At 63.5% G+C, this 60,967-nt stretch overlaps 6 protein-coding genes across 21 annotated transcripts; 4 read left to right on the forward strand and 2 right to left on the reverse strand.

Moving 5' to 3' along the window:
* The first annotated feature begins 1,850 nt into the window (after positions 1-1,850).
* Positions 1,851-3,851, forward strand: NPBWR2 (neuropeptides B and W receptor 2). The gene is given in 4 exon segments (XM_082428832.1): positions 1,851-2,928; positions 2,931-3,555; positions 3,557-3,662; positions 3,666-3,851. Coding segments are annotated over 4 exon segments (999 nt in total). The 5' UTR covers positions 1,851-2,723; the 3' UTR covers positions 3,729-3,851.
* Positions 3,852-7,373: 3,522 nt separating this feature from the next.
* OPRL1 (opioid related nociceptin receptor 1) lies at positions 7,374-25,897 on the reverse strand. 7 transcript variants are annotated; one of them, XM_082429725.1, is made up of 5 exons: positions 25,707-25,897; positions 24,864-24,968; positions 14,585-14,848; positions 9,574-9,929; positions 7,374-9,467 (listed from the first exon to the last, which is right to left on the reverse strand). In XM_082429725.1, the coding sequence occupies exons 3-5, from the start codon at positions 14,815-14,817 to the stop codon at positions 8,944-8,946; spliced, it is 1,113 nt and encodes a 370-aa protein (XP_082285851.1). In that variant the 5' UTR covers positions 14,818-14,848; positions 24,864-24,968; positions 25,707-25,897; the 3' UTR covers positions 7,374-8,943. The 7 variants fall into 7 exon arrangements, with proteins under 7 accessions (XP_082285851.1, XP_082285850.1, XP_082285854.1 ...); XM_082429724.1 differs by having other exon boundaries at positions 25,633-25,897; XM_082429728.1 differs by lacking the exon at positions 14,585-14,848.
* On the forward strand, positions 20,921-22,642 carry LKAAEAR1 (LKAAEAR motif containing 1). Of its 2 annotated transcripts, XM_082429097.1 has the most exons (4): positions 20,926-21,660; positions 21,778-22,179; positions 22,311-22,433; positions 22,518-22,642. In XM_082429097.1, exons 2-4 carry the CDS (start codon positions 21,787-21,789, stop codon positions 22,575-22,577), a joined length of 576 nt encoding a protein of 191 aa, XP_082285223.1. In that variant the 5' UTR covers positions 20,926-21,660; positions 21,778-21,786; the 3' UTR covers positions 22,578-22,642. The 2 variants fall into 2 exon arrangements, with proteins under 2 accessions (XP_082285222.1, XP_082285223.1); XM_082429096.1 differs by having other exon boundaries at positions 20,921-21,660; positions 22,311-22,642.
* Positions 25,889-32,118, forward strand: RGS19 (regulator of G protein signaling 19). 8 transcript variants are annotated; one of them, XM_082429740.1, is made up of 7 exons: positions 25,971-26,036; positions 26,539-26,617; positions 29,212-29,309; positions 29,517-29,638; positions 30,798-30,872; positions 30,983-31,217; positions 31,289-32,118. In XM_082429740.1, the coding sequence occupies exons 3-7, from the start codon at positions 29,280-29,282 to the stop codon at positions 31,478-31,480; spliced, it is 654 nt and encodes a 217-aa protein (XP_082285866.1). In that variant the 5' UTR covers positions 25,971-26,036; positions 26,539-26,617; positions 29,212-29,279; the 3' UTR covers positions 31,481-32,118. The 8 variants fall into 8 exon arrangements, with proteins under 8 accessions (XP_082285864.1, XP_082285865.1, XP_082285867.1 ...); XM_082429738.1 differs by lacking the exon at positions 29,212-29,309 and having other exon boundaries at positions 25,889-26,036; XM_082429734.1 differs by lacking the exon at positions 26,539-26,617 and having other exon boundaries at positions 25,938-26,036.
* An 869-nt stretch (positions 32,119-32,987) lies between these two features.
* TCEA2 (transcription elongation factor A2) lies at positions 32,988-41,148 on the reverse strand. Of its 2 annotated transcripts, none has more exons than XM_082429720.1 (10): positions 40,684-41,148; positions 37,735-37,797; positions 37,318-37,423; positions 36,288-36,378; positions 35,087-35,217; positions 34,795-34,851; positions 34,282-34,436; positions 34,066-34,212; positions 33,399-33,470; positions 32,988-33,211 (listed from the first exon to the last, which is right to left on the reverse strand). In XM_082429720.1, exons 1-10 carry the CDS (start codon positions 41,014-41,016, stop codon positions 33,203-33,205), a joined length of 1,164 nt encoding a protein of 387 aa, XP_082285846.1. In that variant the 5' UTR covers positions 41,017-41,148; the 3' UTR covers positions 32,988-33,202. The 2 variants fall into 2 exon arrangements, with proteins under 2 accessions (XP_082285846.1, XP_082285847.1); XM_082429721.1 differs by lacking the exon at positions 40,684-41,148 and adding an exon at positions 38,543-38,664.
* A 9,565-nt stretch (positions 41,149-50,713) lies between these two features.
* On the forward strand, positions 50,714-52,616 carry SOX18 (SRY-box transcription factor 18). The gene is made up of 2 exons (XM_082429231.1): positions 50,714-51,193; positions 51,338-52,616. The coding sequence occupies exons 1-2, from the start codon at positions 50,845-50,847 to the stop codon at positions 52,153-52,155; spliced, it is 1,167 nt and encodes a 388-aa protein (XP_082285357.1). The 5' UTR covers positions 50,714-50,844; the 3' UTR covers positions 52,156-52,616.
* The last annotated feature ends 8,351 nt before the right edge of the window (positions 52,617-60,967 follow it).

Consider the following 60,967-nt stretch of genomic DNA (forward strand, 5'->3'; position numbering starts at 1 on the left):
GTGTGTGAGACGACCATCAGGTTCAGGTGGAAGGTGGTTGCCACACCAGGTGAATCACACACAGCTGTGAAAGCCGCTCGACTGAGCTTGCCCGTGACTCGACGCTGTCTCTGGTCTCCAGGCCCACCAGCCACACTGGGCTGGGTCAGGGCGGCTGCACCCCCCTCCCTTCTCCCTCCTCCCTGCGCAGGGGTGGGGAGGGAGGCTCACCGCCAGGACCTGCTTCCCCCCCGCCCAACAGCAAGCGGCTGCACAGAGCGCGCACACGCGCGCACACACACTCACACTCACACCGCGCAGACTCCCACGGGCTCCCATTGCGCAGGCCCCAGCCCCCAGCCCCCAGCCCCCAGCCCCCGGAGACCAGGCAGAGGCCTCGCCCCTCCCCTGCGGCCCCCACCTCTCTCTCCACAGCCTGAAAGCCCTCACAGGCTGGTTGGAAACAGCCGATTCATTTCTGAAAATGGAACTCATCTCCCCAGGATGACACGCACACAATGCCCCACCCACGTGCAGACAAAGCCCCCTGCTGCCCCGAGGGCCAGAGAGCAGAGGCTGAGGCGCCCCCCACCGCTGGGCCGGCGTGAGGGGCACCTGGGGGGTCACCACACCTGCAGGTCTGGTGCCCCCTCCTCAGCCCCCCCAACCCCTGCTGCCCCGGGGCCCCCATCCTCTCAGCTTCCACCCCCAGCCCCCTCAGACGTGACGGGCCGGGTGGGGAGCCAGCAGCCCCCAGGACAGACTCAGGAGAGCAGAGAGCAGGCTGAGAGGGGCTCGGAGCCCCAGACCCTGGCAGACACTGGTGGGGTGAGCAGGGACCCCAGACTCACGGTTTGCCTCAGAGGAAGCCAGGGCCATGCTGGGAAACCGCCGGGAAGGTTCTTGTAGCTCTGGCACTGCCTGCTCCTCCTGGGGCTTGAGGGGAGACCTGCCTAGAGCAGCCCGGCCCCGGGCAAGTCTGGGGTGGCATTTGGCATCCTGCTGAGCTGGGGCAAGAGCAGGAGGGGCATGAGGGTGAAGAGCCCCCGTCACAGGCCCACGCTCGGGGGGCACCAGTCGGCCATGTGCTGGCTGGCAGGCAGACAGAGCCCCGGGCCCCCCCAAGACACTCAGGAAATAGGGACCCCCAGCACCCATCCCGCGGGACACCCACAACCAGGCCCAGAGGGGTGAGCCCTGCCCCACCCCCAGGACAGCCGCTGAGCGACAGGAGGCCTGGGCCGCTCCCTACAGGCCCAGCACCAGGGCAGTGGTCAGCCATTCACCCCCCAGGCCAGCCCGCACGCCGGCTCACACATAGGCCACACGGTCAAGGGGAACACGCGGCCCATACGCCAGGCCTGAGCCTCTCTCCGTCCTGTCTCTGGTGTCCAGGAGCTGTGACCTGACCCAGCACCCCTCCCCACGCACGAACCCCCGCAAATCACGAAAGTCAGCCCCAGATGCAGGGGCCTCTCCTCACACTCACCCATCCCCTGGCCTCGGTGGGTCTCAGGCTGGGGCACCAATGACCAGTCCAGAACTTGTCCCACCCAGACCAGAGGGCAGCTCCCTCCCTCCCAGGCCCAGCTGGTCACCTTCTCTCTGCTTCTCAAAGAGAATCTCCTCGTCCAAAGCTGTGAAGCTCGTGTAGCCCACGTGGGACCATGAGTATCCCGAGGAAAGTTCTAGCCCCGGTGCCCCCGTCCCCACCTCACACCAGAAACAAAAGCCTGTGTGTAGAGGCCGCTTGGAAGCACGGGGTTCTTGGGGGACCGGGGGAGTAGGGGTCCCACCTGGGGGCAGCCCACTGGACGAAGGCTCGGCCCTGCTGGACAGCTGGAGCCCCTGGCCAAGGCTCGCAGCCCTCGGTCTCCCAGAGCCTGCAGTGCTCGCAGCCCAGGGCTCCGCGACAGCTGGGGGACCCCCCCACCCGCCTCCTGACACATAGCAGCGCTGCCACGAGGCTGGAGACTCTTCAGGAAGCCAGCTCCCTCCGAGGCTGCCAGCGAGCAGGTCCTAAAAGCCCCCCAGGTGGTTAAGGACGGACTGGGACGCTGGCAGGGGGCCCATCGGTGGGGGCCACACCTCCCCCCTCCACCCCTGAGGCCGCCTGAGCTGGCCACCACCACATGTCACCCAGGCCACCAACTTCTGGCCATGTGTCTCCAGACAGGTCAGTGAGGAAAAGTGCTGGTGGCCACACACAGAGGGTCTGCAGCTTGACTGGGAGGGCACCGCTCCAGGACTCCCGATTCGAAGGGGGCCAGGAATATGATGGGAGGTGCATTTTCGAAGGGACTGTCTTGACTTATGTAGCTTGTGCTTTGGGGTGTGGCCGGGACAGGGGCTGGGGTCGGGGTGGGGGGGCAGATCCAAGCCCTCCCTTCCCAGAAGGGTGGTTGGCAGCTGCTCTCTGCAAGAGGAGGGGGCCTTGGGGGAGGAACCCAACCGGCCGAAAGTGCTGCCCAGGAGGAGGTGCCCACGCACTCTGCCAGGCTCTCTCTTGCCACTGGAAAGGGGTGGATGGAGAGAGACGCCATGAATCCTTGACCCCGGCAAAGTGGCCACGGCTTCTGCCAGAGAACTTGAGGCAGCTACCATTCTAAGCTGACAGCCAGATCCCAGAGTTTCTGGTTGTTTCTTTCTCAGAATCCAGCCCAAGGAGGCCCCTGCCCAGATTCCCAGCTCAGAAGCACCTCCCACCTGCCCAGGGCACAAACCATTATCGGTCCTGCCTCACGATGGAGGCCACGGGGCCGGAGGGCCTGGACAGCCGAGGCTCCCCCTTGCCAGGCACAACGGGCGCCGGCCTCTCTTGGGACAACGGCACCAGACACAGCGTCGCGTTCCCTGAGCCGCTGCCGGCTCTCCACGAGCTCCTGTCAGTGGTGTACTCTGTCATCTGCGCCGTGGGGCTAACGGGCAACGTGGCCATCATCTGTGTGATCCCCGAGCGCCCAAGATGAAGACGGTGACCCACGCGGTCATGCTGAACCTGGCCACCGCCGACGGACTCTTCACACTGGTGCTGCCCACCAACATCGCCGAGCACGTGCTGCAGCGCTGGCCCTTTGGGGAGCTGCTCTGCAAGCTGGTGCTGGCCATCGACCACTGCAACATCTTCTCCAGCGTCTGCTTCCTGGCCGCCGCGAGCATGGACCGCTACCTGGTGGTGCTGGCCATGGCGCGGTCCCGCCTCATGCCCCGGCACACTGTCCGCGGGGCTAAGATCGCCAGCCTGTGCATCTGGCTGGCTGTCACTGTCTCAGTGCTGCCCTTCTTCACCTTCGCCGGAGTCTACAGCCATGAGCTGCAGGTCACAAGCTGCGGGCTGAGCTTCCCATGGCCTGAGTGGGCCTGGTTCCAGGTGAGCCGCATCTACACGCTGGTGCTGGGCTTCGCGGTGCCCGTGTGCACCCTCCGTGTTCTCTACGCGGACCTGCCGCGGAGGCTGCAGGCCCTGCGGCTCCACTCCAGAGCCAAGGCTCTGGGCAAGGCCAAGCGGAAGATGAGTCTCCAGGTCCTGGCTGTGCTGGCCGTGGGCCTGCTCTGCTGGACGCCCTTCCACCTGGCCTGTCGTGGCCCTGACCACAGACCTGCCCCAGACGCCACTGGTCACCATCATCTCCTATGTCGTCACCAGCCTCAGCTACACCAGCTCCTGCCTCAACCCCTTCCTCTAGGCCTTCCTGGACCACAGCTTGTGGAAGAGCCCCCGCCCCACGTTCCGGTGCCCGGGGGCATGAGCGCCCCTCCCTCGCGGCCCGCGCAACCGTAGAAAAGCTCTGTTCCTTTAGAGCAACACCCCACCTGTTCACATCCCATCACTATTTTCTCCAGACAGAAAGAGAAAGACCCACGAAGCCTGGCCACCGAGCCCGCAGAAGTGGCCATGGACCCACCCCTGTCTCTGCCTCCTAGACAGCCCTTGGGTGGCCAGCTGCAGGTATTCAGGTCCTGGCACAATAGACATCCTGGGGGGCACCTGGGGCAGCAAAGCCAGGTGTTGCTGTAAAAGCCGAAGGTGCACATCAAAGGAGGCCATGAAGCACACTCTCACAGCCCGAAACTCAGGTGACATTTCACCAGGAGGCCTGTGCCCGTGTCCCCTCCTGGCTCCCTCAGCAGGGCTCAGGCTCCCTTGAGCACCCCATGCCCCTTGTGCCCTTCACGCCAATGCCTGTGGTCCCCCCCATGTCCTTATTCCAGGACCTCTGGACCCCCACCGTCTAGAGGGGGCACCTGTCACTTAGACAGGCTAGCACCTGGACCCCTTCCTCCCTGAGGTGTGGCCTGCAGCCGAGACTCAGCCAGCAGGGGCTCCACACTGAGCCTGGGGGTGGCGTGGGAACACTTAGGGGCTGGCTGCTCAGAGACCATTTCTGCCACTGGTGGGGAGTCAGAGGACAAGTCCCTGAAGACCGCTTTGGTGGGCCTCGGCCAGGCTCCGCACTCTTGGCCCCATGGCTCCCAGCTGCTTCCAGGCCTGGAGCTCCAGCCTTGCCGTTCCGTAAGTCACCTGCCTGGCACCCAATAACCCTTCGACGCTTATGGGGCCCCAGGTCGGTTTTAGTGCTTGTGACACGGCTCTGGCCAGTCTGTCCAGCTGGCAAGCAGGACACACCTTTCGCCACGCGGTGAGGTGGCCCCCAGGCTGCATGGCCGCCTCCCCCCCACCCAGTCACGTGGAAGAGCTCGGGCCCACACCCCTCTCCCCTTCCCTCTCTCAGCCTGAAACAACTCAGAAGCTACCTGTGTCCTGTTATCTTTCTGACCACATGGTATTAGTAAGCCATTACTGTATAAAAAATTCCCCCCAAATTAGCAGCTCAGAACAACATTTACTAGTTCACAACTCTTGTGGGTCAGGAACCTTCCAGCAGCTCTCAGCTGGCTCCAGCTCAGGGTCTCTCACGACATTTCAGGCAGGACTTCAGCCGCGGCCCCAGTCACCCGAAGGTCGCACTGGGGCTGGAGGCGGCTCCCTCTCGTGTCCGCTGGCAGGAGGCCTCGGTTCCTGGCCCTGCGGGCCGTCCACAGGCTGCTTGGGCATCCTCCAGGGGTGGCAGCACGCCCCCAGGGCAGCGTCCGAGAGAGAGCCAGGCGGAAACCTCCACACCTTTAAGGCCTATCTGGGAAGCCATTCTGCTTCTTTCTATTCCTTAGAAGTGAGTCCCCAAGTCCCACCCACACTCAGGGGCTGTGGCCACTTCTCAAAGCGCCACTAGCACCCAGCCTCTCCCACGAAGAAGTAGCTGTTCCCGATCTGCTCTCTCACTGCGTTGCAGTCACACCTCTCCAAGCAGCAGCCGTGATTACCTCGTCAGCGCTCATCCTGCGCCCTGCGAGCTCCTCGAGAGGAGAAGCTGCGGCTCCCACACCCCAGCTAAGACCCCAGCTGGGCCGAGGCGAGGCGCGAATGCGCGGGGCGTGAACGCAGAGCAGCAGGGGCGGGCGGAGCTGTGTCAGCCGGAAGCCCACGGGAACGCCGAGCCGAGCAAGGGTCTCCCACCCCGTGCCCAGCAGAACATCTCCCTAGCACAGGAGGTGCCAACCAAGCCTCCTCAGCGGGCCCCACACTCTGTTCCCTGGGGTGGCCCCCGCCCCACACCCAGCCCAGCAACGGGAGCCACCGTCTGGCACTGGGAACTCCGTGGTGGGGACCGAGGAGAAGCAGGCCCAGCCAGGCGGTCCACGTCCGATGGGAGGGAGGGTCTTCACGCAGGGCCCGCGAGACACCAAGGCGGGGGGGAGCCGTGGGCCAGCCAAGGTTGGGGGGAGAGGAGAGCCCTCACCGGGATCCCGCCCGGGGAAAATGCCGCCCCCTCCACCGTGACTCCGGAGACGGACTGGGGAGCGCGGAGGGAGTGTCCCCGTGCTCTGGGCTCCTTTCCCAGAGAGAACTGGCCCTCTCCTTCCGCTCCCCAAATCCCCTCGCCGTGGCCCGGACCCCGGCCCGGCACCACCCGGCGCGGCCCCTGGGCGCAGTCTCCCGCGGGCCACAGCGCCCCTGGTGGGCAAAGTCCAGAGCGCCAGGTGAGCCCGCAGCTTCCCCGGTCCAGCCGATCCGCTGACCCCTCGCCCACCCGGCCTTCCCCCACTACCCCGTGAGGAAGGTTCGGCGTCCCTTCTGCGCAGGCGGGGAAACCAAGCCTCAGGGAAGCCGGGAGACCTGACCGAGCCCAGCTGGTGGGGGTTGGGCGGGGGCGGGGATTGGGGCGAGGAGAGGGGCAGGGGACGGAGGTGGGGATGCAGGCTGGAGGCCGGGTCGGGGCGGTGGGGCGTGGAGGCGGGGGCGGGGCTGGAGGCAGGGGGCGGGGTCGGAGGTGGGAACCGAGGTGAGGTCTGGGTGCAGGTGGGGAGGACGAGCCAGGCGTGGTCCCGCTTCCGAGGTCCCGCGGGCTGCCGGCCGGGCCCTCAGCCCTGCCTGGACGGGGACGAGCGCAGACGCCCGCTGTGGGGTCGGCCTGGTCGGCAGGAGCCCACCCTGAGCCGCCTCCTCCGCCAGGACCTCGCTGCCTCCTGAGCGCCCCCCATGCTAACTGCCACTGACTGTCTTGCACAAGGCGTTCCCAAACGGCCAGACGCCCAGCAGGACATCTGTGCCCTGGAAGGGCAGTGTCAGCAGCACCGAAGTGTCTGCCAGGGCCACGTTAAAGATGTAAATGTTGGTAGCTGTCTTCATGTTGGTGTGTCTGCAGAGAGGACGGGGAGGAAGAAGGCTTCATTTGGCCACCTTGGCGGACCTGGCAGCAAAGGGCAAGGGGCCCTTCTTCTTGGCCATCACAGGGGGAACCCTAAACTTTCCCTTGATGCTAAATTTTTGTGTTAACAGCAATTTGCTTGTCATTAAAACTTATATAAACCCGGACATTGGCCCCTCTGCCTGTGCCCAAGCACTGCGACCGAGCTGGCCCTGGATGCCCCTGAGAAGCCCCTCTCTCTGACAGGGTTGTCTGTCCGACAGTCAGCCTGGGTAGAACCGGGCCCACGCAGGAGCCAGGAGGATATCAGAATCTCAGGGCTGCCAAAGGAAGCAGTTCTGTCCATCTGTCATCAAAGTCCCTTGGATCCGCCCGAGGAACGAGAAAGGAGCTAGAGTGGGGGGAGGTGGTCTGCTAAGACTAGATGGAGTGAAGAGAACCCACAGCCCACTGTGGGGAAGCGCCCACCCACTGGATCCACAGGAACCTCTGGCTACAGGGGCAGGGAGTGCAGCGCTTGATTGTTTGGGGAGAAACTTTGTGCTGAAGCAAAGACAGGCCCCCAGCACGTCATGAACTAGTCGACCCCTTCCCAAAGTGGGAGCTTCCCGGGGGACAGTCTGCCAAGCACAGAGCCAGGTGAGGGGCACAGAGCAGGCTGGAGGACGAATCAACTTACACCCCACGTGCTAATCCCAGAGAATTTACCCCCACGGCCCCCCAAAGAGTCAGAAACACCTGTTGTAAGCAGAGCGCCCTGACCAGCGTGCAGGGGGTTATTCTGACCCTCCGACACGGCCCCTGGAGACAGTTCAGGGCTGGTTACGTGCAGGGGAAATCACACTGTCCACATGCATAGATACAGGGAGACACATGTTACACCGGCACAAATGCACACGTCTTTCAGCCTTGGCACGAAAATGCTGCAGCCATAGCGGCTCTGGTTCTCAGAGCCTCCCGCTGCTGGCAGCACGGACAGAGCCCCGTCCTCCCCAGGAACGACCCCACAGGGCCGGGGCCCCCAAAGCAGGAGAGGCCAGTCCAGAGTCAGCACCTTGTCCTCCTTCCAGGTGCCTCAGCTAACCTGGCCAGGTCTGCAGCTCAGCTGGCAGGCAGAGGCAGCTCTACCACTGCAGATGTTTCAGCAGCTTGTCTGCAGGGAGAACGCTTGCCAAGTCACCGACCTGCAGCCTCCATCTGCAGACTGGGAGGGTACTTCTCTGGGTGGTCACAGCGGGCAGGGTCCCCACGGCTCAGATGGTCCTTGCAGCCTCCCTCAAGCAGGTCTGCCAGCCCCAGCTCTCCTTCCAACTCTGCATACGAAGCCACCTCTGACTGGGAAGCTCAGGCATCCCCCCACAGATAACTGGAGGCTTGTAAGTGAAGTAGGGAGTCAGTCACTGGGGGTGCAGGGCAGAACCTGTCCCAATTGGCATCCTTCCAAGGCCACCAGGACCCAAGCAGGACACAGGGTCCTGACAGCTGCACAGCCGCTGACCTCTGATGGAGTCTGAAAGGGGGGCTTTGAGGCACAGCCCGAGGGGGGGCCCAGGCAACCCAGACAGAGCACCACAGAGCCCTCCCCACCCCACAGCTGAGACCAGGCACATGGGGCTGCTTCACAAATGACAGGGTGGCCTGCGGCGGTCCTCCTGGCCACCTCGCAAACCTGAACGGCCATGTCTGCGGCGCAACAGTTCATGCGTCCTGGAGGGAACAGGCTTGCTGAGAAGCCTCCTAAAGGAGTTCCACTCTCAGGGCGAGTCCCACTGCCCAGGGATGCCCACTGGGCTCTCCAGGCAGCGCCAGGCCAATCCAGCTGCCCAGAGGAGACACTGCAAGGCTCCATGCAGACAGCACACAGCACGAGGGGCACGTGGGACTGTACAGCTGCTGTCACGCTTCCAGCTGTGTGCCCACCCGGAGTGGGAGGCAGCAGGGGAGAGGCCAGAACAGTCCATGAAGCTTGGCAGTGCCAGGGTGGCTCTGGCCGGGCATGCTCACCAGTGAGTCCTTGCACCCCCTCCCCGCCCTCCACTAGGAGGGCAGCTTTAGTATGACCAGGGCCTCGGGGCAGCCCTAATGCTCTGACCTGTCCCATGATGTCACCGGACCCTCCAAGGCCACAGGGTGGCCCGTGGAGGCTGGTGATGGGCAGCTGCACGTCAGCCTAGAGAGCGGTGACCTGGGTGAGCTCCGTGTTGGGCGTGGATGGGCTCTGCGGGCTGACAGGCACCATGGGCAGGTCCACGCCTAGTCATGCCGGCCGTGGCACCATCTCAGCGGTCTTGCGAGCAACAGCCACATCCTTGGCAACGCTGCGCACACGGTCTGACACCTGCATCTCCCGGCGCAGGCTGGGCGCGCAGCAGAACTTGCGGAAGCAGGCCTTGAAGTTCTCGTCCAGGAAGGCGTAGAGGATGGGGTTGAGGCAGCTGTTGACGTAGCCGAGGGCCGTGCAGAAACGTAGGATGGCCACCGCAGTCTCACTGCCTGGCTGGACGCCCAGCCCTTGGACCAGCACAAACACCTGGACGGGCGTCCAGCAGCCCACGAACACAGCCACCACCACCAGCACCAGGCGCGTGATGCGCCGCAGGTTCCGGTCTTTCTCCCGGGAGCCAGAGAGCAGGCGGACGCCTCGCAGCCGCCGGACCATCAGGCTGTAGCAGACAGAGATGATGAGCACGGGGATGATGAAGGAGAAGAGGAAGATGCAGACGGCAAACACGGGGCCCCAGTAGTCCTGGGGGGCGGGGATCTCCACCAGACACTCGATCTCTGCAGGGAGAGAAGCAGGGTCAGGGCAGGCGGGCAGGCGGGCAGGGAGAGAGCCACCCAGAGCCAGGCGAGCGTGGCACTGGGGAGGAGGGTCCCCTGCACTGACCTTCATCCTCAACCTGTGCCGAGCCCATGATGGCAACGGGAACGCCGACAACAGAGGCCAGGGCCCAGATGGCCACATTGACAGCCTGGGCCTTGCTGGATGTCCGGACGTCAAGGGCACGGATGGGGTGGCAGATGGCTACGTAGCGGTCCACACTCATGGCGGTCAGCGTGAAGGTGCTGGTGAACATGTTGTAATAGTCAATGGCGATGACTGCCTTGCACAGGGCGTTCCCAAATGGCCAGAAGCCCAGCAGGACATCTGTGCCCTGGAAGGGCAGTGTCAGCAGCACCAAAGTGTCTGCCAGGGCCAGGTTAAAGATGTAGATGTTGGTAGCTGTCTTCATCTTGGTGTGTCTGCAGAGAGGACGGGGAGGAAGAAGGCTTCATTTGGCAGACCTGGCAGCAAAGGGCAAGGGGCCCTTCCTCTTGGCCATCACAGGGGGAACCCACTCTGCCCCCTGCTAAAATGTAGGTTCATGGGCCCAGCCCAACGCCATGGAGCCTGAAGGCAAGTATTTTAACAAATTCTTCAAGTACTTACAGCACACAAAAAATGGTTCGCAAACTAAAGACTTGTCTGCCTTGGAAAAGATGGGTGTGGGGTGGGGGGGAGCAGAGTGTCTGCCTGACCCTGCATGAGAGCAGAGACAGGACTCATAAGACAAAGAACCTGTCCTCCTCCCTTTCAAGTCTCCCCCAAGACCCTTCTTGGACCAAAATGTTGGCCCTTCCACCACCAGAGGTTTCCAGGGACCCCAGAATCTGGAAGAGCACACCAAACCAGGCCTCACTGTTGCCTAGCAACCGAGACAGGAAATGGTGACAGAGATGGGACAGATGCTAATGGGGTCTGATTGTATGCAAGAACCTGGCATGGGTCTGGAGAAATTGTGGGTGCTTAATAACTATCTGCTAAATGAATTAATAGTTGTTATAGTAGTGATGGTGGTAGTGTTGGTGATGGTGGTAATTATGGTGGTGTTGGCAATGGTGGTGGTGGTGGTGGAGATGGTGCTAGCGACAGTGGTGGTGATGGTGGTGGTAGCGATGGTGCTGGTGGTGGTGGTGGCAGCAATGGTGCTGGTGATGGTGGTGCTAGTGCTGGTGGTGGTGGTGCTGGTGATGGTGGTGGTGGTGGTGATGGTGCTGGTGATGGTGGTGGTGGTGCTGGTGATGATGGTGGTGGTGATGGTGGTGGTGGTGGTGATGGTGGTGCTGGTGGTGGTGGTGGTAGTGCTGGTGATGGTGATGGTAATGGTGGTGGTGCTGGTGATGGTGGTGGTGCTGGTGATGGTGGTGATGGTGATGGTGATGGTGCTGGTGGTGGTGGTGGTGGTGCTGGTGATGGTGGTGGTGCTGGTGATGATGGTGGTGCTGGTGATGGTGATGGTGGTGGTGCTGGTGATGGTGATGGTGATGGTGGTGGTGCTGGTGATGATGATGGTGGTGGTGCTGGTGATGGTGGTGGTGCTGGTGATGGTGGTGGTGGTGATGGTGATGGTGATGGTGATGATGGTGGTGGTGCTGGTGATGGTGGTGGTGGTGGTGCTGGTGATGGTGGTGGTGCTGGTGATGGTGGTGGTGCTGGTGATGGTGATGGTGATGGTGGTGGTGCTGGTGATGATGGTGGTGCTGGTGATGGTGGTGGTGGTGCTGGTGGTGGTGGTGGTGGTGGTGACAGTGGCAACACCAGAGACAACAATGTTCCATGTCAATTAAGCTGCCATGAAGGAATCTGGGGTTTCGTTCTGCCTCTTAGAGAGAGATTAAGAATAAGCTCAAAGAGGCCTTAATCATGACCAAATAACAAGGACAGTGATGATGGCAGATGCATGTGCCAAGTTCTTCACTTGGATTTTAACTCATTTAAGATTCAGAAGCACTATTTTGATGCCCAGTCTGCACAGGAGGACATTCAGACTCAGAGGACCTAAATGGTCTTCTCAAGGCCACAGAGCTGGTAAAAGGAAAAGTGGGTCAAGAGAACTAGAAGAGCAGCCACAGACAGGAGGAAAGATTTGCCGAAGACCCAACTGACAAAGGACTGCTGTCCAGAATGCACGAAGAACTCCTAATACGCAACGATAAGAACACAGACAGCCTGGTTAAAAATGGGCCAAAGACCTTAACAGACCCTCAGCAAAGAAGATATACAGACAGCAAAGAAGCACATGAAAAGATGCTCCACCTATGTCATCAGAGAAATGCAAATTAAAACAACAATGAGGACTTCCCTGGTGGCTCAGTGGATAAGAATCCGCCTGTCAATGCAGGGGACACGGGTTCGAGCCCTGGTCCGGGAAGATCCCACATGCTGCGGAGCAACTAAGCCCGTGCGCCGCAACTGCTGAGCCTGCACCCTAGAGCCCGTGCTCCACAACAAGAGAAGCCACCGTAATGAGAAGCCCATGCACCGCAACGAAGAGTAGCCCCCGCTTGCCGCAACCAGAGAAAGCCCGCGCAGAGCAACGAAGACCCAACGCAGCCAAAAATAATTTTTTTTAAACAAAATAAAATAAAACAACAATGAGATACCACTACATACCTATTAGAATGACCAACATTTGGAACCCTGACACCACTAAATGCTGGTGAGGATGTCAAAAGGTACAGCCATTTGAAAGACAGTTTGGCAGTTTCTTACAAAACAGACTCTTACCATAAGATCCAGCAATCACCCACCCTTTGATATTTACCCAAAGGAGTTGAAAACATATCCACATAAAAACCTGCACACGGATGTTTATAGCAGCTTTATTCATAGTTGCTGAAACTTGGAAGCAACCAAGATGTCCTCCAGTAGGTGGATGAATAAATAAACTGTGGCTCACCCAGAAAATGGAATATTATTCAGCAGTAAAAAGGAATGAGCTATCAAGCCATGAAAAGACATAGAGGACCCTTACATGCATATTGCTAAGTGAAAGAAGCCAATCTGAAAAGGCTACAGACTGTATGATTCCACATTCTGGAAAAGCAAAACTATGAACACAGTAAAAAGATCAGTGTTTGCCAGGGGTTGGGAGGTGGGGAAGGAGGAGAAGGCAGAGCATGGGATTTTTAGGGCAATGAAACTATTCGGTGTGATGCTGTAATGGTGGATACGTGCCATTGTATATTTGCCCAAACCCATAGAAAGTACAACACCAAGAGGGAACCCTAAGGTAAACTATGGATTTCGGGTGATTATGATGTATCAATGTAGGTTCATCAGTTGTGAAAATGTACTATTCTGGTGGGGATGTTGATAATGGGGGAGATTATGCCTGGGGAGGGGAGGGCAGGGCAGGGACTATATGAGAAACCGCTGTACCTTCTCCTCAATTTTGCTGTGAACCTAAAACTGCTTTAAGAACATTGTCTGTAAAAAAAGAGCAGGGACTGGAGCTGGGTGTTTCTGGCCGCTGAGGCAGTCCCCCCAAGCCCCACGGCTCAGAACACATCGCTCTGCCTCTGAGCCCGGCGTGCTCATAGCAGCTCGTGGGCACCACTTTCCGTGGGGACTGCTCGTGGGCAAGACGACCTCCCCTCTCTGCTCTAATCAAGACGTGCCTCTGAGGGTTTTGATGCCCCCGCGCAGAGGAGAGGCCCCAAAAGAAACACTCACAACCAGAAGGAGGAACAAGCCCACCCCCACCCACATTTCTCACCCATAGCACACCATCCAGCCACGAAGGGGCACGTGAGTCTAGTACCCCGGGATCAGCACTGGGGGAAGGGCGGCTGCTCCTCCCAGCCCCTTGTCTGAGCACACACACGACACACACCAGCATGTACAAATGTACAAGGGCATGCTTACACACATGCACACACACGGACACAGCCACAAGGGTGTGTGCACATGCACACATACATGGGCACACATGCACATGTGTACACACATACACAAGCACATGTGCGTGTACCCACATGCACACATGTGTATGTGTTCACGCTCACGCATTCACGCCCACACTCACATACATGTACAAACACGTACATGCTCGTGTGTATTGTGTCCATGCACACAGATGTATGTACAAAGTGCAGTGCACACACCCAGACATGCACACACTCACATACGTGTACACATTCACACGGGTGCACACTCCCATGTGTGTACACACAACCATTTACATGCTCACATGCATGCGTACACATACATGTATGCACGTGTGTACACACATGCACACGTGCGTGTGTCCCCACGCTGTCCCGACGCCATCCCCACACACTGTTCCCACCCTGTCCCCACACTCTCCCCCCATGCTCTTCCCACTCTGGCTCCCCATGCCATCCCCACGCTGTCCCCCATGCTGTCCCCCATGCTGTCCCCCACGCTGTCCCCACGCTGTCCCCACGCTGTCCCCCACTCTGTCCCCACACTCTCTCCCACGCTCTTCCCACTTTGTTTCCCCATGCTGTCCCCTCATACTGTCTCGGCCATCCTTCCACAATGTCCCCACGCCATCCCCCATTATGTCCCACCAGCAGCGTGGCTGCCATCCTTGACCCCACAAGCGTTCCCATTCTGAGCGCCAGCAAATGCTGGAATCGGCCCAAACACCAGCGGTGAACATGGAGCCCCGGAGCTGAGGAGGGGGCTTCGTGAGGCTGTCCCAGCGCCGGACCTGGACGCCGCCGACAAGAGCTGCCTTCCGGGATCACTGTGGGGGCCCGTGGGGTACTCACGCGGCAGCTTGGCTGGGAGCCTGGCCCACGGCTCAGATGGAACGTCGCCTCTCGGGAGTCAGGGTGACGCTCCAGCTGGGACAGAGCTGCACCTCCTCCCACACCCGGACGGCCCCTGCCTCTCCCTCGCCCCACAGTCAAGCGCCTCCGCCCTGAGGAGCTGAGCCACCAGGGCCTCAGCACTGACCCTGCCCAGTGGCAGGGGGACCGGGAATTGAAGAGGGGAATGGGAGATCCCCACCTGCCAAGCCTGCCAGAGCAACGCCTGCCCCTTTCCCCTCGGCAGCTGCTCGGGACCCACCAGTGGGAAACTGGGTCGGGGGGGGCGCCCAGCCTACCTGAGGATGACATACATGACGAGACAGTTCCCCAGCAGCCCCCCGATGCACACAGCCAGGTAGAGCCCCACGATGGTGACCTTGAGCCCGAGGGGCAGGAAGGCGCCGTGGCTGGCATTGAGCAGCAGGTGCGGGGGCAGCAGGCTGTGGTTGGGGCTCAGGAGGGACAGGTTGCCCTGCAGGTGGCCGCCGTAGAGGACCTCCCAGAACGGCGCAGGGAAGAGGGACTCCATGCCCCGCCCTGCGCGCAAAGCCCCGCGGTACCTGGGAAGGCACACGGGCATGTGAGCGCGGCACCCAGCACCCACCCTGCCCCGGGCCACAGACACGGAGGCACTGCGTGCGCACACACATACACCCACACACCGGGGCACATGGAGACACGCAAACGTGTATGCCAGGGACAGGGATACACGAACACAGGGGCACACGTGCACACACACAGGGACACAGTCTCAGCTGGCCTGCGGGCTCCCACATGGGATGCACTTACGCAGCGGGATGTGTCCACCCACGGGGGCTCACAGACACACACACGCACGCACACACACACACACACACAGATGCCCAAAGCTGCCCTCGTGCACACGCAGACACAAAAGGGACCAAGACACGCCCAGAAGCACCTGGAACACTGGACACAGGGCAACCGAGCACAGGGCCTCCTGCTGCCCCTCCCCAGCCCTGCCTGAGGGCTGCGGGCACCGCAGGTCACCTCCACGCCAGCCCCCAGCGGCTCAGCCTTACCTCGGTGACCTCCCTGGGAGCTGGGACCCCGGAGACCCGAACCCTCGGCCTGCGGCAGAGCAGGGCTGGGAGCGCCAGCCCGACTCAGCTCTGGGTCTGGACGGGACTGCGGCTGCCGCTCAGTGGCAGCTGCTCCCTCTCCTTCTCAGACGCCAGACCAGACGCAGCAGCCTGGTGCACGGAGCTGGGGGAGGGGAGGAGGCTGCAGCTCCAGAGGGGGAGGGGCCGTGCAGGATGGAGGAGGGGGCCCCAGGCTGGATGGGGACAGATGCAAAGGGACCAGGGTGCACCCTTAGAGATGAACAACAGAGAGAGGCTTGGACCCACAGAGCCCAGACAGACAGGCTCGAACACATGGACACAGGGACAGAGGTGCACGTGAGAACTCAGACGCGTGGACGGACACACACACACACACACACACACACACACACACACACACACACGGACACACAGGGACTCAGGGACAGACACATGGAGACACAGTGACAAACACACAAGAACAGACACAAAGGACATGCAGAAACACACAAAGGCATGGAACGGAGACTCGGAGAGACACACACAAGACAGAGACAGACGTGAAGCTGCATCTCACACAGAAGCAGGGCCTTGGACGGACTCAGACCTGCCCCAGCCGGAGTTCCATGCCCAGAACAGCGCCCCTCAGCTGGGATCCCAGGGCAGCTGAGCCACAGGGGGCCGCCGGTTGGGTGGCTGGGGCCCTGCCCAGCCAGCCCTGATCAGATCAGAGCCTCATAAACAGCAGGATGTCTGGACTGTCCAGTGTGTCCCGTGTGCCTCCTGGGTGCCAAGCCCATCACAAGCACGAGCTTGTCCATCCCCACTACCCTTAACTGGGCCTCAGCACCACCTTTGTGCCAACAAGAGCAGTAAGCCTCAGCACCTCAGCAGTGTGAAGCCACCTGTCAAAGTGGCAGAGACAGCGTTCAAAGCCAGGTCTGTCTGCCACCTGAAGACCCACCAAGGGCACCTCTGCCACAGCTGGGTGCCTGAACAACATCTGAACATCATTCCCTCACAGCCTGGGCCCCCAGCACCCACACAGCAGAACATGGAGCTGCCTCCTTCCCATCCCTGAGGTCACATGCCTTGTGGGTGACCCCTGAGCTGAATTGCCAGCCCCACCCAGTCAAGGGGTCGTTCTTCCTGCCCCGGCTCTGCCCACACAGCCCAGACCCTGCTTGGAGCATCTGTCTCCAAGGATGGGGACCTGGTTGCTAGGCGACTGGCAGCAGCGTCGCTAGGATACCTGGCGAATCAGGAGAGGACAGAGCAGGCAAATACCCTAGGGCTCAGCATCCCAGGCTGTCCCCCAGGACTTATCTCTGCATCTTCACTGCAGTCGACCCAGGGACACGTGTGGAGACATGGGGCACATCCACAGAGGCACTCAGGACACAAAGACTCACAAAAACACACACAAAGATGCCCAAATAGGCACACAGGTGAACAAACAGACATGGGTACATGCTCAGAGGACGCACAGACACTCGAAGGGACCCACAGACGCATGGGCCACACCCACGCAAACCCACACTAGGGTGCACGTGAGGCACGACGTAGACACGGGAGAAGAGGCAGATCAAAGCCTCAGACGCCCAGGGGACACACGTGCACCACATTCTCCAGGCAAAGCTCGAAGCCCCATCCCACTGACCTTGGGAGCCCCGCAGGGCAGGAACCCCAGGGGCTTGCCCTCCTGCAGCCTCCCCGACCTGGGCTTCCCGAGGCCTGAGCAGCCAACCTCAGCCCCTCCCACCTCCACTACCTGGGCCCACCTGCCCGCCAGTTTATGAAGCTGTATTTCCTAATGGCCTTCAGCCTGGGGAAAGGGCAGGGCTAGGAGGCTGCCTTGAGGCTGGGTGTGAGTTCCCATCTGGACAGACCTCCCATGAGGGCACATCGGGCGGAGACAGCACCGAGGACAAGGACGCCTGGGCCCACCTGCCCGCATGGGCAGTCTCAGCCCAAGGACAGGACGGTGAGGGGCCAGGCCAGGGTGCTGACGACACTCCCTGGGGATGGTAGCCCCCAGCCATGGACCCTGCAGGGTTCCCACAAAGGGGGCCTGGCCCAGGAAATGGCCCAGCCTCTCTCGACCCCTGTACGGCCAGGATAAGACACAGAACGTATGTGTCACACATGGGGCAGCAGGGAACACGTGTGAGCATCTGTATCAAAGCAAGACAACCTCAAACACACACATCATATGCAGGCCAAACAAAACATGCAAGGGTACCAGCGACAGCCCAAGACACGCAGCTTACGTGAATGACAGCACAGAACACGGGTCCGCAACATATCAAGTGACAGCCTGACCAGGGCTACACTTGGAGGTCACAGGCATTCCAGGCAGGACCCAGGTCCCAGAGTGCCGGTGACACCCACAAACTGGGGTGAACGCACCTCACTCTTGCACGCAGTGACTCAGGGCCCGTCAACGCCAGATGGCACACTGTCTGCTGCCCCTCGGTCCGCATATGCTTTGCCACCCCCCCACCCCCGGGAGTCGGGCACGGGAATCAAAGCAGAGTCGCCAGCAGCCTCACCCAGAACAGCCATCCCCAGGGATTCAGTCACCAGGCCAGTTGTGCTGTTAAAAAGTAAAAGGAATGGGGCTTCCCTGGTGCCGCAGTGGTTAAGAATCCGCCTGCCAGTGCAGGGGACACGGGTTCAAGCCCCGGTCGGGAAGACCCCACATGCCGCGGAGCAACTAAGCCCACGCACCACAACTACTGAGCCTGTGCTCTAGAGCCCGCGAGCCACAACTGCTGAGCCCGCACGCCTAGAGCCCGTGCTCCGCAACAAGAGAAGCCACCGCAATGAGAATCCCGCACACCGCAACGAAGAGTAGCCCCCGCTCGCCTCAACTAGAGAAAAGCCTGCGTGCAAAAAAAAGTAAACAGATTTTCATAATTCTGGGCTTCTTCATAAAATATTACTTTTTCCTTGTGATTTTAACTTCCTAATACTCACATACAGTAACAGAGAATTGTAGATTTGCAATATAACGTTAAATTTTGCAGTCATTTCATAATACTTACTAATACTATTTTGAAGTCTTACTTTCAGGCCTTGGCGTTGATCAGCATGCTCTCAGATCTCAGCATTTCCATCAGCCCTTGAAAAACACGTGAATCCTGGACACAGAAACACGCGGGAGACGTGGCCCGGGGCCTCCCAGTGGCTGGGCCCCAGACGCAGGGAGAATCCCCCCTCCCAGGGGAGCCGTAGGGGGGTGGAGAAGCAGGAAGAAGCTCCTCTCAGGAATGTGAACTGTGCCAACACCAGGCCCTCTGGGAATTAGGGAGGAGAGGGTGTCAAAGGTTTTCAATCCTACAAAAACAGAGGGAAAGTTACAAGCCCCTTCTTGCAGGAGAGTGTGCCCATTCTCCCCCTCTCCCCAAGTGCAAGTCACTTCCTCCCCACATCTCCCTGGCCGGGACCCTGGGAAGCTGAGAGGAGGGCCCAGACTCCTGTCTCAGAGAACTCACTCCTGTAGGAGCGCAGAGTGAGGGCCAGAAGTAGTACTGGCCTGGGCTGTGTGTATCCAGGAGGACTGCTTGAAGGAGGTAGGTCAGCCTGCCTAAGCCCTCACTGCTTCTTCTGGAGCCCAGAGACCTTTGCCTTCAAAAGCCCCTCAGTGATGCTGAATCCCAAGGCCCAGGCCTCACCCTAAAGGCACAAGCCCGGCGGCGGGAAGGGGAAGCATCCAGGGAACAGCTCCTGCAGAGGCTTGGGGGCTGGAAGGATGGACAGTTCCATGCAGCTTTGGGAAGGAGGGGATGGCATGCCAGCTCCGGAGATACGGGGCCACAAGAGGGAGGGGACATGGGGATGTATGCATGCATATGGCTGATTCACTTTGTTGTACGGCAGAAACTAACACAGCATTGCGAAGCAATTATACTCCCATAAAGATGTACTAAAAAAAAAAAAAAAAGCTTACCCTCTCACTGGGAGGCCAGAGCAAGCTTCCAAAATCAATGGGAACAGTCAACAGCCTGCTTCAGAAAGGCCAGAACCTCAGCTGAGACCCCACCCCCAAAGCCAGGACAGTCTCTCCCCTCAGGGACTCAGGTTGTGAACTCCCAAAGCGGCACCATCCATGGGCCTCAGTGACCACCTTGGTACATCCATGAATGAAGGGGAGAGGCATGTTTACACTGTGGGAACCGCGGCACCATCCATGGGCCTCAGTGACCACCTTGGTACATCCATGAATGAAGGGGAGAGGCATGTTTACACTGTGGGAACCACCAATACTTTAACAAATTATGGACTTAATGCACTAATTTTGGCCTAACATCAACTGTGGAATGAGTACATGGATTAATGAATCCAGAATAATCTGACGAGTGCACGAACAAATTAAAGAATTAATCAATTAAGTGAATCAGTTATAAAATATTATGCAATTAACAAATGCACAAATAAATTACAGAAATCTAGGACCCAGGACCCAGAAATCAAAACCCGAGTCTGGGGACTTCCCGGGTGGTTCAGTGGTAAAGAATCCGCCTTCCAATGCAGGGGACGCAGTTTGCTCCCTGGTCGGGGAACTTAGATCCCACATGCCGCAGGGCAGCTAAGCCCGCGCACCACAACTACTGAGCTCATGCGCCTCAAGGAGAGAGAGAAAATGTGCACACCACCACTAGAGAGAAGCCCGCGTGCCGCAACGAAGAGCCCACGCGCCGCAACTAAGACCCAACACAGCCCAAAAAGAAAAGGAAGAAAGGACTTCCCTGGTGGCGGAGTGGTTAAGAATCCACCTGCCAATGCAGGGGACACGGGTTCGAGCCCTGGTCCAGGAAGGTCCCACATGCCGCGGAGCAACTAAGTCCGTGTGCCACAACTACTGAGCCTGTGCTCTAGAGCCCTCGAGCCGCAACTACTGAGCCCCCATGCCACAACTACTGAAGCCCGTGCGCCTAGAGACCCGGCTCCGCAACAAGAGAAGCCACCGCAATGAGAAGCCTGCGCACCGCAGCGAAGAGTAGCCCCCAGCTCTCCACAACTAGAGAAAGCCTGTGCACAGCAACAAAGACCCAATGCAGCCAAAAATAAATAAATGAATAAATTTATTTGAAAACAAGGAAGAAAATAAATATTTAAAAAAAAAACCAATGGTCTAAAAAAAGAAAACCGACTCTGTTCCGACACCACCCCTGGGACCCCCAGACTTGCCCTGGAAGAGGTGAAGAGTCCTGAGTTCTGCTGTGGGAGGCCTCGTGGGCCATGAGGAGGGGGCAGGGGCTCACCCACGAAGGTCTCCTCAGATCTGCGCCCCCTGACCCCAAAACTAGCCAGCAAAGACCTCTCCAGCCAGGAAGCTGGGCCCGCAGCCCGCAGAAGAGTGCGGGGCATCTGGCCGAGGACCTCAGCGCACTTGGACCGCGGTTCTGACCACGCACCTCCCCGAGGGCTCGCTCCGCCCCCGTTGGCTTGGGGGAGGGGCGGGCCTCCTGGTTGCCGAGCAACCGCGTCAACAAGTCCCAGAGAGTCTGGGCTGCGTTGGAGGCCCAGACCCGAGAAGGCGGAAAGTATGGGGTGTGGAAATGGGAGGCAAGGGCCGGGCACTCGACCGCCGCCGCTAGGGACGGGGCGGGGGAGGGAGCGGACGCCAGCCTCTGTCCCAGTGTGGGCCAGGACCCGGCCCAGGATCTGGGGTCCGGGGTCTGGGGTGCTGTGGGCTGGGCCGGGCGAGGAAAGGAGCCCTGCAAGGCTGCACCGGGACTTCCGCGGTGTTTCCCTCTCCCACCTCGTGGGCCCTTCCCCCTCTACCACCTTTTCCCTGGGCTCCTCTCTCCCTTTTACTCCATCTAGACCCAGCGGGGGACAGGCTGGGGGGATGGCGTCTCCCCTGCAGCAAGCCAGCTGTCCATTCGATTCTGCGACTCCCCCGCACACAAGTGAGACCTCCCACAGACACAAAAACGGACCCACACAACAACATCAAACGCACACACATCTCCCAGAAAAGCATGAGTCCTCTGCCCAAGATATAATGAAGGCCCACCCCCTCCATCTCCAGCCCCTAACACTAAGACAGAGGGATCTGAGGCCTACGCAGACATGGGGGACTGAACACAGCGAGGCTCCTGGCATGGGAGGAAGTGTCCTCCTAGCCTCACCCAGAGCAGTCTCAAGCTGTCTCCACCCCTGGGTAGTGCCTGAGGTCAACTCAGGGCGGCGGGCAGGAAGGGAGTGGATCAGAAAGTTCTAGCGGAATGCAGGAGTGAGTAAGGAGGCCGAGCTGACCGGGACGTGTGCGAGGTGCGGCAAAGGTGCAGAGGTCAGAGGTGCGGGCCCTAAGGCGGGCTGCGCGGGGTCCAGAGGGGCCGGAGCTGGGAACCCACGGCGGGGCCAGGTCAGACCGAAGGAGCGGGCGCCAACGGGACATCGTCTTCCCTCGGCAGGGCCCGAGGATGCAGCCAGAGCCGGCGAAGGGGACCGCGCGCAGGGTCCCGCGGGAGCGAGCGGGCAAGGGCGCGCAGGGCGCAGGGGCCCGCGTGGGGTGTGCCAAGGCGGAGCCCCCGACGCCGGGCTGGGCCCTCACGCTGGAGGGGCTGGCGGCCATGCGGCCCGCGCAGCGCCACAGCCACCTGCTCTTTGGCGACCTGCTGGAGGACGTGGGCGCGGCCGCCTCCGTCTTCCCGAGCGAGTCAGCGGAGCTGGGGTACCGCATGCCTGACCCGCGCGCGTGGACGCTGCCGCTCGAGCCGCCCGCGCAGCGCCAGGACCGGGTCCTCGGCGTCCTCAAGGCCGCCGAGGCCCGCGGCCGAGTCCGCGCTCTCCGACTGCGCTACGCCCGCCTGCGGGTGAGGCAGGGGCGGGGCCGGGGCGAGGTCGGGACGGGGGGACCACCCGGCCCGGGGCTCTGCGGGCGCGGCGGGGCCGCCCGTCGCTAAGGCTCCGCAACACCCCCGCGCCCTGACCCCGGCACCCGCAGGCGGAGGAGGTCTCGCTCCTCATCCTGCGGCAGAAGTCCGCGCGCGCCGCCCTCCGGCTGGAGCTGTTCCTGCCGCCGCAGCTGAAGCCCACGCGGATCCCAGACCCCCTGGACCGTCAAGAGGTGCTTGCGAGCCCGGGAAAGGCCGAGAGGGGGGAGCCCGCCCTCCGCCCCGCACACCCGGCCCCAGCACCTCCTCCCCCGCAGCGGAGGCGCGTGGAAACCATTCTGGAGGAGAAAGTCGACGGCAGCATCTTCCCGCGCTGATGGCGACCCCACAGTGCACGACTGCGCCCCACCCTCCTACATAAAGTTCTCACTTTCCAAGCGCCCCCTGGTCTCTAGGCTTCCTTTCTCTAGGTCCCCTGGGAGGCAAGGGGGACGGATGGATGCTGCGTCTCCCACATCCGATGTCACAGACACTGGGGTACTCAGAGTGCAGCTCCTCCAACAAAGTGGAAAGCTACAAGCTGGCTGACATCAGACTCACGGGGGCAGGGACGCCCCTAGTCCCCCAAATCCCACGCTGCCCCCATCAGGCAGTCTGGTGCCCTGCGAGTCCGTGGGAGCCCCCAGCCTGGGTGTGATGGGGAGAGCCCGCAGCAGCAGCAGTCACACCCCCAGAGGTAAGGGCAGCCGCAGGGAGAAAGTGGTACCCAAGTGGGCCGCCCCCAGACTGCAGGCCATTCCATCAGAGGGTCAGAGAGGAAGGTGACATTCTGGACAGGAGGCTGGGGAAGGGGAGACCCCTTCAGGCAGAAATCACCCTCGGGTTTTCCTTTCCATCCTGATAGTCCTCCTCTGCCCCTGTGATCCCCCTTACTGGATCCCCCCCCCCCCCACACACACACACACACACACACTCACACACGTACATACACATGCACACACACAGAGGACAGGAAGGACACCGCCCTTGTTCCATTCTGACAAACCCACATCCTGCAAACCCCCTGGATTCTGAAGAACCTCCCAAGTTTCTGCACAGATCTCTCCTTCGAGAACTTACTCTCCTGCCCAACACAGGCTCTTTGCAGAGACTGAGATTTCTCTTAGCCGGCTCTCCCTTTTCCTCCCTCCCAGCAGTCCAGCGGGCTACAGAGGTGGGGGCCTCAGACAAGGCCCTCCCCTGCCAGGAGGCTCTGGCAGAGTTGCCAGCCTGCAGCAGAGAACTGGTCCTGGAGGGGTGGGCCCTCTACTGGCAGAGGTCAGAGCTGGGGTCCAGCAAGGAATCCTGCTCTGTGGCGGCCAACACCCTCCCTGACGCAGCTCAGAATGGGGACCTGAGCCCTCTGTGTCCTCAGCGAGCCCTTCCCCCTCACAGGACCCTTCGCCTGTTCTGGGTTGTTGCACCCTTGGCGTTGATCCAAGCCCAGAACTGTGTGTGGAGCTGGAGACTGGAAGCTCCATGAGGGAGGGGGGAGCTCTCTATGGGCGGGAGGGGGCGGGGGGCGGTTCAGGCAGGTAGGGGAAACAAGGAACAGGAGAAGAGAAGGTGGCTTGGGCGAGGGGCAGAGAGACAGGGAAGGGGAGCATCAGGCAGGCACTTGAGGACAGAGGACGAGAGAGGCACCCACCGCCCTGAGGAGGCCAGCAAGAGGGCGGCCTCACAGACAGCTCTGCACCAGGTGTGGGGCTGGCACATGGGCACCCTTTGATCCCCACACCAGGGAGGGGTCCTCGGTCTGCAGAGAAGGCCCGGGAAAGTGCCCGAGGACATTTCTGCAGGGCCTGAAGGAGGTTTCTGCTATGGGAAAGCAAAGCATGTAGGCCACAGCCCAATGTACTGGGGGCTGTGAGGGATCAGGTGGGTCTCTGGGGCTGGGAGCTCATGCTCTAGACAGAGGGTCCTGGGTTCAAATCCCACCCCCAGCATTACCTGCTGCACAGCCTTGAATGAGCCCCTGCCCAGCCCACTTGGTTCCTCCTGTGGAACATGGGATAGACTCCCCAGAGGAAGGGCAGAAGACCCAGGAGGGCTGAGGCAAGGGGCATGGAGAGGCCTAAGTGGCCGGGGGACATGCGGGGGTGGCGAGAGGAAGGACAGTGTATGGAGGGCTGGGAGGGGGAGGGGCGGGCCGGAGAAGCGTATAGAGTGTGGCCTGAGTGGAAGAGAAGTGCGCTGACCCACACCCGCATCCAGCTGCCCCACACGTCTCAGGAGGTGGGTGAAGATGCCGCGTCAAGCACCATGGCATAGGCAGGGCTGTGTGACCTTGACTAAGCTCTGGCCCGTCTTTGAAGGACCTACCTCCCAGGACTGTTATCTAGGCTAAATACGAAGCAGCCACCTCCCATCTGGGCAGGCTTCCAGCCTCTGCCCTGTTCCAGCCAGCCTGTCAACATGGCAGCCGAGCCCCCTGGGCACACGGCATCAAGAGGCCCCCCAGACTGCAGGGCCCCTCTCTCCTCCCTGACCTTGGCCCTCACTCTCTTCAGCTCAGCTCCTGCCCTGCTGCTCTACTAGCGGCTCCAGCTCTGTCCTGTGCTGAGCAAGAGGCAGCACTGAAACACCCCCCTCCGCGCTCTGTGGTTCTCCTTAGCCCTCCTCACCTCTCACCCAGTCTGCAAGTCCACTTCTTGTCTGCTCCGGGGCTTGTCTGTCCTGCTCACTGCCAGGTCCCACTGACTGGCACACAGGGGACACGCAGACATTTGCTGGATGAATGAAGAGCGCATGTAAAATCTCCACTCCCCTTTATACCCCCAAGACCACTGAAAAAAGTGATCACCTACAACTTGAGCAACTGGAAGGCATTTTGTGAGCGGGCCCTGGGCACCAGGGGACAGGCGCTGCATACGGTCGGAGGCCAGGGGCACTCAGACACTCTGCAGACCACTTCCAGAGCAGGCTCGGGGCCTCCCAGACACCGGCCCAAAGCATGCTGGGATAAGGAGTTTAACTCACAGCTAGACCAGGTCATAAAATATGACGAGAGTTGTCCAAAGAGAAGGGACAGGCATTCGTGGCAAAGGGGAGGTGTGGCTTTAAACTGTAGAACATCTGGGGGCAACTGGAGGGGTTGAAAGGGACTCAGCCAGGCCCCACGGACAGGGACATTTGGCGACCCCGGATATAAGAACCAGTACCCCCGGCATCACTGGCACCGAAGCCCAGGAACCCCCTTCCTTGGGAAGTCCCCTACAGCACGGTGACAGCGCGCCCTTAACCCTATTTCACAGGGGAGGACACCCAGTGCCAGAGAGGCTAGGGCCGGGCCGGGACTGACCACGGGGGACAGTCCTTTCCAGTGGCCTCTCCCTCGAGCGGGGCAAGTAGCCTATGGGGACGCCCCCCCACCTCCACCCCACCCCACCCCACCCCGTAACGGCAACGCTGGACCGGCCCCGCCGAGCAGAGCTGGGGCACGGCCACACCCCCAGCTGCCGCAGTACCAACTCAGCCGGCCCGGGGGGCCAGAGGCCCCATCATCAGCACGGGCCACCCTAAGCGACGGTGGGGACGGAGGCGCCGCGCTCCTGCGCGCGGGGCGGTGGGGAGTGGGCGCGTGGGACGCGGACCCGGCCGAGCGCGGGGCGGGGCGCGCCGGGCGGGGCGGGCCGGGCCGGCGTCTGCCCGCGCGAGGAAGTCCCGGCCCCGCGCTTTGGGGAAGTGAGGCCGAGGCGCCTGCGCACTGAAGCCTGCGCCCGCTCCCCGACGATTCGGCCGGACCTCGGAGCGCGCGGGCCGGCGGCTGCGGCGCGAGTGGCTCGGGAGCGCGGCCGGTGAGTGCGCGCGCGCGGCGCCGAGGACCGCGGCCCTGCCCCTCCGGCCAGGGCCCGGGGGCCGTGCGGGGCGGGAGCCTCGGAAACCGGCGCCGGAATCCGCGCCCCAAGGACTCCGCCGCGGGGTCCACGTGGACCCTGGGCCGCGGCGGGACTGGAGCCCGTCCCCGCGCGTGGGGGAGGGGCCGTTGCAACCGGGTTCCCCTTTTCTGCAGCTCAAAGCCTGGGGAAGTGATTGCTCAAAGCGGGGGTGGGGGGGCCGGAAGAACCCAGGTTTCCGCGTCTCCCGTCCCCCCCCCTCAGCCTGTGGGGAGGGGCCGAGGCGGGACACCCGGTTTGCCCCCGCCCCCACCCTGTTGGATCTGGCAGCCACTCATCCCTGCCAGTCGCAGGGGAGGCGCTGCGCCCCCGGCCCGAGCCGATCGGGGGCTCCTGGCGCCAGCCTCGCTCCAGAACGCGCAGGAGGACCTCCTGCCGTCTGACTTGAGTCCTGCTGCTGCAGTACACGCCCCTTCGGCAGCCAGGGTGGGGCCCAGAGCGAACCTGGCCCCTCCCGCCCCTGCCTCGCCTTTGGGTCGCTGGTGAGTGGGGCGCATGGCGAGTTCCTTGAGATTGGGGTGGGGGCGTCAGAGGCTGGAGGAAGGGGCAGACTTCTCCAGGCCAAACCCTACCATGAGAGAGAGGGAGAGAGAAGTGGGTTGCCCCCACCATTGTAGAGGTGGGCCGTGGCGAGGGTCACCAGGGCCAGGAAGACCTGGCCTGCCTTGGAGGAGCCAGGCTGGGACTTCCCTACCGGGGAGGGGGGCGGCGCAGCAGACAGGAAAGGTGCTGAGGAGGATGAGAAGAAGGGAATGGAGCCCCTCTGTCAACCCCCCTCCCAAAGGTTATGGCATTTCTTTCCTGGGATTGTCACATTTTCTTATTCTTTTTTTGGACTGGGCGGGCTCGGGGACGTTCTTTTTCCTTCTGTGGAGCAGAGCAGCAGCCGCTCCCGAGGGAGCCTCGGTCCCCAGAGGCCAAACTTGCTGCCTGTCCAGCTTCTCCCATCCCAGACTTAGGGGCCAAAGCCTGGAGGGGCTGGGGAAGGGGAGGGAGCCCCCTCCCACGTGCCCGAATGAGGGGCGGGAACCCTGGTTCAGACCCTGCACCCCCACCAAGAAAGAGAGCAGGTGCCCCAGGGGCACAGGTGGCCCCAGCCAGCCTGAGGAGGGTGCAGGGAGCCAGGCCCAGGGATGGGTGACCAGGTGCAGGGCCTACAACCAGGACAGAAGGGCCGGCCTCTCCCCCTGCCCCTCCCCACCCCAGCCTCGGCCCCAGCACCTGGGCCCTGCATCCTCAGGCAGCTCCCCTCGTCCAAGTCAGAGCTGAGTTGGAGAAGGCAGCCTAGAGGGGTACAGCCTTCAGGGTGCTGGGGGGGTGGGGGTTGGGGCCCTGCCCCCACTCACAGTGGGTAGGGGTGCAGAGGAGGAAGAGCGGCTCTGCCTGGGGAAGTCACAGCCCGTCTGGGGTACAGCTACCAGACCTCAGAGGTTGCCACACCCCTTCCTTTCCCTAGAAACTTGACCCCTGAGGGTAGGCATGCTGTCGGGCTGCTTCTTCCCCATCTGTTTGCTGGAAGCCAGTGGGATCCAGTTTGAGGGTCGCCCCCAGCGATCTCAGGGGAAGCCAGGCAGGTGGCCGAGTGGCCAAGGCCCCGTGGGACCCTACACCTGGCCCCCAGATTTGGGTCAAGGCCGAGGCCTCCGCACGCCCAGGCTCTGGAGGCAGAGGTGCCCCAGCTGTGCATATCCCGGGCTGTCACCTCTGAGCGCAGCACTTGGTCAGTGGCTGGGAGGCAGGAGCTGCCTAGCCTGGTGACTGACCCGGGGCCTGTCCCAGAGCGTCCACTTTCCTCTCCTGCCATCGGACACCCCACGAGGCCAACATGGACCAAACAGACGTTAAAAGGCCAAGAGCTGAGGGATGGGGGGCAGCAGGGAGGATGATCATTTAGTGAGAAAATAAAGTGAAACCAAGTCCTGAGCATCTCGCGGCGGGTTTTCAGGAAGGTCCGCGCGGCAGACGTGCCAGGGGGCGCCCCCGGCCCCGGCGGTGGGGCGGGGCGGGGCGCCTCGCCTGGGCCGAGGTGGGCGCAGGCCGAGGTAGAGGTTGGGAGGCAGGTGGGGAGGCGTTCAAAACTGCCTCCTGGACCCTGATTGGCCGCCCCCGCGGCTCGGGTCCGCGGGTTTCCCGCGGGGGCCGCTCACCAGGATGGGGCGCCGGCGTCCCCCGCGCGCCCGCACCGTGGAAGGTGCGCCCCGACGCCGAGCGGAAGGGACCCCGCGGCTCCGACCCGCCCGGGAGCAGGACGCGCCCCCTCCCCCGCCGCCGCCCGGCACGCCCGCCCTGCCCTGCCCTGCCCTGCCCTGCGGCGAGGCCTGGGGCCGCAGCGGTTTCCGCAGCCTGGCGGGGGGGAGGGGAAGGGAGGCTGGGAGACCCTGGGCGCGGGAAGGTGCCAGCCGAGTGTTCGGGTGCCGGGCCAGTGACCGGGCCGAGAAGGTGGCGGTCCCTGGCGGCTCTCGGCCCTCCTCACCGGCGCCTGCTGCACTTCCCGCACCCTCAGGACGTCCCGCCCCAGCCCCAAGTCCTACTCAAGTCGTCCTTGTCGCAGGCCTGGTCTGCTGCCCCTGCTGAGTCCCCAGGAGCAGGTGGGGAGCCTCCCCAGGGCTGATCCGGACTCCTTCGTGGGGAGCAACCCTCACCACCTCCCACCAGCCGAGGAAAACCTGGGATGGAGGGAGCTGGGATGGGGGGGGTCTAAATGTCTGACCACCACCCCTATGCACCGCCCTTATAGCCCCAGACTCTGAGGGCCTCCAGCCCCCTTGGGAGGGGCCAGGAGCCGGAAACCAAGAAAGAGGAACCCTGGCTTCCGGCTTCCCAGGGAGGGAGCAGATGGGGGTGTCCCAGAACCTCCTGTGGAGATCTTGTCTGGGGTCCCCTCCTTCCTGACCTCACATCCCCTCACAGCCACAGTGTAGACTGGAGTGGGGGTCAGGGCCTGGGCAGAGCGGTCTGGAGGCGGGAGGCCGGGCAGGGGGCGGGGGGACGCCTCCGGGAGGATCGGGACCTCTCCAGGGCGGCAGGCCGCCACCGGTGTCAGGTCCTCCGTGAGAGTCCCGGCCTCTCTTCTCAGAGCCCCAGGCTGTGGTGAGGGTCCTGGAGCAGGCACCACGGAGCCCCGGCAACCTCTTCCACCCACCCATGCCCACCCCGCCTGAGGCTGAGAAGCAGGTGGGCCGCCTCCACCGCTGACTCTGTCCCTCGGGGGCTGGGGGCATGACTAGGAGTTGGGAGACCCTTGGACACCTGGGAGGCCAGAAGGGTCATGCCCCCCCGGGAGCAAGCACGGCCCCCAGCAGGCAGGCGGGGGGCGGGGGGTGAAGCAGGTGGTTCCGACAGGTTCTGCCTGGAGGCTGAGGTGGCCCCATCTTCCCCCAGCACACAGGGCCAGAGGAGGGGGACCAGCCTCCCTCCATGTCCAGTCCTGATGCGGCCCCCCCGGCCCCCCCCGGGCGAAACCCCTGCTGCTTGTGCTGGTGCTGCTGTTGCAGCTGCTCTTGGTACGTGGGCCTGGGGTGCACCGTGTGCCTGGCGGGGAGGGGGGCACTGAGCGGACCTGGGGCCCAGGACCCCACTCCTCAGCCCCTCGGGGGCTTTTGAGGCATCACCCACAGCCCTCGTCCAGGGGCCTGGTGACCGGCGGCCAGTGCCCAGGCCCCTCTGTGTGTGTGACTTTCATGGCTGGTGTACCGAGGTTGTGTCCACATGCAGGCACCTAGCCAGCACGTGCACGCGCACGTGTGTACGTGTGTGTGTGCGCGTGCGCGCGTGTCTACTGTAAGCCGGCCCAGACTGGCCCTGGGGACCCACAGCAGAACAAAAGCAGGTCCTACAGATTGTGTCAGGTGGAGGAGCTTTAAGCAGAGACCTGGCCCTGGGACAGTGCAGGGGGTGGACATGGGGCCTCCAGGGGGAATGTGGTTTCTAGGCACGTAGGGAACCTGTTGGGGTTTTTGTGCCTTGCAGAGGCCTGGCCCTTTTCGGGCTTCCATCTCTTGGCTGTTGAGTGGACAGCGCTGAGGGGACCCAAAGGGGGATCAGCTGACCAGTGCAGTGAGCAACTGAGGCCTGAAACAGGAGAGGGAGCGCCTGGGGGTAGAGACACGAGGCCGTGAATTGTTAGGGCCCGCTGAGCATCTGGCCGTGGGGGCCAAGCGAGGAGTCTGGCGTCTGGCGGGTGGGGGTAGGGTGGGACTGAGTTCTGTCTGGCCCTTTGAGTTTGAGGTGTCCGTTAGCTGTCTCAGTGACCCTGGGGAGAGGTCCAGCTGGAGGTGTGGCCTGGGGAGCCAGCACTGACGCTGTGCCAGGAACGCAGGAGAGAAGCAGGACCCCGAGGGAGAGTCAGGGGTCAGACACACGGGCTGGTGGCTTTCTCCACATCAGCCGGAGTCTCTGGGAGACAGCAGTGGGGGTCGAGGTCAGGCCAGGGAGGGAGAGGTACCCCAGGGGCCTGTGAAGCACCAAAGGCAAGAAAACGGGCCCAGGGCCGGACCGGAGTGTGGGAAAGGAGCAGACCCACCCTGCAGGGGGTTCACACGTGTGCTGAGAGCCCCTAGGCCTCGTGCCCATACAGACACGTGTCGGTGTCACTGTGTGACCAGCCTCCTGCGCGCACACGCGTGCCGCGGAGGGCAGTGCCACCTTCCCCTCTGCCGGCAGGAACGAGGAGCGGCGGCGAGCGTGGCGGGCCTCCCGGGAGAGCAGGCTGCAGCCCCTCCCCAGCTGCGAAGCCTGGTGAGTCTTGGCCGGGGGTCTGCGCGGTGTGGGCGGGTGGGGGGATCCGGGCGGAGGGGGCGGGGCCTGGCGCGGCCGGTGGCGGATACCCGGATGCGCATTCCCCGCAGCGCCACGCCGAGCCCCGAGGAGGTGCGGAGCTGGGCGCAGTCCTTCGACAAGCTGATGCACAGCCCAGCGGGCCGCAGCGTGTTCCGGGAGTTCCTGCGCACCGAGTACAGCGAGGAGAACATGCTCTTCTGGCTGGCGTGCGAGGAGCTCAAGGCCGAGGCCAACCAGCACGTGGTGGACGAGAAGGCGCGCCTCATCTACGAGGACTATGTGTCCATCTTGTCCCCCAAGGAGGTGCGCCGCGCGGGGCCGGGGTGGGGGGCGGGGGCGCCTGCGGGCCCCTGACCGCGGCCCCTGTCCCGCAGGTGAGCCTGGACTCCCGGGTGCGGGAGGGCATCAACAAGAAGATGCAGGAGCCGTCGGCGCACACGTTTGACGACGCGCAGCTGCAGATTTACACGCTGATGCACCGAGACTCCTACCCCCGCTTCCTCAGCTCCCCCGCCTACCGCGCCCTGCTGCTCCGGGGGCGCTCCACGTCCTCCAGTGAAGCCTAGACTGCCCACCGTGGCTGCCTGGACGCGGGACCCCTCCCGCGGGCAGAGACTCCTTTCACAAGAGCGCTTCACGTGTGGGGCACACCCGCCGGGCCCAGCGCCCCGGGCGGTCCCAGGCAGGAGCTCCAGGTGCAGGGCAGGCCAGAAGCCCCCTTCCCCACCCAGAGGACCCAGCGTCCCAGGATCCAGCCGAGAGGCAGGCGTGAGGGCCTCTGGGCCTAGGCGGCCCCTCCAGCACCACCACCCCCACTGAGCGCTTCCTGCTGGGGTTCCCACCTGGTGAAAGGAGGCGCCCTCCCTGAAAGCATCCTGGACCCACAAAGCTCACAAGGTCCTCCTCCCCGGGCTCCTGGGGGCCCTGAGAAATGCCTTTGGTGGAGAACAGAACCTCTGTACTGTCTAGTTCTGTGACAAGAGGAGACCTCCAGCTGGTGCCATCTGCACCCCGGGATCAGACCCAGGACCTCAGAACGAGGCTCAAGGCAGCAGGACCCGGTTTCTCTTTTATATGTTCATTGAGTTTAAACCAGGAAACATGGCACTGTGTGTTTTATCAAAAAAAAAAGTTTTCATATTTAACTCCACTCCTCTTCCCCCCAAAATAGAATCTTATTATTGAAGATATTTTTAAAGTAAAAGCCTCTCCCCTCTGTCCACATTTGTGGGGGCGATTAGAGGAGGAGGAGTTGCCCAGGACCCCCAGCAGGAGAGCAGCCAGGCTCAGTGAAGGGACCCTGTGCTCTGCTCCAACCCCGCCCCTCAGAGCAACAGCCTCAGCAGGCAGCTGTGCTCCGCCCTCCCCACGCGAGGGCGCTGTGGCCCCAAAGGCACCTGGCCACCAAGGGTGGCAACGCAGCAAGAGGCACCGGCCAGGTCCTGGGCAGGCAGGGTCCCTGGCAGGGGCTGGCCGGCTGGGGCAGGACACTTACGGGGGAGACCTCCCCGAGAACCTGGGTGCCGGGCAGTCACCTGTACTGTCTCACGGGCCCCACAAGGCACACACTTGCCACCCTGTTCCCTGAGTTTCTGCTTGGTAAAGCGATTCAATGCTGCAACCGGGGCGCAGAGGGTCTGGTCAGGGGTCCACCCCCATCCACACTGCTTCCACGAGCAGTGGGGCATCGTGAAGGGTCGCAGGCAGGCACGGCTGTGGGGCCCAGACTTAGCCTCCCGCCCATAATCCCTGGACCCTGAGCTGCGGTGCCTGGAGAGGTCGTGAGACCCCGGCTCCTCCGTGCGCCCATGGCCCTCCCCACCTGATCCTCATGCTATGCGTGCCCAGCCCTGCCCCTCCCACGGGCGCACTCGGGCCCCTCTGAGAGCCAGCGGGCTCTTCCGTCCAGTGCTGTTCCACGAGGCCAAGCCTCAGCGTCACCTGACCCCAGGGAGGTGGGCTGTCCCCGCAGCGGCGGGGGTTGGGGGGATCAAACCAGAGATGAGGGGATGGGGGACCCAGCTTGAAGCCCAAGCCTGTGCATGGCCCACCAGGACCAAGGGCCAGGGAAAAAACAGTGGCAAAAAGAAACATTTAATAACTGGGGGGAAAGAGGAAGAAAGGTGCACTGCAGGCAGGGTGGGGGGCAGGGTGTGCTGCCTTCTGAGGAAGGCCAGGTGGGCAAAGGGCAGGTCTCCAGACAAGCTGTATCTGTTGGCAGAGGATGGGGAAAGGGCGATGGCCCGCGCTGGCCGTGGCCCAAGGCTGCAGGCACACATGCACAGGGCTCAGCAGAACTGCAAGAAACAGGTGAGAGGCGTCCATCCAGCCGTGCGGCCCACAGGACCCCAAAGGGCAGGAGGCAGGGCTGGGGTCTCCATCCACCATCTCCAAAGCTCCCAGGGGGCTGACTGGCATGGCCATCCCCCAAGTCACACCACAGACCCCACAAAGGCTGGGGATGGCCTGGGCTCACCCACCTACCTTCCAGCGGTTTCCACACTCGTTGCAGACGACGAACGTGGTCATAGGCTCATCGGAGCTGCGGGTCTGCACCTGTGGGGAGGGCCACGGTGGGAGGGGCCCAGCCCCAGGGCCTCAGTCACTTGCAGCTGGAGGCTCCAGGGAGCAGGACTTCCCAGGAGTCACAACCTGGGGAGCCGCCACCCATGGCCTCGGGCCGCGCTGGCCTCACGTCGCCTGGGCTGAGGCTGCCCTGCAACCCCAACCTTGGAGTCGCCCCAACCGCTTTCCTCTTACAGGGCCCCCCGACATCTCTTGGGGCCGACATCAGCGTCCACCTCCACGACTCTGAGTGTAGTCCTGCTACCACCACCGACACCCATCCTCCCACCAGCAGCAACACAGCGGGGCCGGGCTCCCAAACTTCAGTGCCCCAGGACGGGCTGGACCCACCGCCCGAGACTGCCTACTGGGGAGCAGGGGTCCTCGGCAAGAGGGAGGCCCCAAGGGTGACCGCAGCTCCTGGCCCCATCGGAGACTAGGTTGTCGGACCCCCGTCCCAGCGCCACTCACACCGCACGTGTCCAGGCGCAAGGGGGATCCAGCCTGCATAGCAGGGGCAGGGGCGGCTCCGAGGAGGGGCGGGGCCTCGGGAGGGCGGGGCCCCGGGAGGGCTGCCGACGCTCACCTGCGTGTAGGTGCAGTTCTTCTTCCTGCACTTGCCGCAGGTGAACAGGTCGGTCTGCGTGCCGCCCGTGCGCGCCATCTGGTGCTCGCGGATGGCCTCCTTGGTCATGGCCTTGCGGATCTCCTTCAGCTCGTCGCTGGCCATCTCCTGGGGCGAGGGGCGCGTGCTTAGCCCGCGGCCCCCCAGGGGCAGCCCCCCGCGCCCCCACGGGCTCACCTCCGAGGTCATCACGGCGATCTGCTGGGGCGTGATGGCGCCGCACAGCACATTGCGCCGCAGGCTGGGGTTCTTGGCGTCCTTGAGGTTGGAGAGGCGGCTCCGCACGCGGTTCTTGTACTTCATGTCCGTGTTCCCCACGTCCCGGAAGATGCGTGCGGACGTTTAAGGACCCGTAGGGAGGCCGATGCCCTGCCCTCCACCCCTGCCCCAAGTCAGCCAGGGCCTTTCGTGGGGGCCGTGTCGGAAGAGCCAGCCACAGCGGGTCGTCGACACTGACGCTTTCCCGGCTGAGACCCAACTGCAGGCTGGAGGCCCAGGACCCAGGCCCACCGCAGGCCCGGTCAGACCCCAGAGGGTCTGGGAGGAGCCCCCTGGTCAAGACAAGCAAGCCCGCCCGATCGCCCAACCCCCTGGCGAGGGCGCAGGACAGTGGCCACGAGGGGAGCTGAGCCTGGCCGGCCCCGCAAGTCCTCCAGAACTCCAGCCCCCGAGCCGCTGCACAAAGGATATATTCCTCGATCTGGGCCGACAAGCGCTCGCAGTCTGCACCGACAGCCACGTGGTCATCTGCAAGAAGGAGCCCTGACCGGCTGCCCTGCCGGCTCCCCCCAACGCCTCAGCCTGCGCGGGATCCAGGTTCCCTGCTCCCCAAAGACCCCCGGCTCCCTGCCCCCAAGGTCAGCAGCACGGGGTTGGACTCAGGCCTCCACAGGCAGGCAGGGCCCAGGCCACCTGGGACTCAAGCGTGTGTCAGGAGCCAGGACCCCGAGGTGTGCTGGGTGGCCCCGGCCCAGGCACTCACGGTCCGTCTGCAGGGCAGCGGTCAGCATCTCGCGACACTTGTTGCGCACGGCGTCACAGGTGACCGGCACCGGAGGAAACGTGGTGATCCTGGGTGTCGATGGCGTCCTGGGCAGCTCTGGCCTCTTGCGGCTGGAGAGAGGCCCGCTCGGGCCGCGTGCACCTCCATGAGATGCCGGTCCCCAGAAAAGCCAATGTCACAGCCACGATGCCCCCAGACCCCGTCTGCTCCACCCTGACAGCGGCCCAGAACCCTGCCCATCTGCAGTCAGGTCCAGCATGTCCATGCGGTCTGGCCAGAGGCAGTGAGGATCACTGGGTGGGACACACTCCAGACGGGATCCCCACCCTCAGGGAGACCTGGAACACGGGGCCACACTGCCCGACGCAAACTGCCAGGTCAGGGAGAGGCAGACGGGACTAGGGATCACCCAAGACCAAGTACCACTATGCAGGCAGCCCCACCCTTTGTAGGTCTGGGCACCCCCCTCCATGGGTTGCCTGTCCACAAGGCTCTGTCCACCCACGGCCCTCCTCTCACGCCCCTGCATCTCGTGACCTTGTGACCTCCACGGAAGTCAGTGGAAGCAGGCGGCTTCCTGGAGGAAAAATAACACGTGCAGGTGGGCGGATGAGCCCACGTCTCTGCAGGGCCATGCCATGAATCCAAAGCTCAGCTTTCCCTCGCCCTTGGCCACTGCTGCCCAGTGGGGTCAAGGGCAAAGCAGCCTCTCAGCCACAGCCCATCCCTGGGGCAGCAGGAGCAGGGAGGCCTCAGTAGCCCCAAAGCCTGCAGCATGCCACAGCCTGGGGCATCGCCGGGGAGGGAGGGGCCGGCAGCCAGAGACACCAGGCCAACGGGGGTAGCCAGAGTTAGCCCGCGAGAACCAGACCCTGGACCGGGGCCTGGATCCGGGGGTGTGGGCGATGGGCTCCCACAGGCCCGCTCAGGCTGTGGGTCAGCTCCGTGCAGCCCGGCAGACAGGGCCTCCCCCTCAGATGCTTGGGGCTAAAAGATCCAGAGGCATCTCTGGAGGGAAAATGTCCAGCAAGAGGCTGACCCTGGGGAGAGTCCTTCCCGAGGAGCTGAAAGGGCTGATGACCTCGGCCCCCGCACCCAGGGCCCCTGGAAATCCGCACCCTGGTCTGCCGAGAAGGTGGGGCCATTGGCGGGGTGTGTGTCTGCCTTCCAGACGTGCTACCTGGGGTCCTGGGCCTCGGAGGCCTCCTTGGAGGACGATGTGGGCAGAGGCCCGCCCCTCCTCCGCTCCCTGGCTTTGGCGTCTGAAGCATCTACATGTGCCGGGAAAGAAGGGAGGGCTGGCTGGGAGAAGGCAGACCCGGAGGGCAGGGCAGGGCCAGGGAGGGGGGCAGACCACCACCAAGGCACAGCCCCAGCCATCGGACCCTGCCCCCAGCCCCAGCTTCCTGCGAACGACTGGGGTCCTCTCTCCCCAGCCAAGGAAGGTCCTGAAAAGTCTCCCTGAGTACAGAAATCCCCCCCAGAGTGACGGCCTTCACGGATGGCACGTTTGGACTTGGACAAAGGCTGGTCACCGCAGGCAGGCCGGACATGGCCACTCCCCAGCTGGGCCTCAGGCCCCAGAGCGAGCCATCGAGTGAGTCCCAGCCTGCACTGGGGACCTTCCCACAGGACGAGAAGCGTCCCATACGCCACCAGAATAAATACGCTTGTCCAACACGCAGCCCAACAGCCACGCAGGACTGGAGAGAAGCCCAGGACATGCAGCTCTGTTTCCCAAGGGTTTGGACAGAGCCCAGGAGGGGCTGGGAAGGGAGGGGAACCTCAGGGTCCAGTGGTGGCATCCCAGTCGCCCCACTGTCCCTAGAAAGAGGCTGCCCCTGTTCCCCCTGAGCGGCTCCAGACCCCCCTCCCTCCTCCTCCTAACCCCACCCCCCTCCCTCCTCCTCCTCCCCCTCCTCGCCCCGACCCCTCCCCTCCCCACGTCTGGAGCTGCCCCCTGCCCTCTGACTCTTCCCCCGGGTGACCTCCCCCAGCTCTGCCAGGTCCCCCTCCAGGGCTCAGCGCAGCCCCCTCCCCTCTACTCTTCCCCTTGCTCCTTGTGGAGCCCCTCTCCTCCCAGCCTGAGCCCGTGCTGCCGGGACTGGGCCCCAGGTGGCCCTGGCTCGGGAACAGCACAGTCTGCGAAGGGCCAGCGCGTCGTGGGTGCCCCCTTCCCCCACGCTCAGCCTAGGCTGCCTGACCCGCACCCAGGAGCTTTTTCCAGGACTTGATGAGAGACTTGGCCAGCGTGACGACCTCCTCGTCCGAGCTCTGCTTCCGCAGGGCGTTGACGGACATGCCGACGCGGGTGGACTGCAAGGCAAGCGGCCAGGTTGGGGGCAGCGGTCAGACCCTCCCCACAGACCCTCGGTGACTCCCACAGGGCAGGCTGGGGACCAGCGAGGGGAGGGATGCCCTCCTGACGGTTACTGCCCCATCTGCGGGAAGCTCAGTGAGGGACGCAGTGGATTCTCCTTGAACGCCCCTCCCTGTCTCTTGGAGCATCAGAGAAAGGCAAGGGACAGTCTCCTCAGGGGCAGGGACTCATGCCAACCAAGGGCCGGGGTGGGGGGCAGGAAGCTCTGCCAGGTGCCTGGGAGCTGGGGGGGCACACAGGGCCCTACCTGCAGCAGGTGCAGCGTGACGGGCATGGCCTTCAGCTCCCGCAGCAGGTCCATGGCTCCATCCTGGAAGGAGAAGGGAGGACCCTCGTGAACGACTTTGAGGTCTCAGTGGGCAAGCTCAGCTCCTCCCACACACGAGGGTTGGGGGAACACAAGGCAGTGACAGTTTGCAGATCCACCTGGGGTCAGATGCCCAGGGAAGGCAGGCATGAGAGGGGAAGCAGCTGTGCACTTAGCCCCAGCCCAGGGCCCCCGAGGGCCGTCAGGGGGAAGGGCCGAAGCCCCTCCCCAGCAGGGGCGCCGCACCAGGTGGAGGCGCAGCCCCAGGAGTGCCCGCACCTGCCCGGTCCCACATCCCCCGCCCACGTGGCTCAGGCCGCCTCTCCTCAGTGCCGCCTGCTGGCGCCAAGCCCTCAGGGGCCTCTGCTCCCCTCATGTGCACCCCACACCCCCTGCTCACTCCCTCCAGCCGCGTCACCTCGCCTGGACAGCTGTGACAGAGCCCCGTCTCCCTGCTCTGCCCGGCACCCCTGCCCGCATCTGCTTCCTCGCAACCGCACACACAAGGGCCACATGGCTCCACAGCAAAGCTCCCCAGGGCCCCTCAGGGGGCCGAGCTGCCCGCCCTGGGACCTCTGCCCCTGCTGCTCCCACTGCCAGCGACACGCCTGCCCCACTCTCCCTCCAGAGCTTTGTGCAAATGACACATTCTCGGTGAGGCCTCTCCCGCTGAAGACGGCAAGCAGCCTGGCACCACCCCATCCGCTCCCTGCGTTGCCTTCCTCCACAGAAGGCTCACGGAATCCACCGGTGTGGTTTCACGTGTGCGTGTCTCTCTCACGACATGAAGGAGGCAGCCATCCAAGGGGTGACAGCCTCAGATGTCCTGCAGCCTGGCCGTGGGAGGGGCAGAACCTGCCCCATCCCTGATCTGGACGGCATCTCTGCTCAGGCTGCTGCCTCCCCCTCATCACCCCCGCAGGCCCTGCCCCTTGGGCTACAGAGTCCAGCCCTGTAGTCAGCTCCTCAGAGGGGACAGATGGGCACCAGAACCGAGGGCACAGAGCCACTCTGCGATCGATCATCTTCCCCAAAACGGAGCCCCGGGCTGCAGAACGCCAGCTTTCTGTGGCCTCCGGACCAGAGGGGCTTAAACGTGATTCCCAGTCACGGCCCCCAACTCCCCCAAGGGGCCTCAAAGGTGCTGGGACCCACCAGGAGCCTCTGCTAGCTCTCACTCCCCACTCCATGGCACCCCAAGCCCCCTAGCCCCCTTCCCAGTCCACACCTGTCCCCCCTCCTCATTCTCCCCTGGGCTTCCATCCATGCGGTGCTCCAGCTAGATGCCCCCTCCCCCAGTCCTGCCTGGCCCGACCCAGCCCTCCGTGGGTTCCGTAGCCCATCTCTGCCCCCACCTGGGGGGCATTTGTTTTGTCTCCTTCAGAGGGGAAGCAGCTTCTTTCTCTGGTCATCTCTGGAAACAGCCAGAGATGTTCCCACATCCCTGCTCCGTGCTGCCCACAGCCTCCCAGGGGTGTGAACATCATGCAGGGTTTGGGGCAGGCAGCTGCTGCTTGATGGATGAATGAAAGCGTGGGAGCCAGCCCCCTTCCCAGCCCCGGGGGGAGAACCCTGTCCAAAGACCCAGACTCAACCATGCTCAGCCCAAAAGTCACCCCCAAACCACCAGTGCAGGCACACAGCCCTGGGGTGGTTGGGCAGGCATCTCAAGACCCCAGCTGAGCCTCCCTCACGGCCCCCACCACCACTCGGCCCGCCCCAGGAGCTCAGTCTGGGGAGAGAGCAGGTCGCGTTTATTGAGCCTCTCAGGGAGCCAGCAGGACTCCTCTCCACCCCCTAGAGGCAGGTACCACCCACCAAAGATGCTTCCTGAGAGGATACCCAGATCACCAAAGTCCAAAGTTGAGAGGGGCCTGAAACTGAAGCCCCATGTGCTGTCCACCCCTACCACCACCAGCCCGAGACCGGGCACAGCCTTCCCCAAAGGCTCACTGGCCGAGGGACGACAGAAGCCGGCCACAGAGTGAGCACAGCTGGTCGCGGGGGTCGCGGGGAGTCCTGCGCGCGCGTATTCCCAGGCCAGGCTGGGGGCTTCCTAGGGCTCTTTCCCAAGGGTGCCTACGCATCTACCCACTCCCCAGTAGCTGCTGGCTGAGCCCTGGCTAAAGAAGGGAAAGGATTTATTAGGGCAACCTGGTTCTTGGGGGGCTGAACAGACAAGGAAAAAAAAAGGGCCTCCCAGACAAGAAAGGCCTCTGGCCGATTGGCCGGTGAAAATGAGACGATGGGGGCCGCAAACCGCAGGCCAGGCAGAGGTAGGGGAGGCGCTGTAGCTCCAGGGGAAAAGGGGGTCCAATCTCACACTCCAAACTCTTGAAGGCGGAGAATGGGTGTGGGAGACCTAGGGTGGGACAGAGGGCTCTGAGTCGGGGATGGGGCTCGGCGGGGAGTTCTGGGGGACTTCGAGGATGCCCAGGCTGGGGAGGAGGAAGGCGAGGAGGGCGGGGCGGCCAGTCAGGGCTGCACGGGCCGGGGCTTCCGCAGGGCCTGGAGGGACTGGGCCGAGGAGGGTCTCCACCAGCCCGGGCTCCCGAGGGGCTCCGGAGTGAGGGGAGGAAGCGGGCGGATCCCAGGCCTGCGGGGTCTCAGTCTAGCAGTTGGGGTTTGAGTCCAGAGCGGTTGGCTCCCGGGACAAGGTCCAGACCGGATCGCGGCCTCTGCCGTGGGTGCGAGATGAAGGGCAGGGCTGGCCCAGGGCGGGGGTCTCGGCCTCCGGCGGGGGTCTCCCCGTGTCCCGGGAGTCTCTCCCGGGGCGGAGTCTCGTCCTGCCCCTCGGGTGGTCGCCGCGGCCCTGACGGGGGCTCGGCAGGCTCGGCGGGGGCTCGGCGGGGCGGGGGTCCCGGGGTCCTGGCGGCCCGCGCCCCTCACCGCGCTCTTCTTGGTCACCATCTTGTCCAGCCTCCGGGCGATCCGCGCAATCTCCTCCTCCTTGCCCATCATCGCCTCGGGGGCACCGCCCCCAGCGCCCGCCGCGCCAGCCTCGGCCTCCCGACCCGGACCCCGGCCCCGGCCGCCGCAGCCTCCCGCACCCGCCGCAGCAGACGCAGCCCCGCCACGGGCGGGAGACCCTCCGTTCAAACCCCCGGCCCCCGCGGCACCGCGCTGCATCTTGGGACACGTAGTTCTCACGCCCGCCCGCCACGCGCGCGCCCGCCCCGCCCCGGACCACAACTCCCAGGAGCCAGGGGGCGCGCAGGGCATCCTAGGAAGTGTAGTCCTTCCGCGGGCAGCCGCCTGTGGACCGGTTAGCCGGCGGAGGGCGCTGCGGCAGCGTAGGGCGCGGCCGTGCGTGGGGGCCGCGGCGCCGAGCCCGCGCTTTCCTCCCAACACCTCGCGGGGGCGGCCAGGGTCCGACTGCGCAGGGACGCAAAGGCACGCGGAGGTCCGTCCCCTCTCCCCGCCCCATGAGCCCTCCTCCGCCACCTTCCGCTGTCCCGGGGCCGCTGCCCGACCTCCTGAGCGCTCCGGCCGGGATTGTGGCCTCGGGGACCCTCGGGGCATGGTCAAGGGGGGTGTCCTCAGGCTGGTTTTCCGGGGTTTCTGCATGCCCACCCCCAACCCCCAGCACTTTGTCCTCCTTTGCCCTGCGGAGAAATCAGATGGGGACTGGCCTCGAGGCTGGCTCCGTAACAGTGACCTACTCCCGGGGTCTGTGCTGATGGCCCACACCCTGCCTCAACTGGTGCCTCCGCCAGGGTCGGACTGTCTGGCACGAGCCCTTCTTGACAGCCCAGGTGATGCTTCTGGGAGGCCTCTCCTGATCCTCACCTTTCCGACTGTAATCTTAGGGACCGGAAGGTGCTTTGAGGTTTCTCGGAGATACATCCGCCCACTCCATAGGGGAGAGGCTGAGTGCTTTGCTGCATGCTGACCGTGTGGTTGACACGCTCTCCCCTGTGCTCCAGCCTTTGTCAGAAGCCATGGCTGAGCTCAGCATCTCAGGATGCCCTGTCGTGGTGCTTGGAGGAGGAATTTCCTCCTATCAGTCCTCGAATCAGCTTAACTTTGTCTGTTGGGGAGGCCTAGCTGGGCAGCCTCCTCTGTCCTGGCTTTGAGTGAGGGAGGCTTCTATGTGTGGGACTGGGTTGGATGTTTCAAGCCACAGAGACTCTAAAGCATGACCTAGAAGCTGGTTAAGAAGGAAGGGCCCTGCCCCTTGTCCCCCAGGGGTGGGGCCCTAGGGTTTTGTCCTTTCTCCTCAAGTGGCAGAGGCACCGGCCCCCAGCCAGCCGGGTAGACACTGAACATTGGGCACACAGAGGAGGGCAGGGGCTTGGGGACTGTATTCCAAGGATGCAGAGTTTGTACCCCAGCCCCCGTGACCATATCCAAGCTGCCAAGAGGGACAGAGGCGGCCGCAGGACAGGGACCAACTTGGGGCGGGGGGCAGAGATGGAGACAGGGCAGGTCTGAGAGCTGAGGAGGGGGACTGGGTCGGGGGGGAGGGAGAATAGGACAGGGTGTCAACCTGCGGGTCAGGAACCAACCCCCTGGCAGAAAGACTGGTGGGAAAGACTCCCGGTCGCCTCTGCATTGCTCTCTAGGGGACACGTATTGTCCCTTCAGTTACGAATGAAGCAGTGAACCACGTGTCGCAGCAGGGCTGGGACTGACCACAGCACAAACTAGAGCCACTTTGTGTCACAGCCATCCTGCTGATACCCCAGCGTCCTGCCGAGGCCCACTGCTGTCGGGAGCTGCAGCGATAAAGAAGCACTTAGGTTCCGTATCACACAGTTTAGAAAATAATTTGGTAACTGTGTTTCAGTGTAATTGGTTTCCATGGTAATCCCATGGGCTTACTTTGTGCGCTGCCCCGCGATGTGGCACCAGAGCGAGGACAGGGAGGCGAGGAGGGGCTGTCAGCTGAGCACCAGGGCCCTGCCCCGGCTTGGCCAGTGGGAAACCCAGACCGCCCACCTCAGGCCCTCGTCCTCGTTCATGAGAGGCCAGGTGGTCTCTACCTCTGGAGCTTCCGGCAAGGGCCACAGAGACAGTTCGTCAGGAGCCTGACATGTCTCAGAAGCTCTCGACTAAGGCCACCAAGGCTGCAAACAAAGGGAGACCAAGACGCCACGGCGCTCGAGAAGAGTGGCCAGGAGGTGGGGCGTCCTGCGGCAGGAGGGCCCAGCCTGGGGAGCCTGGCCCGGGCAGGGCATGTGGTGGGGAAGGGGGAGTGGACGGGCAGGCGGGGGTGCGTGGCAGGGGAGGCAGGGTGCTTCCCAGCTGGGGACCTGCGGACCATAGCCCTTCGCCCCATCACGGGAGCTCTGAGCCCTGACACGGTGCAGTCCCACGTGGAAGCCACCCCCACGCAGGGTCCGGCCCGGGTGACCCGCCTTGTGTCCTGCAGGTCCCACAATGAGCAGAGGCCGCTAGGTGGCAGGAGTGAGCCACAGACGGCCTGCGGGCCAGGTGGCCACCACCCTCCCCACCCCCCAGGAGGTCCAGTGGGTTCTAGCCACAACCTCGAAGCAGCCCGGGTGGGGCTGTGGTTAGTCCTGGAGAGTGACCCTCACATGTGGGGTCTGTCGGTGGGTCCCACCGTGGCCAGGGTAGCACTGACTGACCAACCCCGAAACCCCCAACTCCCCACCTTAGAAGTCCCTGGTCCCAGGGCTCCTCATGAATTCACAACCCCCAGAACCTTGCTCAGGTCAGTCACAGCCCACCCAAGACCCCTCGGACCCTACCCAACCTTGAGAACTTCTTCCTCCAAGGAACGTTCCCCCAACAAGCTGCCTGGGCCCCCAGACCCTCCCGCGCCCTCAGAAAGCTGTGCCTGCAGGGTGACACCAGGACCGCGAGCCTGGCTGTGCCCACAACAGCGTGCTTACCGGGGCTCCAGAGCCTGTGTCCTCCTTCCTGCACCCGGGGAGTCGGCATACCGCCTGGGTCACGTGGGGGACGCGTGAAGCTGCCCACGTGCGTGCACGCCGGGCATGGTACAAATCACACGCACACACGCACAGGGGCTGTGAGACGTCTGTCTCCCCGGGCTGCTCGGCCAGAAGAGCCAGGCCTGAGTTCCACCCTCTGCTGCATCCCAGCCCCCAGACACCTACTGGGTAACGGAAGGAACGTGGCAACCTGGGGGGAGCTGGAAAGAACTTACACCTTCACCTTCTGGCCACCCCCAAGCAGGGGAGCCCCCAAAACACGCCCCCCCACCCCGTGAGAGGCCAGCTCGGGACCAACTTGCCTGCTACTCTGGGCTGCAGGCCTGACACACAGACTTTCCTAGAATCAGGTGGGGCCCTCTCCCTAGGACCCCCAGCCCCTCCACTTCCTCCTGAGATGGGCCCAGGAGGAGCAGGAGTGGGGCACGGAGAGTTGAGGGCCAGGGGCACCCAACAAGGAGGTGCCAGGCCGTGTCTGGAGACTGTGAGCCATGAGCAGGGGTGGGGTGGGGGCAGGGCTCCTGATTAGAGGTCAGAGGTGAAGAGGAATCAGCAAGGAGCAGGGACAGAGCCCCCAAGGGTGGGGGACAGACGAGCTCACCTTCCCAGACCCACCCAGCCGCCTTACTCCAGGATGCCCTCCTGGACACCCCACCAGCCCACCGCCAGGGGGCCTCCCTCCGTCCCCGCGATGGTCCCCAGGGAAGCGCCTGGTAGAAGCCCTGTTCCTGCCCCCACCCTGGGGCTGACCCCCCAGCTCCCCCTTAGGGCTTGTGTCCCCTCCTGCAGGGGTCTTCCACGCTTGACCCCTTTATGGCGAGAGATACATGGGTCTGCCCTCAGGAGTCCTGCTCTGTAGGGAGCCTGGCCCTGTCCTGGGGGCTCTGAGGGGGCAGACACAGCCCTGACAGGGGTCTGGGGACATCCCAACAACATGTCCAGGGTCCATCCCCCAAGGGACGGGCTGCACCTTTGGCCCAGAGGCCTGCCCCTCCCCCGTCCTCAGTGCACGGAAACATCGGAAGCTCAGGCCATTTATTTTTCTATTTGTGTCCCCCACCACTTGCCGCCCAAAGCCGGCCATGACCCCAGCAGGTCGAATCTGTGCTTCCCTTCTGGCTGGGGCAGGGGCCTCGGTGGGAAGGCCAGTGCTGCCAAACTCACACGGAGACCGCTCCTCTCCCCATGGCCACGGGGGTGGGGCAGGGAGATCTCTCAGCCCCAGAAGCCCCCACCCCTCCCCTGTCACCCTGTCGGCAGCTCTCCCCCGACCCAGGCACCCAGCTGTTTCCGTACCCTATTTCATCAGACCCTCCAGCCCACCCCGGGGGCTGCAGTCCCCCACCACAGGGGCTCTGTGGAGCTCGGACCCCAGCTAACCCCATCCAGGCCTCCCTCCGATCCCGGCCTCTGAGCTCAGGCAGGGCAGTGACCAGGGACCAAGTCCAGCACGAGTCCCCTGTCCCATGTGCCAGTGCATATCTCGGCTCTGCCATCCAGCCGCCCCCTCTCTGGGCCTCGGTCTCCCAGTCTGCAGAATGGGAAGAACCGCTGCCCCCAGCAGCCTCTCGCGGAAAGTCCCCAGCCCAGCCCACAGCCTTGGCCCAGGCCCAGCTCCCTCCCCCAGAGGCAGAACTTTGGGGGAGGCAGGAGGCATCCCCCAGAGGCCAGCAGCAGCCGGCCCTGGCAGCCTGCTCCAGGCTCGCTCTAACAATGTGCTTCCCCCACACAATTCCCAGAAACACCGCCCTCCCTGCCCTGCCAGCCCGCCAGCCTGGCGGCCACTCCACCCTCCCCCTCCACAGGGGCCCCAGCAGCCGCAGGGGCAGGGGCTCCGGTGAAAGCAGGGGGTCTGACTCACAGGGGTCCCCAAGGCAGTGCCTCCTAGCGGTCCAGGCACACCAGCCCTGCCCTGGTGGAGAGAGACAGAGGAAACTCCTGGGAGAGGCAGACTGCGGGCCGAGGAGCCAGGCCTTGGGAGGTGGCCTTGGCCAGCCCCACTCCCACAGCAGACCCCTGCCCTTCTCTCCCAGTGGTGAGTTGGTGAGTCCGTCCTTCTGCCTGCACAGGCCCATCTCCACACAGCAGCTGTGGAAAGCTAAACCAGATCACACCCCTCCTCTGCTCAAAACCCTCCCAAGCCACCAAGTCTCCTTCAGATAAGAAAGCGAGACCCTCCCAGGCCCCACACAGCCCCTGGTCCCCTCTCCAGCACAGGTCCCTGCCCCAGGGCCTTGGCATGTGCTGTTTCCTCTGCATAGAAGACTCTTCCCCACGTGTCCCCTCGTTGCTTTCACGTGTCTCCTTCAGGGTTGGCTCCACAGTCACCTCCTGAATGGGCAGGCAGTGAGCAACCCGACATAGCCCTCTCTCCTCCACAGCCTGGCGCCCCGGATTCTGACTCGTTTGTGGATTTGTTGACCGGCTCCCTCTCCAACAGAGCGGAAACTCCCCACAAGCAGGGCTTGGGGCTGTTTTGTTGCGCTGCTAAATCCCTATCTCCTGGAGCAGGGCCTGACCCACGGTGGGGTCGGTAACCAATCGATGGATGGATGGATGGATGGCTGCTGCCCCTGAGCAAGAAGGGGTAGATGGTCCCCAAGAACACAGGCCTGCCCCCCGGCCAGTTGGCAGCCCCAACCGGTTGGACCATCAAAGCCATTTGTCACCAAAGCCAGGGCATCAGCCGAAAAGAAACTCACAGCTGCCGTGCCCACCAGGCCCCGTGGGCCAGTGACCGACCACCTGGGGGGCTCTACCCCTTCTTTCCATGCTCCCCAGGGCAAACGAGAACTGTCACCAGAGGCCAGTAGGAGAGAAGAGGAGCCAGGCCAGCCCAGGGCAGGGCAGTCGGGGTGGGAGCCCGGGATACGCAAGTGTGTCAACACACAGTCCCCCAAGCAGCACACACAGCCCCATCTCTGCCCCACCTCCCCTGAGGGGGACCAGGGCACCATTCCTGGAGAACCTGGGCCAGGGTCACCGAGGTCTGAGCAAAGACAGCCTTCCCAGAGGCTGCCCGGGGCCCGGACTGAGCGGCATGGGGGTGGAGCCAAAGACAGGAACACTGGGCCTGGCTGGCCAGCTGGGCCGGACAACTGGACAGACAGAGTGTCTGGCGCCTGCTCAATCAGGCTGGCCCTCCTCTCCCTCCTCTCAGCTGCGGCCTTCCTTCCTGAGCTGGTGTTTCCTGGCTCCTCCCTGCTGTTGCCGTGGAAACCAAGAGGGGCCTGGGCCCCCTGCCCCCGGGTTCCCACGGAGCCCCCGCTGAGCACCAAGCGGGGCCCACACAGGACGCAGGTCGCTGGATGATGAGCATGGCCCCGATGCCCCCGGGCTCGCCGGGCTCAGCACCCCAACTCCCCTCCAGCACAGCAGCCCGGCGTTTGGAAATGCCTCTTCAAGACCCCAACACCTGGGACACCCACAAAAGTGACCTAACCCAACTGCCCACAGCCCGCCTGCCCCCCTGAAGCCACCGTCACGGGGTCCTCCTCACACACACTGCATTCAGTGCCCCCTCCACCCACAGGCCCCTTCAACCCAGAGAAGCCCCCCACCCATTTGTTCCTGCTGGCCCAAAGCACTCAGGGGCGGGCCCAACCCCTGCGCAACAGCCCTGGGACCTGCAATGGCGCCATTCTCTCCACGCGCCCAAGATGCCCACGGGGCACCCCGACACCCTAGTTCCCACAGCGCCCGGCTCTTCTGGGACTCCCAGGTCCCACGACGGTGGCAAACCATGCACTGGCCCCGGCACTCCTGAGAGCACCGCCCTGCAGCGTGAGCACCGTGCCAGCTCCCTCGCACCCCCGTGGCCCTCTGCACCCTGGGCGCGGCACCCCAGGACCGAGCAGGAAAGCATGGGTGGCGTGAGCCTACAGCCCCAGGCCTGAGCCCCAGGGTCCACCAGGATCAGGCCTGCCGCTGGGCGTGTGCCCACTTGGTTCTAGGCCATCGGGTGGCCTCCCCAGAAGCCACCCCCATCCCCACCCGCCTCCAGCCTTTGGAGCAGCCTCAAGGACAAGCCGGAGGATCCGGGCCAGTCCTGGAGCCCTGGTCTCTAGGGCCACAAGGAAGGGTCTGAAGTGGGCGGCCTGGCTCCAAAGCCGAGGTGTCAGGAGACCAGAGCCCTCTCCACCTGGATGAGCGTCTGACGGGGACCCCACCCCCGCCCTCTGGGAGCAGGAGGGTCCTGCCCCGCGGGACTCAGTAACTGGTCCCAGCCCCGAGGCTCCTGCAGCAGCCAGGCCCGGGTGGCTGGGAGCCTGTGAGGTCTATGCCCCGGGCAGCAGCGCCTGGGAGGTCCGCCACCCCCAGGACCCAGCCAAGCCCCCACTCAGAGCCACCGAGGGGATTACCCAGCATCCCTTGCAGGCTTCAACCAGAGCCTAGGGGTCCAGTCCAGGCTGAGGGAGGGAGTGGGCGGAGGGACAGGAAGGCAGTGTCCCCTGGACGCCCAGGCCAGCCCCCGCTCACAGAGCAAGCTTGCCCTCCCTCCCACCTTCTGTCTGGGGAGATGCGGGCTGCAGACAGGGCCCCCCCAAGGGTGGGCAGCAGCAGACCTGGACCAGGCCAGCCTGAGGGGGGTCCTGGAGACGTAGGAATGCCCCCAGACTGTGGATGGATCAGGGGCCACAGTTTGGTAGCCAGAGAAGTCTTGGGGAACCCCTCCCTTGGTGGGTGTCCAGGGCCAAACCTCCACTCTACTCCCCGTGGGGCCCCATCTCCCCATGGCAGAGTCCAGCCTCACCCCCACACCCAGGCAGACAGACACGAACACACAGACCACATACAGATGCACAGACACACACCTCGGATGCACAACTGGCCACACCCACGCCGGCCCCCCTACAGCCCCAGGGAGTACCACCAGCCCTGAGGCTCCAAGGTCAGGGCCACCCTGACTGCAGCTCCCACCCCTCTGTCTTCCCAACTGGACCATGGGCCGGAGCCACCGTCCTTGTGCCTGCCGGGCAGCACACAGGGAAGGGTAGCCTGACCCCCAGGAGGTGGGTGGTTACCCCAGGAGACGCTCCCCTTGCCTTGCCCAGCCCTGGCCCACAGGACGTGACAGCCGGACACCTGAGTTCCGCAGCCCAGCCAAGAGGGAGGGTCGCTGGCTGGCGCCAGAAGAAGCAGCCGCCCTGGGGGGCGGGCACTGTGGCCACTGCGCTCCCAGCAGCTTGAGCAACTCAGCTGTCAGGGGCTGCACGGGGCCAGGCAGGGCCCCTAGGGGAACCCAAAGTCCGTCCCAAGGTAGGGCGCTACAGTAGAGGAAGCGGGAAGCCTCCTTCCCAAGCCCAGTGACGATCATCCCAGACCCACGGCTGCCCAGGCTGAGCCAGGCCCTGGTGACCCTAGATCACACCCAGAGGCTGCAGGGAGAGGCCACCTCTGCCGAGTGCTGGCCCCTCGGACCCATCCTTCAGCCTGGAGTCCTCCTCACACGTCTCCCCCTCAACCCCTGCAGGCTGCCCAGCCCACCCACCCACACTGGTCAAAGGCGAGCTGGCACCACTGGGAGGGGCTGTGCACCCGTCCACCCCCAGGCCCCCCGTTCTTGCCTGCCTCCCAGGAAAAGCCAGTCTTCCCCTGAGACCCAAGAGGACCCACCTGGACTATCCCCAGTGCCCCAGCATGGGGTCAGGGTCCATGAATTAGGTGCCAGGGCCTGGGAGATCTGGAAACCAGTCTGAGCCACCCAGCCCTACACCACAGAACCTGCCCTGGGGACAGGGTGCACGCCCAACGGCCCTCAGAGGACCCCTGTGGGCGCGCTGGCCTCTCCCCAGGACAGCTCAGGAGCAGCCGTTGGGGGGAGCTGTCGGACCCACAGGGGACCCGCCCCACTCATAAGCACTGACTGTGGCCTAGAGGGACTACCAGGGACGGAGGACCCAGAAGCTCTGGCCACACAGACCCAGGGTCACCGACACCTATGGTCACGCACGCACCGTGGAGCTCCCAGCACATGGGGTGGGGCTCCTGATGTGGTAGTGGGGCTACAGAGCTCCCAAGCTGCGAATGGATGTGCAGGAGGGAAAACTCATGCCAGCCCCAAGAGAACCACCCTCAGCAGGAGGGGCGGGGAGGGAGCCTGCCCTGGGGGAGACCCCTCAATGTCTGGAGCCCAGAACCCCTCCTGATGGGGTGGGAGGGGACTGCAAGGAGGCTAGAAGCTCCTCTGGAAACCCTCTGGGGTCTGATGGCCCAGGGGAGGGCCCCTCTTCGCCCCACCTGCCCCAGCTCGAGGTCCAGCCTCATTCTCTTGCTGCAGCGCTGGTCTGGCCCGCTGGGTAACCAGCTACTACTGGTCCCATCAGGCCCGGGGGAGGGGGATGAGGCCCCGGGCTCCACCCACTCTGGACCCCTCCCCTCCGGCTCTGCTAGGGGTCCGGGGCATCTACCCTCTCCCTCCCGGTACTCAGCTGCGGCTGGCCCGGTTCCCACTCGGTTTGGGAGTGGGGTGGGGGACACGGAGACCATCTTCTCCTTTAACCCCATGAACAGGCCTGGGGTGGCGGAGGGGCTCCAAGCCCCCAGCGCTGCAAGTTCCACGTGTGGGTGGAGGGTGGGCGAGCATGATGCCCCAGGGTTATCCAGAGCAGCTCCCCCAAGACACAAGTTGCTTTTCCCTAGGCGCCCTTCCCTTGGAGCCAGCCTCTGGTTGGGAAGGCAGCCTTCCCCAGTTCCTCCCCGGGGGGTCTGACTCTTTGTGTGTGTGGGTTCGTCTCTGAAAGCCTGACAGCCCCCAAGAGGACGCCCCCTGCCAAGCTTCGGGTCACATCAGCCACCCTCTCCCACTCGGCGGGGTCTCTCCTTCAGAGGGTGCAGGGGGCCCCGCGCAGAGGAGGCGGAATCCGACCGGGCCGAGAAGAAAAGGAGCCCCCGGGCGGAGGGGGCGGCCCGGGCCCGCCCCGCCCCGCCACGCCCCGCCCCGCCACGCCCCGTCCCGTCCGCCACGCCGCCCATTGGCCCCGCGCCGCTATATCTGGGCGCCCACCCGGCGCGAGGCCACCGCCGTCCCTACCGCCGCCCACCAGCCCCACGCGTCCGACCCCGACGTGCCCGCTGCCCACCCTCCGCGCTCCCGCGCTCCGTTCCGCCCAGGCCGCGCCCAGCTGGAATGCAGAGATCGCCGCCCGGCTACGGCGCACAGGACGACCCGCCCGCCCGCCGCGACTGTGCATGGGCTCCGGGCCCCGGGGCCGCCGCTGAGCCGCGCGGCCTCCCCACCGCCCCCGCCGCGCCCGCCGCGCCCGCCTCGCCGCCCAGCCCGCCACGCAGCCCGCCGCGCAGCCCCGAGCCGGGGCGCTATGGCCTCAGCCCGGCCGGCCGCGGGGAGCGCCAGGCGGCCGACGAGTCGCGCATCCGGCGGCCCATGAACGCCTTCATGGTGTGGGCGAAGGACGAGCGCAAGCGGCTGGCGCAGCAGAACCCAGACCTGCACAACGCGGTGCTCAGCAAGATGCTGGGTGAGTGGCCGCCGGGCGCGGGCGGGGGCGTGGGGGGGCGGGCGGGCGGAGCGCGCGGGGACCTCACGCCAGGGCGCTCGCGGAGCTCGGCGGTCCGCCCGCCCGCCCGACGGCACCCGGCTGACCCGCGCCCGCCGCCCGCAGGCAAGGCGTGGAAGGAGCTGAGCCCGGCGGAGAAGCGGCCCTTTGTGGAGGAGGCGGAGCGGCTGCGCGTGCAGCACCTGCGCGACCACCCCAACTACAAGTACCGGCCGCGCCGCAAGAAGCAGGCGCGCAAGGCCCGGCGTCTGGAGCCCGGCCTCCTGCTCCCAGGCTTGGCGCCGCCGCCGCCGCCGCCGCCGCCGCCGCCCGAGCCCTTTCCCGCGGCCACCGGCCCGGCCCGGGCCTTCCGCGAGCTGCCGCCGTTGGGCGCCGATTTCGACGGCCTGGGGCTGCCCACGCCCGAGCGCTCGCCGCTGGACGGCCTGGAGGCAGGCGAGGCCGCCTTCTTCCCTCCGCCCGCGGCGCCCGAGGACTGCGCGCTGCGGGCCTTCCGTGCGCCCTACGGCCCCGCCGAGCTGCCCCGGGACCCGGGCGGCTGCTTCGGGGCGCCCCCGGCCGAGGCGCTCAGGACCGCGCCCGCCCCCGCCGCGCCGCTCTGCGGCCTCTACTACGGCGCCGCGGGTGTGCCCGGCCCGGGCCCCTACCCCGGCCCGCTGTCGCCGCCGCCCGAGGCCCCGCCGCTGGAGGGCGCCGAGCCGCTGGGGCCCGCCGCCGACCTGTGGGGCGACGTGGACCTGACCGAGTTCGACCAGTACCTCAACTGCGGCCGGACTCGCCCCGACGCCGCCGGGCTCCCGTACCACGTGGCGCTGGCCAAGCTGGGCCCGCGAGCCATGTCCTGCCCGGAGGAGGGCAGCCTGCTCGCCGCGCTGTCCGACGCCAGCTCCGCCGTCTACTACAGCGCCTGCATCTCCGGCTAGGCCGCCCGGGGCGCCGCGTGTCACCGTGTCACCGCTCTGTCTCTCTCGCAGGCGGAGTTGCCGCTACTCGTCATAGCCCCGCAGGAACCGGCAACGCCGGGGCTTGGCCGGGCGGAGGGCGCCCCTACGGGGCGGTCACCACACGTCCCGGAGCTTGGCCGAGAAGCCCAGGCCTAGGACGTGTGGGCTGGCCCTGCCAGGGCTAAGTTTTTGAAGCGCCTAATCCTTTTCTTGCCGTGTATTTTCTAGAACTAGGCTGTATTTTTTACTTTGCCTTTTTTATATACATGAAACAATATATTTAATTTTTAATTAAACTTTTAAACTTTTTCTTGCAAGGGGTTTCAGTGATGCAAAGCACCAATGTAGCAAGGGCTCTTTAAATAACGTTCGTTTGCTGTAAAGGAGGAGCCGGGAGCTGGGTGCCCCAGGCGAGGCCACAATAAAGTGCCTCTCCTTTCCTCGGAACTCCCGCGTCTGTGGTCGCTGGGGGTGTGGGGGAGCAGTTCCCCCCAGGGTCCTGGGCGTGCCCTTCCCTCCAAAGTCCAGGGAACCTGATTCGCAGCTGGGCTCCACAGCATGCACTTCTCCACCCTTCCAGGACACTACCCCAGACAGCCGATGGGAGGCAGGGGGTGTGGGCACTCCCCACCCTGCCAGCTCTCCACCCCCCCAACCCCCATTTTAACTCAAGCCTCATCGCGGTCAGACTACACCCAGAAATTCCCTCCACACCCTCACCCGGGTTTCACCATCCTCATCTCATCCTGAAAACAACTTCCTTCAAGCCCAGTGAGTGCCCAGGACAGCGCCCCTCTCTGAAGGAGGCTGGTGGGGTTGACGCCTGTCTGCAGACATGACATCCTGGGACTCCCAACCGTCATTCTCTCTCAACCCAGTGTCCCCAGAGGGCAGCACCATGACAAATCCACACTGCTTGCCAGGGTGACGTGTGTGGCCTCTACCAGTGACACGCGGTCAATGACCAGAGCAGGGGAGCTCAGGCCTCACGTCTCAAGCCTCCAACCTCTGGAACCCATCACACTAGCCTTGGGCCCTCTCCCAGCAGGACCGGACACCCTCTTTCCACACGGCTTCCTTGGTTCCACTAGCGCCCCCTCACTGGGGAGCCCATGGGTTCAGGGAAAGTTGGCAACAATCATCTTGGGCGATTCTTCTCTGCTGGGACCGGGTCCTGAAGTGAGGCATCTACACACTCACACCCTTCCCAGGGTCTGACGGGTCTTCCCAGCCAAGACGAGAGGTCGTGTGTCCCCCTGGCCTGTGCTGCCCCAGTAGCATATGGGGGGGCGTCCCGCTGACCTCTGACAACTCTGATGTAGTGCGTGCGCCCTGGGGCGTGGGCATCTTCTGATGACGTGCGCTGCCGTGTGGCTGCCGTGAGCCTGAATCCGACTGCCTGTGTATGAGAGCGTGTGAGCAAGTGTGTGCACGTGCTCCGAGCATGGCTGTGATGCTGTGACAGTGTGACCATGTGACTCGACGGGACCCTCCGTGAGGATGACTGTGTGTGACACCCGGGGTGTCTGAGACTCTGTGTGCGCATGCGTGTGTCTGTGTGTCAGCCTGGGTGTCCGTGCACGTGGGTCTGCTGCCTGAGCGTGTGTGCAGAGGTGAACAGGGTGTGGGGCTGTTCTTACAGGTGTCCTGCCTCTGAGAGGCACGGGGACATCACCTCTCTGTTAGCTGGAATGAGCCCCACACCTCGGTGGGTGGAGTCGGGGAGCGACACCTGGGCCCCCACACCCACCTCATAGTGAGCAGGGCCCAGAAACCTCAAAGACAAAGGGACAGAGAAAGACAAGCTGAGGAGGGCAGGAGATGGATTCGGAGGTGGAGAGAGGAGCCCTGGGCGGGTCGAGGCACAAACAGAAATGGCCCCCAGGACACCAAGGACAGTGCTGGTACACAGGAAGGAGGCAGGGAATGAGGCCCTAAGCGACAAGGGTGGTCCAGTCCAGCCGCATCTGTCATGGCAGAGGGAGCTCTGAGACACCAATGCTGAGTCCTGGGCTCACGCACGAAGGCTCACGTCACCCATGAGTGTGCACACCCAGCTCTCATGGCCCCTGACTCCCACTCTGGGCCTGCCCCTGGTAGGGGGACAGGTGACCCACCCACTGGAGCCCTGGGTTAGCAGGGCCAAGGTGCGCCCCCCCCCGTGGGGATGGCCTCTGTACGGATGGGGACCCATAGCCGCCAGAGTCCAGCAGCCTCTGCCCCCTGCCACCCCCTGGGGGGCGGACCCTCCCATCTCCTCCCCCCACCCCCTGGCCAGGGCCGGGGGAAGGGAAGACCAGCCCAGCCTCTCCTACCGCCTAGAGCCAGGTGACAAGCCCCTCGGAGGGCCCCCCTGCCCGGGCCCAGGCATCGCCTCACCTGTGCCCCACCCCAGAGACAGCCATGGACACACACAGAGAGAGGCTGCAGACGGGCAGGCAAGGCTGTCTCTCTTGTACGTGGAACAGTTTTCTAACGTCCTCCTCACCCCACCCTCGGAGGCAGGAGGATGGGGGCCCCAAGGTGCCTGGGGTGGCACAGGCCCCGCTGCCCAAGTGGGGAAGGGCCGAGTAGCTTGCTCCCCAGAAGACCCTCCCTCAGTGCCAGGGTGGGATGCCAGGAGGGGGGCATGGGGGGGTCCGGGGGTCCCAATTTGGACCAAGTCCCTGGAGCCAGGGGCTGGGGGCATTCAGGAGCAGAATCAGGACTGGGGACATACATACACACACACACACACACTCACACACACACACACACAGAGGGCAGCTGTTTTCAGGGAGTGCCTCAGGTGGGCACCATGCCTGGGGCCCTCCCAAGGGACCCAGGGCAGGCTGGGCAGCCCTCCTAGGCAGGACCACAGCTCCAGGGCCTGGGTGGTTCCAGCCCTGGGTCAGGCTCCCCCCACCTCCACGCCCCCCCCAGGCTCCACCCACCTGCTTCCCCTAAGGTCAGAGAAGGGAAGTCCCCACCCCCAGCTCCCGCTGAGTCAGGCCCGCCAGGAACAGACCCAGGCGACCTAGCTCCTGGCGGGAAGTTCTAGCAGCCCGGCCTGGCCTAAGCCACAGCTCCCACACCCAGGACCCAGCCTAGCCGGGGGGTGACCTGAGCCGAGGTGTGGAACCCTCCCCAGCAAGCCGCCCACAGGAGGAGGTGGGGGGGGAAGAGCAGGTAAGGTGCACCCTCTCCCCAGTAGGCACGATCGTCACCTCGACACCTTCAGAAACACCCCACACACAACCAGCCACACACCCCACCAGGAGCAAAGCTGTGCTCACACACCCGCCCCAACAAGGCCAGGCTGGGCAGGCGAAGAGGCACTTAACTGTCCACTTGATGGACAGATACGCTAGACATTCCAGCTGCTCAGCTGTCAGCCTCCAACACCTACGGACACTTCTAAGGGGACAGCTCAGTGGTTTTTAATCTATTCACAGGGTGCTATAACTATGATCACTAACTTCAGCACTTGTCCATCACCCCAGAAGAACCTCGTCCCCACTAGCTGTCACTTCCCATCCTCCTTGCTCCCAGCTCCTGGGAAACACTAATCTGCTTTCTGTCTCTGTAGACTTGCCTATTCTGGACTTTCCATGTAAGTAGAATCACACAATAAGTGGCCTTTTGAGTCTGGCTTCTCTCACTGAGCACTGAGCACTGAGTCTTCGAGGTTCATCCATGTTGTAATTTGAATCAATACTTCATTCCTTTTTAAGGCTGTATAATATTCCATTGTATGGATGGAACACAGTCTCTTTATCCCCTCATCAGCTGATGGACATTGAGGTTGTTTCCATGTTTTGGCTACTGTGATTACTGATGCTATGAACATTCGTGTGCAAGGTTTTATGTGGATGTGTTTTCAGTAAAGTAACATAAGTGTGTATCTCTAATGACCAAGTCTGAACAAGTAGATTACCTCAAATTCATATGCTGGGTAAATGACCCTGAGAAAACCATAACTCAAAAGGACACATGTACCCCAATGTTCATTGCAGCACTATTTACAATAGCCAGGACAATGGACAAAGACAATGTGGTACGTATATACAATGGAATATTACTCAGCCATAAAAAAGGAATGAAATTGGGTCATTTGTAGAGACGTGGATGGAGTTAGAGCCTGTCATACAGAGTGAAGTAAGCCCGAAAGAGAAAAACAAATAGCATATATTAACGCATATGTGGAATCTAGAAAAATTGTACAGATGAACCTATTTGCAGGGCAGGAATAGAGATGTAGAGGTAGAGAACGGACATGTGGACACAGGGCGGGTAGGGGAGGGTGGGACGAATTGGGAGATTAGGTTTGACATAAATACACTACCATGTGTAAAATAGAAAGCTAGTGGGAACCTGCTGTATAGCACAGGGAGCTCAGCTCGGTGCTCTGTGATGACCTAGATGGGTGGGATGAGGGGTGGGGGTGGGAGGGAGGTCCAAGAGGGAGGGGATATAGGTATACATAGAGCTGATTCACTTCACTGTACAGCAGAAACTAACAGGACATTCTGAAGCAATTATACTCCAATAAAAAAAAAAAAATCATATGCTAGAGCAGCTACCCCCAAAGGGGGGGCTCCAGAGCAGCTGATCTCCAATCCCAACTGGGCGCTCACAAGCAAGACTCAACCCTCCACCCAGCCCACCCACCCCCACTCCTGCCCCAGGCTTGGGGAGGGGCCCCCAGGAGCAGGCTCCAGTCCAGTCCACAGTGGGTTTTGGCCAAGCGTGTGGGAGTTCCTGGCCCGGGACTGGGGGGGAGGAGGGAGGGGAGCACCAGTGTTCCTCCTCTTTGTGTTTCAGGACACAGCCCACTCCGCTTCCTTCCACCCCCTCTAGCTCTGCACAAGCACCCAGCCTCCCAGGGAAGCCCGGCAGGGCTCCCCACCCTCTGCCTTACCTTCCACGCCCCCGACCCACGCCCCCGTCCTGCTCTGGCCAGCACAACCCGGCCCGTCCCCCAGGACCCCTCTCCCATGACCCCGCGCCATTCCCCCACGACCCCAGCCCCCTGCCCCACGCCCCCGCCCGCCCGCGCGAGAAAACAGGAAGCGGCCCGCGGCGGCGGCGGCGCTGGAAGGAAACGCAGGAAGCGGCGGCGGGCGCGGCGCTTATCTCGGGCCCCAGCCGGACCCCTGGCCTCACGCCCCGCGCCGGCCGGGCAGGGGACGTGGGGGCGGCCGGAGGACAGGCCTGCTCACCTGGCGGGGGGCCCTGGCCGCCTTACCACCGAGCCACAACTGTCACAACTGGGCCATGGAGGGAGGCGACAGGACTTCACTGGGCCAGGCTGTGCCCCTGCAGCCCGGGGACCCAGGGGCCGGTGTCCAACCGCAGGACGCCCCACCTCCCCACAACGCACACTGGCCCGCCCCGCCCCACCCCAGGCCCTGACCACCCCGTTTCCCCCCTTACGAGGACTCGCTTTGCCCTGCAGGTGCGGGCTCCCTGCTGCTTCTTCCGGGCTTTAACTCTTGGGTTGGGGGGGGGACGGCGCGCCGATGGTTGTTTCTGTGTTTACAAAGCTGGGTCTTTTCCTGGGGAGGGGGCAGGATGGGGACTGTCCCTGGGCGCCCCCCAGGGTCCCGTAGGCCACTGGCAGGGACAATGGGCTCCAACACCTGGCACTCCCTCCCCCCGCCCCATGAGTATGTGCTTTGCTTCCTGGAGTGGGGGGCCGCGTGTGTTTCCGCGTCAACCACGACTGGAACGGCGCCTCCGCGCACACCTGCAGGCAGGGACCCCCACACTCAGGCTCACAGGCAAGAGCCCGAGGGCCCTCAGGTCTGCTGCAGGTGTTTCCTCCGCGCCTTCGCGGCACCCAGCGCCAGATGCAGGGTCCGGCCGACTCACGTCCTGTCCCAGAGCCCTGGCTCCGCGAACGCGGAGGTGTGTCTGTTCAGGGCCTGGCATGGCGGGCACCCGTCTTTCCCACAACCTCCCACCGCCTCCTGGTGCTCAGCTGGGCTGGGGTGGCAGCCAGTCGGGGAGGGGACACGGGGGAGGTGCCGCTGGGGCCCATGAGTGGGCCCCAGGCAGGGCAAAGGCGCTCTGCCGCCCTCAGAAGGACCAGTGCTCGTGGTTGGCACGGACCCCACCCCTGCGGTCTGTTGGCAGCCTGAGGAGGGGCAGAGGTGGGAAGTGGGGGTCGGGAGAGAGAGGGGCCTGTGGGCGGGGGCGGGGGACACACAAGTGGCACAGTTGGGGTCACGTTTTTGGTTTTCTGAATCCAGAGACTCATTTGCCTGTCGCCCGTGTTCCAGATGTTCTTTCAAAGGCTCCCAGTCTGGGAAGGCCGTGGGACCCGGACTACCCTTCAAAGCCTGCCTGGCCCCTCCTTGCAGCACTGCACATGGGCGGTCTGGCTCCCTGGCCAGTGTCTGCCACCCCGGCACAGCCCCTCCCCCTGGGTCCCAGCGCCCACTCCCCCCACTCTGCCCCGGGGAAGCAGCTGAGAAGGCACGCGTGTAGGACAGGACACCACGGGGTGCAGGCCCCAACCCCACCACGTGTGTGCCCCAGAAAGAGTGTTTTATGGGGGAAGAACCAGGCTCAGGCCACATGCCCGGGGCCTTGGCAGGGAAGGCAGGGCACTGGGGCCTGGCAGATACCTCGAGTCCACGACAGGCGGGGCCCATCCACCGGGTCACACCGCCTACACTCTGCCCTCCGTGGCGCCGTGACCCGTGGCCAGTGGCTCTGTCCTCACCGTTGACTCTCTTTCCATCTCTCTGTTGGTTCTGGTCAGTTCCAGCCAGCAAAGATTTGGGTAGTTCATGTGCCCCGGTGCCGAGCCTGGAGGACCAGACCTCAGGTCTGAGCAGGGCGGCCCCAGCTTTCCCTCCACCTTCCCCAGACGTGGTCTGGTTGGGATGTCCCCGCCCTGGACAAGTGAACTTCGTCCCAGAAGCCAGAAGCCCACCCTGCCCTCATCTCATCCTGCATGAGCAAAGATGCTGAAGTGGGTTGAATGGTGGCCCCAGAGATACGTCCACCTCCCAGAACCTATGAGTGGGACCTTATGTGGAAAAAGGGTCTTGGCAGATGTAATTAAGGATCTTGAGGTGAGGAGATCATCCTAGATTACCCAGGTGGCACTAAATCCAGCAGCAGAGATCCTCAGGGAGGAGAGACGGCCACACGAAGCAAGAGGCAGGTACTGGAGCAACGCAGCCACAAGCGAAGGAATACCCGGAGCCACCAGAAGCTTCAAGAAGCAAGAATGGTTTCTCCCCTGGAGCCCCTGGAGGGAGCACAGCCCAGCCCTACAACACCCGATTTCAGGCCAATGATACTGATTTTGGACTTCTGGCCTCCAGAACTGTGAGAGAAGAAAATTTTATTGTGTTAGGTCACCTAGTTTGTGGTAATTTGTTATAGCAGCTCTAGGGAACTAATACAGATGGTTTCTGAGATATGGGGACAGCGGCCCACGTCCCCACAGCCATGATGCTGACCCGTCATCTGGGGTTGGCAGAAGCAGGCCTGGGCACGATGTGCAGAGCCTCTGCCTGGCACTGAGGCCTCGAGAGAAAGTGCAGAGGGTGGACAGCGGCGGCCGGGGCCGGGGGTGGGGGTCTTGTGCTGAGAACAACTTCGAAGTGAGATGAGGGAGGGACCACTGGGGTCTTCGAGCTCAGGCCACAGGCCTCCAGCCCCCGCGCCCAGGCAGTCAATTTGCCAGGACAGACCAGGGTTAGACGTCAGGAGGGTGTGCCTGAGAGAGGGGCGCCCTGCCAGGCAGCGTGGGGCAGGAACCTGGACCCGTGCACTCACACATCCCTGCGCACACACACCTCGACATATACACTTGTGTACACACACACACGCACACACACCTCGACATATACACTTGTGTACACACACACACACCTCGACATATACACTTGTGTACACACACACCTCGACATATACACTTGTGTACACACACACGCACACACACCTCGACATATACACTTGTGTACACACACACGCACACACACCTCGACATATACACTTGTGTACACACACACGCACACACACCTCGACATATACACTTGTGTACACACGCACACACACCTCGACATATACACTTGTGTACACACACACACACACACCTCGACATATACACTTGTGTACACACACACACGCACACACACCTCGACATATACACTTGTGTACACACACACACGCACACACACCTCGACATATACACTTGTGTACACACACACGCACACACACCTCGACATATACACTTGTGTACACACACACACACACCTCGACATATACACTTGTGTACACACACACACACACACACACCTCGACATATACACTTGTGTACACACACACACGCACACACACCTCGACATATACACTTGTGTACACACACACACGCACACACGCTCACTACCGGGGAGGCTCTGGCAGGAGTCCCCAGGGAGGAACAGCCGGGCCAGGGCGCAGGAGCATCTCGTCCACCACCACGGCTGCAGCCCAGGACTCAGGCGGAGATTGTGTCCCCGTAACTGAGGCCTCTGCTCCTCCTCCCAGCCCCCCTGAAACGGGCTTGTTGGGAACTGCCTCAGGCGTGGGCGGACGGAAGGGCTGCCCATTGCCCGCTCACCACGCAGCAAGGAGTGCTGTGGGCGGGCGGCAGCCACGACGGCCCAGAGGCCACGCCCAGGCGCCCTTAGGAGAAGCGCTCTCCCCACAGGCCCTGGCGCGGAGGCAGGTCCGAGTGCAAGGAGCCAGGTGCCCTTGGGAAAGCAGGAGCATGGTGGGGGCCTCTGTGGAGGGCCTGTCCCCTCCCCGT

This window comes from Balaenoptera physalus, assembly GCF_965194825.1.
Source record: "Balaenoptera physalus genome assembly, chromosome: 16".
Classification (NCBI taxonomy): Eukaryota; Metazoa; Chordata; class Mammalia; order Artiodactyla; family Balaenopteridae; genus Balaenoptera; species Balaenoptera physalus.

Bases quoted from the DNA above. Each gene is read 5' to 3' on its own strand.
- TCEA2 (XM_082429720.1), bottom strand. From the start codon at position 41,016: ATGCCCTGCGCGCCCCCTGGCTCCTGGGAGTTGTGGTCCGGGGCGGGG. The intron at 37,424-37,734 runs GTAGGGCCCTGT...CTTGCCTTGCAG, and splicing joins TCACGCTGCACCTGCTGCAG to TCCACCCGCGTCGGCATGTC. The intron at 36,379-37,317 runs GTGCGGGTCAGG...CGGCACATGTAG, and splicing joins GTCCTGGAAAAAGCTCCTGG to ATGCTTCAGACGCCAAAGCC.
- RGS19 (XM_082429734.1), top strand. From the start codon at position 29,280: ATGCCCACCCCGCCTGAGGCTGAGAAGCAG. The intron at 29,639-30,797 runs GTACGTGGGCCT...CTCTGCCGGCAG, and splicing joins TGCTGTTGCAGCTGCTCTTG to GAACGAGGAGCGGCGGCGAG. The intron at 31,218-31,288 runs GTGCGCCGCGCG...CCTGTCCCGCAG, and splicing joins CCATCTTGTCCCCCAAGGAG to GTGAGCCTGGACTCCCGGGT.
- SOX18 (XM_082429231.1), top strand. From the start codon at position 50,845: ATGCAGAGATCGCCGCCCGGCTACGGCGCACAGGACGACCCGCCCGCC. The intron at 51,194-51,337 runs GTGAGTGGCCGC...CGCCGCCCGCAG, and splicing joins GGTGCTCAGCAAGATGCTGG to GCAAGGCGTGGAAGGAGCTG.
- LKAAEAR1 (XM_082429096.1), top strand. From the start codon at position 21,787: ATGCAGCCAGAGCCGGCGAAGGGGACCGCGCGCAGGGTCCCGCGGGAG. The intron at 22,180-22,310 runs GTGAGGCAGGGG...CGGCACCCGCAG, and splicing joins TGCGCTACGCCCGCCTGCGG to GCGGAGGAGGTCTCGCTCCT.
- OPRL1 (XM_082429722.1), bottom strand. From the start codon at position 14,868: ATGCCCGTGTGCCTTCCCAGGTACCGCGGGGCTTTGCGCGCAGGGCGG. The intron at 9,930-14,584 runs GTAGGCTGGGCG...TCCTCTCTGCAG, and splicing joins GTCATGTATGTCATCCTCAG to ACACACCAAGATGAAGACAG. The intron at 9,468-9,573 runs GTCAGTGCAGGG...CTCTCCCTGCAG, and splicing joins GGCACAGGTTGAGGATGAAG to AGATCGAGTGTCTGGTGGAG.